At 37.1% G+C, this 72,089-nt stretch overlaps 2 non-coding genes across 2 annotated transcripts; both read right to left on the bottom strand.

Annotated features, from left to right (window-relative positions):
* Window positions 1-2,146: 2,146 nt before the first annotated feature.
* LOC112788770 (small nucleolar RNA R71) lies at window positions 2,147-2,255 on the bottom strand. The gene has a single exon (XR_003196119.1). It is a non-coding gene; the product is annotated as a small nucleolar RNA R71 (small nucleolar RNA).
* A 46,275-nt stretch (window positions 2,256-48,530) lies between these two features.
* Window positions 48,531-48,638, bottom strand: LOC112787327 (small nucleolar RNA R71). Its single transcript, XR_003194746.1, has one exon. It is a non-coding gene; the product is annotated as a small nucleolar RNA R71 (small nucleolar RNA).
* Window positions 48,639-72,089: the final 23,451 nt, after the last annotated feature.

The raw sequence follows: 72,089 nt of genomic DNA, 5'->3' as shown, positions 1-72,089 counted from the left end.
TTCCTTTTATGCGCTTTAAACAAACAAACAATTTTTCTATCCGCCTAACTAAGATCTACAAGATAACTATAGCTTGCTTCAAATCACAATCCCCGTGGGATCGACCCTAACTCACTCAAGTATTAGTTGGACGACCCAGTGCACTTGCTGGTTCAGTTGTGCGAAGTGTAATTCCGCGCACCAAGTTTTTAGCGCCGTTGTCGGGGATTGTTCGAGTTTGGACAACTGACGGATTATCTTGTTGCTTAGATTAGGTAATTTCTTTTTCTTTATAGGTTTAGTTTTATTTTATCTGATTCTGGTATTTTCTTCCTTCCTTTCTCGAAAAAATCAAAAAAATTTTCAAAAACCTTTTCTTTTCTTTATTAATCTTTGTTTTTGGTTTGTGTCTTTTGTTTTTGTTCTTGTTGAGTCTTTTTCGAATCTCTTCAGTCTTTTTTCTAAAAATTTTTAAAATTAGTGTCTTTTGTTTGAGTCTTGTGTCAACCTTTAAGTTTGGTGTCTTCTTGAATGTTTTCTTTTAAAATTTTCGAAAACTGTGTCTTTGGTTTTCAACATTTTTATGTTTGGTGTCCTTTGCATGTTTTTATTTTCTTTTAATTCATTGAGTTTTGTTCTTGGTGTTCTTCTTGATCTACAAAGTGTTCTTGTTTTTCTTCTTGTTTTGATCTTTAAAATTTTTAAGTTTAGTGTCTTTAGGTGTTTTTCTTTGCAATTTTCGAATTCTAGGTGTCTTAGATCTAAAAATTTTAAGTTTGGTGTCTTTTTGTTGTTTTTTTTTTCTTCATTAAATTCAAAAAATAAAAAAAATTTAAATATCTTTTCTATCTTTTTATCTTAATTTTCGAAAATATCTCAAAAAGATTTCAAATTTTATTTTCAAAAACATTATCTTATCTTATCTTGGTTTCATATTTCAAATTCAAATCATTTCAAAAATCATATCTTTTTCAAATTACTATCTTATCTTTTTATCTTTCTTTAAAATTTAAAAATCTTATCTTATTTTATTTCAAAATTCAATTTCAAATTTAAAATTCAATTTCAAAATTCAAAATTCAAATTTCAAAATCAAATCTTTTTCAAAAATCAAATTTCAAATCTTATCTTTTTTAAATCTTTTTTTTTTCTCTTATCTTATCTTTTCTAATTTTAAATCTTAAATCAAATCTTTTTCCAAATCTTTTCAACTTCTATCTTATCTTTTCAAATTTCAAATTTTAAATTCAAATCTTTTCTAATCTTCTATCTTATCTTGTTTTCAAATCTTTCTTACTTAGTTAGTTGTTTTTCTTTCTTTTTTTTCAAAATTTCCTAACTAATTCGTCTCTTCTATTTTCAAAAATATCTTTTCTATTTCTCTCTCCTCTTTTTTGAAAATCAATAAATAATTTTCAAATCTTTTTAGTTAATTAAACCTTAAATTCGAATTCAATTAATAAATAAAAATAAAAAGAAAAATACTTTCTCTTTTTACTTGTAATTTTCGAATTCTTCTTTCCTCAGAGCCAAATTCTTTCTCTCTTCTCTCTATCATCATTCTTATTTCTTTCTTCACATAGAGCTCAAATTCTTTTTCTTTCTTGTCTTCTTTTTCTTGTTTATGACCAGGAACAGAGATAAAGAGCCTCTCTTTGAACCTGATCCTGAACCTGAGAAAAGTCTAAGGAGGCATTTACAACAAGCTAAAGTACAACACTCCAGAAGAAACCTCTCAGAAAATTTCGAGCAAGAAGCTGAAGACATGGCAGACAATGCTAATAATGAAGGAGATGTAAGAAAGGTTCTTGGTGACTACACCATACTAACCTCTGATTTCTATGGAAGAAGTATCTCCATACCTACCATTGGAGCTAACAACTTTGAGCTTAAGCCTCAGTTAGTCTCTCTTCTGCAACAGAATTGCAAGTTCTATGGACTTCCACTAGAAGAATCACACCAATTCCTGTCGGAATTCTTGCAAATCTGTGATACTGTTGAGACCAATGGAGTGAATCCTAAGGTCTACAGACTTATGCTCTTTCTCTTTGCTGTTAGAGATAGAGCTAGGATATGGTTGGACTCTCAACCTAAAGAAAGCTTAGACTCTTAGGAGATGCTATTCAACGCTTTCTTGGCCAAATTATTCCCTCTTCAAAGGATGAGCAAAATTAGAGTGGAAGTTTAAACCTTCAAACAAAAAGAAGGTGAATCCCTCTATGAAGCTTGGGAAAGATACAAGCAACTGATCAGGAGATGTCCTCCTGACATGCTCTCAGAATGGTTGGTATGCAAAATTGTTACTCAGGTTGTGAATTATTATTCGAAATTGATTCCCTGGCAATGGCACCAAAAACGGATGCACAGAACCATGGTCTAAACATATCTTCACAACTTCGCATAACTAACCAGCAAGTGCACTGGGTCGTCCAAGTAATACCTTATGTGAGTAAGGGTCGAATCCCATGGAGATTGTTGGTATGAAGCAAGCTATGGTCACCTTGTAAATCTATGTAGTTTTCTCTCATATGAAAAAGAAGGAAACAGAAAAATAATAATAGGGATCCTTTTTACCACAGTATAGAGGTCCCTGTGTGAGTAGAAGAAAAGAAGGAGATGAGAGAGAAAGAGAATTTTCGAAAATAATTTTTGAAAAAGAGTTAGTAATTTTCGAAAATTGTTTTTGAAAAAGGTTAGTAATTTTCAAAAATTCAAATAAAAAATAAAATAATTAGTCTAATTAAAAAGAAATTTTGAAAAAAAGGGAAGATTTTTTCGAAAATTAGAGAGAGAGAGAGTTAGTTAGGTAGTTTTGAAAAAGGTAAGAAACAAACAAAAAGTTAGTTAGTTAGTTGAAACAAATTTTGAAAAGATAAGAAGTTAGGAAGTTAGAAAAGATATTTTGCAATCACTTTTTTTTGAAAAAGGTAAGATAAGAAGATATTTTTGAAAAGATATGATAGAAATTAGTTTTGAAAAAGATTTGATTTTTTTTTAAATCACAATTAATGACTTGATTCACAAGAAATCACAAGATATGATTCTAGAACTTAAAGTTTGAATCTTTCTTAACAAGCAAGTAACAAACTTGAAATTTTTGAATCAAAACATTAATTGATGATGTTATTTTCGAAAATATGATGTAAAATTACGAAAAAGATTTTTGAAAAATATTTTTGAAATTTTCGAAAATAACTAAAAAAAATTGAAAAAAGATTTGATTTTTGAAAAAGATAAGATTTTTTTAAATTGAAAATTTGATTTGACTCATAAAAACAACTAGATTTTAAAAATTTTTGAAAAAGTCAAATCTAATTTTCGAAATTTTAAGAGAGAAAAAGGGAAGGATATTTTTTTTATTTTTGAATTTTTATGATGAGAGAGAAAAACAAGAAAAATGATGCAATGCATGAAAGTTATGGATCAAAACAATGAATGCATGCAAGAATGCTATGAATGTCAAGATGAACACCAAGAACACTATGAAGATCATGATGAACATCAAGAACACATTTTTGAAAAATTTTTAATGCAAAGAAAACATGCAAGACACCAAACTTAGAATTCTTTAATGCTTAGACATAAAGAATTCAGGAATGCATATGAAAAACAAGAAAAGACACAAAACATGCAATTGCAAAGATCAAACAAGAAGACTTACCAAGAACAACTTGAAATCATGAAGAACACTATGAATGCATGAATTTTTTCGAAAAATGCAAGATGAACATGCAATTGATACCAAACTTATAACATGACTCAAGACTCAAACAAGAAACACAAAAAATATTTTTGATTTTTATGATTTTCTAATTTTTTTGTATTTTTTTTTCGAAAATAAAGGAGAAATTTTTGAAAGATTTTTGAAAACTTTTTGAAAAGAAAACAAAAAGAAAATTACCTAATCTGAGCAACAAGATGAACTGTCAGTTGTCCAAACTCAAACAATCCCCAGCAACGGCGCCAAAAACTTGGTATGCGAAATTGTTACTCAGGTTGTGAATTATTATTCGAAATTGATTCCCTGGCAATGGCACCAAAAATGGATGCATAGAACCATGGTCTAAACATATCTTCACAACTTCGCATAACTAACCAGCAAGTGCACTGGGTCGTCCAAGTAATACCTTATGTGAGTAAGGGTCGAATCCCACGGAGATTGTTGGTATGAAGCAAGCTATGGTCACCTTGTAAATCTCAGTCAGGCGGATATAAAATAGTTATGTAGTTTTCGAAATGTAGTAAGAAAAGAAGGATAGAAATACTTATATAAATCATTGGTGAGAATTTCAGATAAGCGTATGGAGATGCATTCGTTCCTCTGAACCTCTGCTTTCCTGCTGTCTTCATCCAATCAGTCTTACTCCTTTCCATGGCTGGCTTTATGCAAGGGCATCACCGTTGTCAGTGGATACATCCCCTTCTCTTGTGAAAATGGTCCAAGATGCCCTGTCACGGCACGGCTAATCATCTGAGGTTCCCGATCATGCTGGAATAGGATTCACCCTCCTTTTGCATCTGTCACTACGCCCAGCACTCGCGAGTTTGAAGCTTGTCACAGTCATTCAATCATTGAATCCTACTCAGAATACCACAGATATGGTTTAGACTTTCCGGATTCTCTTGAATGCCGCCATCATTCTAGCTTACACCACGAAGATTCCGATTAAGAGATCTAAGAGATACTCATTCAATCTAAGGTAGAATGGAAGTGGTTATCAAGCATGCGTTCATAGGGAATGATGATGATAGTCACGTTCATCACATTCAGGTTGAAGTGCGAATGAATATCATAGAAGCGAAATAAGATGAATTGAATAGAAAATAGTAGTACTTTGCATTAATCTTTGAGGAACAGCAGAGCTCCACACCTTAATCTATGGACTGTAGAAACTCTACCGTTAAAATTACATAAGTGAAAGGTCCAGGCATGGCCGAGATGGCCAGCCCCCAAAACGTGATCTAAGATAGCATACAACTGATCAAAGATATCTAATACAATAGTGAAAGGTCCTATTTATAATAAACTAGCTACTAGGGTTTACAGAAGTAAGTAATTGATGCATAAATCCACTTCTGGGGCCCACTTGGTGTGTGCTTGGGCGGAGCTTGAAGTCTACACGTGGAGAGGTCATTCTTGGAGTTGAACGCCAGCTTTTATGCCATTTTGGGCGTTGAACTCCACTTTGCAACTTGTTTCTGGCGCTGGACGCCAGAATTGGGCAGAGAGCTGGCGTTGAATGCCAGTTTGCGTCGTCTAAACTCAGGCAAAGTATGGACTATTATATATTTCTGGAAAGCCCTGGATGTCTACTTTCCAACGCAATTGGAAGCGCGCCATCTTGAGTTCTGTAGCTCTAGAAAATCCACTTTGAGTGCAGGGAGGTCAGAATCCAACAGCATCAACAGTCCTTCTTCAACCTCTGAATCTGATTTTTGCTCAAGTCCCTCAATTTCAGCCAGAAAATACCTGAAATCATAGAAAAACACACAAACTCATAGTAAAGTCCAGAAAGGTGAATTTAACATAAAAACTAATGAAAACATCCCTAAAAGTAACCAAATTCTACTAAAAACATACTAAAAACAATGCCAAAAAGCGTATAAATTATCCGCTCATCAATGGTCTATCCTAAGTATCTTCTATGATGGTTGATAAACCCATATTTTATGATGTATTTTGTGCTCAAATTGAGTGTTTCTATCAATTCTTCACCCACTTATTCATGTAAATTGCATCGTTTTACTTTCCCTTCCTTATTTTATGATATATCTGAAAAACTTGTTTCCTATGCTTTAAAAATATTAATTTTAATTATCCTTTATTACCATTCGATGCCGTGATTTGTGTGTTAAGTATTTCCAGATCTCATAGGGCAAGAATGGCTCAAAGGACAAAGAGGAAACATACAAAAATGGAAGGAAAACACAAAAATGGAGTTTTGAAGAAAAGGGCAGCGACGCGAACGCATGGACCATGCGGACGCATGCCTAGCGCGAAAATGCATCGATGCGTATGCGTGGACGACACGGACGTGTACCTTGAGCAGAACGCAAATGACACGTACGTGTGACCGACGCATACACGTGACAAGGAAAACTCCCAGATGACGCGAACGCATGACCCATACGAACGCGTGACAGACGCCACGTACAACAATCTGCAGAAAATGCCCCCAGCAATTTCTGGACCCTTTTTCGGCCCAAATCCAAGCCAGAAACACAGAATATAAGCCAGAGAATAGAGGAATCAAGAGATATACATAATACAACATTCATAATTCATAATTTTAGGTTTTAGATGTAGTTTTTAGAGAGAGAGGTTCTCTCCTCTTTCTTAGGATTAGGATTAGGATTTCTCTCAAGTTTAGGATTATTTCTCTTCAATCACAGGTTCAATATTCCTTTAATTTTACTTTCTAGTTTTATTTACTTTATTACTTTAGTTGATATTTATCTTCCAGATTTGGCTTATGGACCATTCATGTTATGATTTTCTTAATTAATATATTTTAAGGTATTTCAGACTTGATTTTGCTTTAATTTATTTATGAATGATTTCAATTCAAATTAGATTAATTTTCCCTTTTTTTTGTTTTGGTTAAGTAATTAGCAACACTTGAGTTATCAAACTCAGCTGTTGAATGAAATTGGAATTCTTTACTGATTGATTTGTACACCAATAACTCTAGTCATTCCATATGAGTTGACTGGGATCTGAGGATCAATTCAATTTGTTCACTTGAATTTCCTTTATTTAGCAAGGGTTAATTTAAGTGGGAGCAGAATCCAATTCTCTTCACACCTGAGAAGGGTAACTAGGATAGGACGTCTAGTTCTTATACCTTGCCAAGAGTTTTATTTATTTCTTTAAATTAATTCTTACAGTTTACTTTCTTGCCATTTACTATTCTTGCTTTTTGACTTATACATTAAAAAAACCCAAAAATATATCTTTATATATAACCAATAATAAATCATTCTTCCCTGTAACTCTTTGAGAGACGACCCGAGGTTTAAATACTTCGGTTATTTATTTTTATTGGGTTTTGTTACTTGTGACAACCAAACTTTTGTATGAAAGGATGATTTCTTGGTTTAGAAACAATACTTGCAACGAAAATTTATCGTGAATTCTAAACCATCAATCTTCCGTTCATCAATGGTCTGTCTAAGATGTCCAAAATATCATTGGACAATTTTGTAGGTGGATCACTCCACTTGAAGAAAATGCCTGAAGAGGCAAGAGAACTCATTGAGATGGTTGCAAACAACCAATTCATGTACACCTCTGAGAGAAACCCTGTGAACAGTAGGGTCCCTCAGAAGAAAGGAGTTCTTGAAGTTGACACTCTGAATGCCATATTGGCTCAGAACAAGATCTTGACCCAGTAGGTCAATATGATCTCTTAGCATTTGACTGGAATGCAAGCTGCAGCTGGCAGCACTCAAGAAGCTTCATCTGAAGTAGAAGCTTATGATCCTGATCAACCCACTATGGAGGAGGTGAATTACATGGGAGGAAGCCTATGGAAACACCTACAATCTCTCATGGAGAAATCATCCTAACCTTTCATGGAAGGATCAACAGAAGCCTTAGCAAGGCTTCAATAATAATCAAGGTGGAAGAACCCAGAATAGGTTCAACAACAGACCACCATTCCTATCTTCTCAGGGACATAGAGAGACCCCTAAGTAGAGCCTTTCTGACTTAGTCAGTCTAGTCTCCAACCTCTCTAAAACCACTCATAGTTTTATAACTGAAACAAGATCCTCCATTAGAAATTTGGAGGTACAAGTTGGTCAACTGAGTAAGAGAATCCTAGAGACTCTTCCTGACACTCTTCCTAGTAATACTGATGTAAACCAAGAAAAGAGTGCAAGGCCATTACTGTAGAGGCTAAGGCCGAATCTGGAGAGACTGGGATGGCGTTGAATGCCAGTGAAGAGCATCTCACTAGGCGTTCAACACCCAAGCTAGCACAGAAGCTGGCATTAAATGCCAGTGAAGAACACCTCACTAGGCGTTCAACGCCCAAACTGACAGGGAATCTGGCGTTGAATGCCAGGAAGGAGGTCCCTCCTGGGCGTTCAACGCCGAACTTGGCAAAGAAACTGGCATTGAACGCTAGAAAAGGGATGCATGAGGCGCGTTCAACACCCAAAAAACCACCTGAACTGGCGTTGAACGCCAGCAATGGCACACCTACTAAGTGTTCAGCATCCACTGAAGAAATTCCTATCCAAGAATTAAAGGAAGCCAAGGCTCATATAGAGACCATAGAGGTTCCCTTGCATGCACTCCTGCAGTGCATGAGTTCTGATGAACACTCATCCTCTGATGAGGATGAGGACACTAGGAAAGAGCAAGTTGCTCAGTTCCTAGGAGCTCTCAAGAAGCTAAATGCCAAGCTGTTTGGTACAAAACCTTTGGAGGAAGAACCTCCAGTGCTTACCAAAGAACTCAATGCTTTGGTTTAGCAGAAGATACCTCAGAGGCTTCTAGATCCCGGACGCTTCCTTATCCCTTGCACCATAGGCACCATAACCTTTGAGAAGGCTCTGTGTGACCTAGGGTCAAGTATAAAGCTCATACCACTTTCTGTAATGGAGAAGTTGGGAATCTTTGAGGTACAACCTGCAAACATCTTACTAAAGATGGCAAAAAAATCAATGAAAATAGTATATGGGTTAGTAAAGGATGTATTGGTGAAGGTTGAAAACCATTACATCCCTACAAACTTCATTATCTTAGATACTGGGGAAGATGAGGATGAATCCATCATCCTTAGAAGACCTATCCTAGCCACTGCTAATGCTATCATTAATGTAGCTAAGGGAGAACTGATTCTACAATTAGGGGAGGATCACATCTTGTTCAAGATGCCTCACCCCAACTCTCCCTCTGAGAACAGAGAGACAACTATGCAACACTTAGTGTTCCAACCATCTCTTTCAGTGCAGAGCTTTACTAAGCCCCAAACATAAATTCTAAGTTTGGTGTTGGACAGCCATCAACAAGCACTGAAAATAAAGGTACTAAGAAGAAAGTACCTAAAGGCTGGAGGGACAAGAAAGTCCCCACTGAAGGCCTTTCACCTGGCATGAGAGTTGTCTTCACCAAGAAGCCAGTCATACCACATACAATGAGTCGTGTCCTGTCTCTATAGCATGTGGAGCTCATTCATGAGAAGACAAGAAGAAAGTTCACTGTAAGGGGCAAAATTCTGAGCCCATAGCATTCTCCGTAAGGAGCCAACCGTCAAGCTAGTGACGTTAAAGAAGCGCTTGTTGGGAGGCAACCCAACCCTAGTTAGTTATTTCTATTTCTTTTAATTCCTCAAGTTTATTTTTTTTAAGTTATTTCTTTAGGTTCATGATCATGTGCAACAGTCAGAACAGAGACAGAAAGGGTCAGCAATGAAAATAGAATACTCTGGATAGCGTGTCTTGCTGGTGTTGAACGCCAGCCAAGGAGCACGGGCCGGGCGTTCAACGCCCAAACTGGCAGTCTTGCGGCATTGAACGCCAGCCAGGGAGTATTGGCTGGGCGATCAATGCCCCAATTGGCAGCAAAGCTGGCTTTGAATGCCAGCCAAGAGTATAGTGCTGGGCGTTCAACACCCATGGAGAGGGCAGGGAATCTGAATTCCCTAGCCTCTCAAGACCAGCGGGTTCTACAGCATCTTTACTTACCCCACTTCTTCACTCTTCTTTTTTCACACTTCCCCATATACTCTTTCAAACCCTAGCCCAATCACATCCATATCACTTCCCCAGAACCATCATAACTCCCACCAACCCCCACCCACTTCAAAATCAAATTTTCCTCCCATTTACCCCACCCATGACCGAGCCCCAACCCTAGCACACTCCTATAAATACCCCTCTTACTAACCCTTCATACACACACCTCTCATACACATCAAAGCCCTCTTGGTCGAATTGCTTTCTCCCTCCTTTTCTTCTATTTTCTTCTTCTCTTCTATTTGCTTGAGGACGAGCAAAGCTTTTAAGTTTGGTGTGGGAAAAGTGTTACTTTTTGCGTTCCATTACCACTTATGGCACCCAAGGTTGGAAAACCCTCTAGAAAGAGGAAAGGAAATGCCGTAGCCTCCACATCCGAATCTTGGGAGATGGAGAGATACATCACCAAAGCCCACCAAGACCACTTCTATGAAGTAGTGGCAGAGAAGAAGGTAATCCCTAAGGTCCCTTTTAGGCTTAAGAAGAATAAGTATCTGGAAATCTGAAGAGAGATTCGGAGAAGAGGTTGGGCAGTCCTAACCAATCCCATCCAAGAGGTTGGGATCTTAATAGTGTAGGAGTTCTATGCTAATGCGTGGGTCACAAAAAATCATGACATTAGTTTGAACCCAATGATGTGTGGAAAATGATCTAACACAAAACTCACCGGCAAGTGTACCGGGTCGCATCAAGTAATAATAACTCACATGAGTGAGGTCGATCCCACAGGGATTGAAGGATTGAGCAATTTTAGTTTAGTGGTTGATTTAGTCAAGCGAATTAAGGATTGGTTGAGTGGTTTGTAATTTGCAGAAACTAAATTGCATGAATTGTAAAGGGGGAAGGGGAAATTGCAGTAAATTAAAGAGCAAAGGAAGTAAAGAAGCTGAATCTTAAAGAACAAGTAAATGAAATTGCAGAAACTTAAATTGCAAGAAATGTAAATGACTGAATTTTAAAGTGCAAGAAATGTAAATTACTTAAATTGTAAAAGGGATTGGGAGTTGGGATTGCAAAATTTAAACAAGAAGAAGTAAATTGCAACAAAACAGAAGAGTAGAATGTGGATTAAAGTAAAGTAGATCTAAACAGAAAAGTAGAAATGCTTGAGAAATTAAAATAGAAAATGACTTGTGCTTAAATTGCAGCAAATTAAAAGAAGTTGAAGATCTCAGGAGTGGAAGAGACTAGAAAACAAGTCTAGATCTCAAATCCTTCCTTGATCCAACAAGAGCAATTGCAAAAGAAATAAAGAAAAGTAAATTGCAGAATTAAATAGAAGATGAAGCAGTAAAGTAAACAGAAATGGAAATTCAATTATGCAGAGAAAGTAAACAAGAGATCTCAAGGTGAGATTAAAACAGAAGTTCTTCAATTCTTCACCCAAGATCAAAAGCAAGAAAAGTAAAGAGTGCTCAAGCAAGAACAAGGAAGAAGAGAGATCAATTCTCCTTCCCAATTCTCTAAGATCTAAATTCAAAGTAAAAGCTCAAAAATGAAAATGAAAATTCAAAGGGAAAATTCAAAGTAAAGTCTAGAGGTCCAAAAAAACTCCTTCCTAAATTAAACTAACAACTATTTATACACTTTCTAATTTAGATCTAAGAATTTGGGTGGGATTTAAAATTTGGTGAAGAAATGAATTAAAATGGATTTTTAGTGAATTTTGGCCCAAGTGCACCTTCCAGGGGCAAGCTCAGTTCAAATACCAAACTGAGCGCCCAAATGTTGCCTTGCTTGTGTGATTTGGTGCGTCAGCCTCCCTGTCCGTGTTAATTGACACTAGAGCTCAGTTGGAATTTTGAACTGAGCTCTCCATGTCTTGGCCGTGTCATGGGGTGCACAAGGCTTGCTCCTTGTTGCTTCTTGTTGCGTGTCATGCCCCTTGGTGTGTCAAGTTTGTGCGCCAAAATGTGGGGAGCTTGGGGAGAGTAGCGCTCAGTTGGGAAAACCAACTGAGCTCTCCTTGTGCGCCTTGCTCTTGTCTTCAAGGTCCCAGGTTCTACTCTTGGTGGAAGCAAATGGAGGCCAATTTCCTTGGAAGAGTGGAGAGTGAGGAGTGCTTGTACAAGGAAGCTCCAGGTTCGAGCCTTGTTGAGTGAAATGTTGTACCCATTTTTATTTCAAGGAGTAGTGCTCCTTCCTTGCAAGTGAGAGGCTCCCACTTCGATTCCCAGTGAATGTAATTTGTGGAGCCAATTTTTCTTATGCCTAGCAATATAATGTAGCGCTCAGTTAAGTAAAGCAACTGAGTGCCCTTGCCTCCTTAGAGTAGCGCCTTCTTGTCATCCTTTAGGTGCAAGGTTCAAGTCTTGGTGAATGATTTTTCGCAAATTTTGGCTTATTTTCCTTGCAAGCTTGGTAGCGTGAGGTTCCTTGTTCGAACCTTGGGGAAGGCTTTTTGGCCCATTTTTCCTTGTTTTCCTTGCAAGGAGCGTTCCTTGCCTCCCTTGGATCATTGGTTCGAAACTTGGTGGCTTCATACATGGGAATTTTGCTTTGAATTAATTCTTGAAGGAGCCCGATAAAGCTCATTTAGTGAACTGAGCCTTATGTTGTTTCCTTGCTTTCTTCAGCGCTCAGTTAACTAATTAAACTAAGCTTGGTGCCTTGCTTTCACCCATTTGTTCTTGTGAAGCTCAGTTTGCTTTCTCAACTTAGCTTTCACTCTTCTTTGATTTTTGCTACGCTTTTTCTTCCCTTTGCCACGCTTTCTCTTTCCTTGGGCACGCTTCTTAAGCCACGCTTTTCTTATTTTCTTCTTTCTTCACCTACAAGTAATCAAATCAACCAATCAAAGTATCACAAAATTCACAAGGTTTATAAATCAATTAATTATCAATTAAATTTGGTTTAAACCTCATGATTTAATATCAATTAAAGGGTGGTTGATTGATTCAAAGAAACCATGCAATTCCACTCCAAATTACTTACTTACAATACAAGAAAGTGTATAAAACCTAATAAAAACAAAGGAAAAGGCTAGTGAAACTAGGCTAAGATGACTTGTCATCACAACACCAAACTTAAAACTTGCTTGTCCCCAAGCAAGAAAAGAATTATGCTCAAAGGTTCTTTCAATTAGAATGGATTTGAAGAATTACATGTACTATCTTGTGAGTGAAGTGGTTAAGTGACAGTGGGGTGAACTCTAAATTATATGCTCATGCAAGGGCTTCAGTGTTTACTAGTCCCTACATCTTAGGAGTCTTAGGTCTTAGAACTTTCATCCAAATAATATCATGGAGATCTCTCTATAGGTAATCACCTTGAAGCAGCTTATAGTTTCTGTGCTTTGGCCTTGACTCCAAGTGTCATGTCTCAAAGCGGCTCTTTAGATAAGCTTTCAATCAATACTCCTAAACCAGTTGGTTTTAAGGTATTAGGTGTTGAAGCACCCCTTAGGATTTACTTGCTCAAGACTCTCTCCTTGACACAGTTCGACCACAAGCATTTACTAGGATAATAACTCTTTGAGTTCTTGTTTCTTTCTTCTTTTCTGCCTAGTAATTGATGCTCAGAGCCTTGGGCCATGTTCTCTTTGTTTTTATATCTTCTTTATTTTCTTTTGTTTGCTGCTTCTTGGATCAATAAATGTTCAAAAATCTCCACAATACTTCTTTGAACTCTATGTTCTGCCTATGAGCTCCTATGCAAGTTTTCATAAGTATGCAACCTCAATGCATAATCACACAACCAGAACCACCACTTCTCCTAATCTTTTGCTTGCCTCAAAATTGTTTAATTCCTCAATCCTTCTTTTCAAAGAACTATCATGTGGTGCCTTTTTTGAAATCTTGAGTGCACGCAAGTTTGAAAAGTGTAGTGTTGTGAATAATCAAGCATCTTAGTTATTGAATTACAGAAAAACTATACTATGCAGACAGGCAGGGGTATTATATCACTTTCAATCATAGCAGTATCTGATATAAAATAATCACTGAACAATACAACCTTTTGGAATTTACTTGCTGTCCTCCTCCTCATCATCATCATTGCTGGTCTTCACATTCCTCTTTCATCTCTTTGATTGATGATGCTTAATCTTTCCAAAAGTTTGTATGGTGCTCTGCAGTGATATTGAAAGTTGCTTGTTCCCCAAGCACTTATTGAAAAAGGGTTAGCATGCATGATTTATTTGTGGGCCTTTGAACTTACTTTGGTGTGGGAACACCAAACTTAGTACCTTGCCAATGGTTCTCATGCATCATTAACCATGTGTGAAACTCTTTTTCTTTTTCAAAAGCAATAGAACTGAAAACTAGGAAACAACAAATTAGTTAACTAGTTTATCTAAATGCTTGAAGCTAGCATTATGCAGAAGGTGAGAATGTGTTTTATGATGAGATTTTGGTGGAACACCAAACTTAGAATCCTTCATTCTCCCTTATATTGTTTTGGTGTGCAACACCAAACTTAGCTTCTTGCAATATAGATAAAGCTAATTAACCTTTTTATTAAAATAGCTATGAAAAGGGAACTACCTCAGGTTGGGTTGCCTCCCAACAAGCGCTCTTTTATTGTCACTAGCTTGACATCATATCCTTTGATCATGGGGGTTGAAAATCATAGTGCCTCAGCTTTTCTCCTCTTATTGTGAACTTCCTTCCGGTCTCCTCTTTGATGATCCCTAGGTGTTCAAGTGAAAGGATCCAGTTCACAGTATAGCACTCAGATGATTGTGGAGACACCTTCATTGGTTGGGTGTTTAACATCACTTTATCCCTTGGTGAGAAGCCTTCAGTGGGGATTTTCTTATTTCTCCACCCTTTTAGCCTCTTCTTCTTTTCTTCTTTCTCAGGAGATAATTCATGCCTTGATGGTTCTTTATCTGGAGTGTTGAGGTTCTCATCTGGGGGTTTTAGATCTAGTTCCTCCTTGATTTCTTTAGTCTATTGCACCATCTCTACTTCTTTCAAGCATGGATTTGGAAGTCTTGGAGTTAACTCATTGAATGCCTCTTTCAAGCTTTGATCCCTGGCTTTATCCTCCATACAATCTTTTTCTTGAGTGGGCTCATGCAGGGTTTTAAAAATATGGAATGCTAGGTGCTCATCATGCACTCTCAGCAACAATTCCCCTTTTTCAACATCTATCAATGCTCTGCCCGTAGCCAGGAAAGGCCTCCCCAAAATGATGGGAGTGTTAGGGTCCTCCTCCATATCCAGGATGACAAAATCAGTTGGGAGAAGGAATTTTTCCACTTTTACCAGCACATTCTCTACAACTCCAAGTGCTTGCTGAATGGACTTGTCAGCCATTTGAAGAGCTATTCGAGTGGGTTTCAGTTCAAAAATTTGAAGCTTCCTCATAAGAGATAGAGGCATCAAGTTTATGCTTGCACCAAGGTCACAAAATGATTTCTCAATAGTTATGTCTCCTATGGTACAAGGTATATAAAACCTTCCAGGATCATCCTTCTTCTCTGGTAGACCTCTTTGGAGAATAGCACTACACTCTATTGTCATTTCAACAATTTGTCCTTCCTTCAAGGGCCTTTTCTTTGTTAGCACTTCTTTCATAAATTTGGCATATAATGGCATCTGTTCAAGTGCTTCTAAGAAAGGAATATTGATGCTAAGTGTCTTGAATATGTCCAGGAACTTTGAATATTGCTTATCCTCATTTTTTTTTGAACCTCTGAGGGTACGAAAGTTTGGGGACATCTGGCTTCACCCCTTCCTTCTTCTCCTGTAGCTTTCAAGGATGTTCTTGTCTCTCTTTAAGCTTATTACATTCTTGGTCTTTCTATCATTTTCTCTTCTCTCTTCTGTCTCTTCCTGTGGAACTTCTCTGTTGTGTTCTTCCTGATTGATGACTTCTTTCCCTCCATTCTTCTCACTTCCCACTATGATTGCCTTGTACTCCTCCCACTTTGTAGCTTTTCCTTTGTCCCTTGGGTGGTCTTGAGTGGCACTAGGGGATGCATTTGATTGCTTCTCACCCATATCTGTAATTCGTTTAGCCATTTGTTCCATATGCCTCTCAAGATTTCTTATTGAAGCTTCTTGGTTTTTAATTGAAGCTTCTTGGTTTTTACTTATTATGACTTGATCCTTCTGTGCTGCTTCCTGATCTTGTCTTGCCATCTCTTGATTTCTCATGAGTTTCTCCATCATTATCTCTTGGTGCTTCATCATCTTTTCCATCAATATCTCCAAGTTGGAGATCTTTTGAGTGTCTTGTGATGTTTGTGGCTGGTTGTGGGGTGTTGAAGGTTGATGGTAGGGGTTTTGGTTAGTGGTTTGGTTATTGGGTGGACAGTAGCTGGAATTTGGGTGGTTGTTTTGGGGTTTTCTATATGGATTGGGATTAGTGTTTTGCTGGTTGTGGTTTTGGTTATTTCTTGAGTTGTTTTGGTTTGAATTTCGTTGCCATGGTAGCTGGTTTTGAGTGTAGTTATCTCCCCATCTTATGTTTGGATGGTTCTTCCAGGATGGATTGTAGGTATTACCATAGACTTCATTTTGGCCGGAGCTTTGGTTGTGCACATATTGAGGTTATTCCTACTGCTGATCTTCTTGGTTTTCTTCATTTTGCCCCCATTTGGTTGATGATTGGCTTGTGTTGACTGCTGCAACTTGGAGACTATCAATCCTCTTGGCCATTTGCTCAAATTGTTGAATTTGCTGCTACATCATTTTGTTTTGAGCCAGAATTAAGTCCACTCCTTCCAACTCCATTACTCCTTTCCTTTGTGATGGTTGGCATTGCCTTTGGTGAGCAAAGAAATACTGGTTGTTGGCCACCATATCAATGAGATTTTGGGCTTCCTCTGCAGTTTTCATGAGTTGCAAAGAGCCTTCTGCTGAATAATCCAAAGCCTCTTGAGATTTCAATGTCAAGCCTTCATAGAAATTCTGCAATCTGTCCCACTCACTGAACATTCCAGGTGGGCACTTCCTGATTAGAGCTTTGTATCGTTCCCATGCCTCATACAAGGGTTCAACATCCATTTGTGTGAATGTTTGTACTTCAGTCTTCAATCTAATAACTCTTTAAGGTGTGTAAAACTTGGCAAGGAACTTGGTTACTAGATCATCCCAATTGTTCATGTTGTCTCTTGGGAAGGATTCCAACCATTGAGTGGCTTTGTCTCTGAGAGAAAATGGAAATAGCAGTAGCTTGTAACTGTCAGGGTGCACACCATTAGTTTTGAAAGTGTCACAAATCCTCAAGAAAGTAGACAAGTGTTGGTTTGGATCTTCAAGTGGTCCTCCTCCATAAGAACAGTTGTTCTGTACCAAGGTGATGAGTTGGGGCTTCAATTCAAAGTTATTTGCATCGACATTTGGGGTAAGGATGCTACTCCCACAATGCCTTGGATTAGCAAATGTATATGAAGCCAATACTCTCCTTTGGGGCTGACCATTGTCGTTGGCCACTCCCACTTGTGGATTTGTTGGATTTTCCTCCATTTCTTGGTTCTCTTCTCAACCTCCAAAGTGTTTCAGGATCAAAAGGTATGGATTCATCGCTTCTTCCTCCTGACATAAACATAGAACCAGGAACCAAAATTAAGCACTCTATTGCTAGAGTGAAGTTAGTGTTAACTTAAGCAAAAATTCAAACAGTTAGTATGCTTAGTAAAAAAGAAAAAGAAAAAAGTGCTTAATCTAGACCACCACCTCAATTAATCATTGTCAACCTAATCAATCCCCGGCAACGGCGCCAAAAACTTGATGTGTGGAAAACGATCCAATACAAAACTCACCGGCAAGTGTACCGGGTCGCATCAAGTAATAATAACTCACATGAGTGAGGTCGATCCCACAGAGATTGAAGGATTGAGCAATTTTAGTTTAGTGGCTGATTTAGTCAAGCGAATTAAGGATTAGTTGAGTGGTTTGTAATTTGCATAAACTAAATTGCATGAATTGTAAAGGGGGAAGGGGAAATTGCAGTAAATTAAAGAGCAAAGGAAGTAAAGAAGCTGAATCTTAAAGAACAAGTAAATGAAATTGCAGAAACTTAAATTGCGAGAAATGTAAATGACTGAATCTTAAAGTGCAAGAAATGTAAATTGCTTGAATTGTAAAAGGGATTGGGAGTTGGTATTGCAGAATTTAAACAAGAAGAAGTAAATTGCAACAAAACAGAAGAGTAGAATGTGGATTGAAGTAAAGTAGATCTAAACAAAAAAGTAGAAATGCTTGAGAAATTAAAACAGAAAATGACTTGTGCTTAAATTGCAGCAAATTAAAAGAAGTTGAAGATCTCAGGAGTGGAAGAGACTAGAAAACAAGTCTAGATCTCAAATCCTTCCTTGATCCAACAAGAGCAATTGCAAAAGAAATAAAGAAAAGTAAATTGTAGAATTAAAGAGAAGATGAAGCAGTAAAGTAAACAGAAATGGAAATTCAATTATGCAGAGAAAGTAAACAAGAGATCTCAAGGTGAGATTGAAACAGAAGTTCTTCAATTCATCACCCAAGATCAAAAGCAAGAAAAGTAAAGACTGCTCAAGCAAGAATAAGGAAGAAGAGAGATCAATTCTCCTTCCCAATTCTCTAAGATCTAAAGTCAAAGTAAAAGCTCAAAAATGAAAATGAAAATGCAAAAAGGGAAAATTCAAAGTAAAGTCTAGAGGTCCCAAAAAACTCCTTCCTAAATTAAACTAACACCTATTTATACACTTTCTAATTTAGATCTAAGAATTTGGGGGGGCTTTAAAATTTGGTGAAGAAATGAATTAAATTGGATTTTTAGTGAATTTTGGCCCAAGTGCACCTCCCAGGGGCAAGCCCAGTTCAAATACCAAACTGAGCGCCCAAATGTTGCCTTGCTTGTTTGATTTGGTGCGTCAGCCTCCCTGTCCGTGTTGCTTGACACTAGAGCTCAGTTGGAATTTTGAACTGAGCTCTCCATGTCCTGGCCGTGTCATGGGGTGCACAAGGCTTGCTCCTTGTTGCTTCTTGTTGCGTGTCATGCCCCTTGGTGTGTCAAGTTTGTGCGCCAAAATGTGGGGAGCTTGGGGAGAGTAGCGCTCAGTTGGGAAAACCAACTGAGCTCTCCATGTGCACCTTGCTCTTGTCTTCAAGGTCCCAGGTTCTACTCTTGGTGGAAGCAAATGGAGGCCAATTTCCTTGGAAGAGTGGAGAGTGAGGAGTGCTTGTACAAGGAAGCTCCAGGTTCGAGCCTTGTTGAGTGAAATTTTGTACCCATTTTTATTTCAAGGAGTAGTGCTCCTTCCTTGCAAGTGAGAGGCTCCCACTTCGATTCCCAGTGAATGCAATTTGTGGAGCCAATTTTTCTTATGCCTAGCAATATAATGTAGCGCTCAGTTAAGTAAAGGAATTGAGCGCCCTTGCCTCCTTGGAGTAGCGCCTTCTTGTCATTCTTTAGGTGCAAGGTTCAAGTCTTGGTTAATGCTTTTTGGCAAATTTTGGCTTATTTTCCTTGCAAGCTTGGTAGCGTGAGGTTCCTTGTTCGAACCTTGGGGAAGGCTTTTTGGCCCATTGATGAGGACAAGCCTATCGCTAAGAAAAGGATTGAGCAAACTAAAGAGCATGCACATGAGCCTGTGCAGCCGCCTCAACATCAAATCCCTGAGATACCTCAAGGGATGCAATTTCCTCCTCAAGGCTATTGGGACCAATTGCACAGTCTCTTGGAGAATTGAACACTAATACGGAGCAATTGAGGATGGAGCATCAAGAGCATTCCCACATCCTCAATGAACTAAGAGAAGATCAAAAGGCTATGAGGGAAGAACAATAGAGACAAGGGCGTGACTGATGCACCACTATTTCGTGGTACATTTTATGCTAAATTGAGCGGATTTTTTCAATTATTCTCATACCTATGCATATAAATTGCATGTTTTACATTTTCCTTCCTAATTATGTGCTTTGATTGAAAACATGCTTCTTTAGCCTTAAAAGTGCTAATTATTAATCCTCTCTTATTACCATTTGATGCCGTGATATGTGTTAAGTGTTTTCAAGGTTTATAGGGCAGGGATGGCTTAGAGGATGGAAAGGAAGCATGAAAAAGTGGAAGGAACACAAGAAATTGAAGGAATTGCTAAGTTGTCAATCCTGACCTCTTCGTACTAAATCGAACATAACTTGAGCAACAGAGGTCCAAATAAGGTGGCTCCAGTTGCGATGGAAAGCTAACATCCAGTACTTCAAAATGATATGCAATTTTCCATAGCTGCCTTGCAGTTAGGTGACGCATATGCGTGGATGACATGTACGCGTGACCAGGATTTCGTTTAGTCACACGTACGCGTGGCCGACGCGTACGCGTGACGAGCGCCACGTGCTGCAGATATCAGAATTTGCTAGGGGTGATTTCTGGGCTGTTTTTGGCCCAGTTCCAAGCCTAAAAACACAGATTAGAGGCTGCAGAGTGGGGGAATCATTCATTCAACAATCATTATTCACACATTAAGTTTTAGATGTAGTTTTTAGAGAGAGAGGCTCTCTCCTCTCTCTAGGTTTTAGGGTTTTTAGCTTTAGTTCTTCTCAATTTCAGATTTCTACTATGTTTTAATTTAGCTTTCTTCTACTCTTATTTGTTCTAGTACTTTATTTTATCTATCTTCTCTTGTTAATTTATTTATTCCCCAATTTAGTTTATGAATTCTTCATGTTAGATTTGATTTCCCTTTTTAACGCAATTTGAGGTTTTTCATGTTTATTGCTTCTTCTATTATTTGTTATCATTGATTTTGCAATTGTTGGTTATAGATTTTATATTCTCTTATTTCTTTTCTATGCTTTTATTTTATGCCTTCCAAGTGTTTGATAAAATGCTTGGTTGGATTTTAAGTTAGCTTTTTATGTTCTTAGCTTGAATTGAGTAATTTAGAGACTCTTAAATTGTCAAAGTCTCTTGTTGATTGGTGATTGAGACTTGCTAGTTGGCTTAAACTTCACTAAATCTAGTCTTTGGTTAGGACTTGTGAACTTAAGTTAACTTTACTCACTTGACTTTCCTTCATTGTTAGAGGTTAACTAAGTGAAAGTAAAAGGCAATTACCATCATAATTGACATTGATAATGAGGATAGGAATTCCGATTCTCAATCCTTGCTATGCCTTTCTTAATTGTTAGTTTATTTCCTTGTCATTTAAATTCCTTGTTCATCATTTAAAAACCCAAAAAGATACTTTTTCATAATCAAAAATAAATACACTTCCCTGCAATTCCTTGAGAGGCGACCCGAGGTTTAATACTTCGGTTAATTTTATTGGGTGACAAACAAATTAAATTTGATTGAGGTTTAATTGTCGGTTAAGAACTATACTTGCAACGCGATTATCTTTGTGAAATTCTTTACCGATGATTTTTTCCCGTCAATTTTTGGCACCATTACTGGGGAATTGCAAACGTGTTCGTTATTATTGGTTATTGTACATATTTGCCTTTTTCTTATTTGTTAGTTTTTGTTAGTTTTAGGATTTTATTGCTTTTTTTCTATTAGCTTTTGTTTTTATTTGCTACTATGAATTCTCACCACTTTGGCTATGAGTTTGGTTCAAATTATGTTGTAGGGAATGGAAGCTATAATGAGAACATGCATCAAGGTTAGGACAATCAGAGATGGGAGGAGCCACAAGGATTTGATCAACCCTCTTGGCAACAACCTCTTCCAACTTACTATGACCAAGAGCCATTCTAAGGTGCATACTAAGATAATGGATATGGTGGACCCCCTTGTAGTTACCAACAAGCCCCACCATATGCCTATGAACCCCCTCCTCAACATAGCTTTGAATCACCATACTCACAAGCCCCTTTCCACCATTCACCTCTATATGACCCTAACCCTTATCCACCACACCAACCACCATATGAACCATACCTAGAACCACCGCCTCAATATACACCATCTCCATACCTTTATCAAGAAGAACCACCTCTGTATTATGAGCCTTTTCTCCCAACAAATGAACCCTCCTATCCACCCAAGCTCCCATAGATGATACCTTTAGTGCTATTCGCCAAGGGCAAAGAGAGATTCAAAGCACACTTACCTCTACTCTCACCGATCTCACCTCTACTCTCCAAGCTCTTATATCCCGTGTGGATCCATCCTTTACCCCCAATACTCAACCCTTAAGCTCTGGTGTACTTACTTTTCACCCATATCCATCAATTCAAGAGCAACATGATCTCAACTACGCTATTGACATGGAACAAGAGAGAAAGAATCGTCTTAGGGATGTAATGGATCGAGTTCACGCATCCATACTTCAAGAGAAGCAAGAGGAGGCCCAGAAAATGGAGGTAGGAGAGACCTTTGAAGATGAATGAGTAGTTGAAGAATTAGGGGGAACTGAGGAAAGTTGTCAAGAGGTGGAAGTTATCAAGGAGGAGTTAGATTTTGTACTAGAGCAAGTGGAGAAAACCGAAATTATCGAAGAGGAAGTGGTTGAGGACTTAGGAGATGCGGAACCTCCATGTGAATCTCAAGTCATAGAGCCTCCTTCCAAAACGTTTGAATTGATGTTGAGGCGGGTGTACAACCTCCAAGGCATGTCATGGTTGAAGACTTGGAGGAGGTTGATCATGAGATGCATTCAATAATTGATTAGTTTTTATCAACAATTGAATCCTCCCCCATTGGACTTAAAGAAGAGGTCAATGTTACAGAAGCTTGTCGAGAGGTGGAGATCATCAAAGAGGAGTGGTGCACGAAATTGTGATGTCCAGGCTCAAACTATTCCTGGCACGTGAGCAACTTGGTACACGTACTCGTGATTACACATTCATAATTTGTCACAACTTCGATACAACTAACCAGCAAGTGCACTGAGTCGTCCAAGTAATACCTTACGTGAGTAAGGGTCGAATCCCACGGAGATTGTTGGTATGAAGCAAGCTATGGTCACCTTGCAAATCTCAGTCAGGCAGATATAAAATAATTATGGAGTTTTCGAAAATAACTAATAGAATAGGGATAGAGATACTTATGTAAATCATTGATAGGAATTTCAGATAAGCGAATGGAGATGCTTTTCATTCTTCTGAACCTCTGCTTTCCTACTATCCTCATCCAATCAGTCTCACTCCTTTCCATGGCTGGCTTTATGTGATACATCACCACTGTCAATGGCTACTTTCGGTCATCTCTCGGGAAAATGATCCAATGCCCTGTCACGGCACGGCTAATCGTCTGGAGGCATCACCCTTGCCAATGGCTTCATCTTATCCTCTCAGTGAATAATATGCTCACGCACCCTGTCACGGCACGACTATTCATCTGTCGGTTCTCGATCATGCTGGAATAGGATTTACTATCCTTTTGCGTCTGTCACTAACGCCCTGCAATCGCGAGTTTGGAGCTCGTCACAGTCATTCATTCATCGAATCCTACTCGGAATACCACATACAAGGTTTAGACTTTCCGGATTCTCTTGAATGCCGCCATCATTCTAGCTTACGCCACGAAGATTCTGGTTAAGAGATCTAAGAGATATTCATTCTAGCTTATTTCATGTTGAACGGAAGTGTTTGTCAGGCACGCGTTCATAAAGGAGAAGGATGATGAGCGTCACACATAATCATCACCTTCATCACGTTCTTGGGTGCGAATGGATATCTTAGAAGCGAAATAAGATGAATTGAATAGAAAACAGTAGTACTTTGCATTAATCTTTGAGGAACAGCAGAGCTCCACACCTTAATCTATGGAGTGTAGAAACTCTACCGTTGAAAATACATAAGTGAAAGTCCAGGCATGGCCGAGATGGCCAGCCCCTAAAGTCTAAGAACAATGTGTTCAAAGATGATCCCAAGATCCTAAGATGATCAAAAGATGCCTAATACAATAGTAAAAGGTCCTATTTATAATAAACTAGCTACTAGGGTTTACATGAGTAAGTAATTGATGTATAAATCCACTTCTTGGGACCACTTGGTGTGTGTTTGGGCTGAGCCTGAGTGTTGCACGTGTAGAGGTCCTTCTTGGAGTTGAACGCCAGCTTTTGTGCCAGTTTGGGCGTTCAACTCTGGTTTTGGCTCCTTTTCTGGCGCTGGACGCCAGATTTGGGTAGAAAACTGGCGTTGAACGCCAGTTTACATCGTCTATTCTTGGCCAAAGTATGGACTATTATATATTGCTGAAAAGTCCTGGATGTCTACTTTCCAACGCAATTGGAAGCGCACCATTTCGAGTTCTGTAGCTCCAGAAAATCCACTTTGAGTGCAGGGAGGTCAGAATCCAACAACATCAGCAGTCCTTCTTCAACCTCTGAATTAGATTTTTGCTCAAGTCCCTCAATTTCAGCCAGAAAATACCTGAAATCATAGAAAAACACACAAACTCATAGTAAAGTCCAGAAATGTGAATTTAACATAAAAACTAATAAAAACATCCCTAAAAGTAACTAGATTCTACTAAAAACATACTAAAAACAATGTCAAAAAGCGTATAAATTATCCGCTCATCAAGGAGCCCAAGAGGTTGAAGCATACATTGGCAAGGCCGCCACTGGAGATACCTCCCCCCAAGCCATTACCATCCAACACAACATTCAAGTGGGTATTATTCTTATCCTTATACTCTACCTTCCCACTTGAATATGGTCTGCTTGAAACAGATGGACAACTTAGAGCTATCTGCGGTTTTAAGAGTAAAAGGGAGATGGTTAGCGGTTGGCAACACCATCCTAGGTTCATTATGGTTGGAAGCTCAAGGCCTAATTGCAAGGGTTGGTATAATTCTTAATTGATTGGGTCTAGGAGGGTGTTTGGGTGCTTAAATGAGAATTCCAAGGCTAAATCACCCGGATGGAACCATGATGATCAACTTGAAGATGGGTATGGAAACAAGATTTGGAATCCCGGCATACAAGAGGATCAACATTGGGAGCTCGAACCTTGTGAAGAACTTCATCAAGGCTCGGTGAATTCACTTGGAGATGTTAGAGCTTATTGGAAGTCCAAGCATTGGTGGAAGTTTCAAGATGAGTTCAAGCACAAGCCACCATGACATGGAGCTCACCAAATGTCCAACTTAAGGACAGTAAATAAAAGTGCTAGGTTGGAGACAACCCACCATGGTATGATCTTTCCTTTTATTAGTTTTCATTCATTTTTGTCAGTTTTAATTTCTAGTTCTGCATAATTAATTTTATTTTTCTTTATATTTAAAAAAAAAGAGTGTCCCCGACGTGTAAGCGTCTGCGACGCGCACGCGTCGCATGGGGGTTCGCTCCTTATCTAAAATGAACAGAGAGTTACGCGGGAGCTGTGCAGGAGGGATGCCTGGCGCACAGGCCACCCCACGCGTACACGTGCCTCACGCGTACACGTCCCCTGCAAATTTTTCAATCTACACGTAAGCGTCAGCGACGTGTACGCGTGGGCAAGCAAATCGGCGTGAAAGAGTGAATTGAACAGAGAGTTGTGCGGCCATGGTGCTGGAACTGCGCGAGTAGTCACGCGTACGCGTGACCGACGCTCACGCATCAAGGTTCATTTTTTGCCATCCACGCGTACGCATGGATGACGCTTATACATTGCATGGCCATGTCTGTTTTCATGTGTGCGTGTGACGCATGCATGCCCGTCACATCTATTTCCTGTTTTCCATTCTACTTCTTTCTTCTCTCCTTACTTCTTCTTTCCTCTTCCTTTCTCACTTCCTTCTCCTCCTTTCTCTTCCTTATTCTCTTTCAATCTCTTTCACATATTCCTTAGCATACTTTCCTTTGTTGCATTTTAATTTTGTTCATGTTTCTATCTTCTTTTCTAATTTCCTATTTTATCATTGGTGTTAAATGTTCTTATTCAACTGTTGCATCTTTTCTTGCATTATTTTGGTGCTTCGTGACTTGTTTTATATTGCTGGGTATTATTATTCATAGGTAAATGCTAATTTTTTATGACACTTGTATTCCATTTGCATTGATATGCACTTATGTTGTCTTTTATTACCCACTCTTTCTCCCCCATTGTTGCAATTTTTGCACTATTGATATGCCATCTGCTTCTATTGTTTTCTTGCTTACATGTTGTAGCTACCATGTAGTTGAGAACCTTATTATTTGGCAATAGCCCACATATATTTTATTTCTTTTCATACCTTAGTTTGCGGGTTATTTTTCTTTCTTTTTCTCTTCTTTTAGGATGGCCATCAAGAAGGAAAAGGAAAAAGCTTCTCAATGGGGCAACAGACAAGTCCATCTGCACAATCTTTGGAGAAAAGTATCAGTTGTAGCAGCCCATCCACTTGCACTTCTTTGCATGCACCGAGGACAGGGCAATCTTTAAGTGTGGGAAAGTCGATACCAACTTTCGTGGGTTAGTTATTTCCTTCTCAACACCAATGTTTAATTTTCTTTGTTAAATTAGTTGTTGCATTTGCATATTTGTTTGATTTTGTGCATATTTTACAACTACTTGGTTGAAGTAATAATTTCTTTTCCAAGAAACTATTTTATAGAATTTCACTAATTTGAATTAAAAATTTTGTTAAACTTGGTTTTAGAGCTCGAACACACAAAACCTATGAGATTTCTGAGCTTATTTGATTGGTTGCATTTTATCAACCAATACTTTGTTTTTGATGTGTGTTATTCTCTCTAAAATTGTGATCTTTGTCTTGCTTAATTCTATATTTCCATTGTCTAATGTATGCATGCACTTATATGATTGAGGCATTTGTTTTACTATAGCTCACATACCCATATGGTCTTATCCTTTTCATTATCCTTTGAAAACCAATGTTGAGCCTTTTAACCCCATTTATTCTTTACTTTAGCTCATTACTAACTCTAAGTAAAAAATAATGAATGACCTTAATTTGAATCCTTGATTAGCTTAGACTAGTGAGAGTGCTCATAAATTAAGTGTGGAAAAATTGGGTTTTAAGATATTTGGTTTGGGAATTGAGTATGTTAGACTTTATGTGAAAATGTGAAAAGAATGTTAAGGACATGTTGATGCATTCAATATCTTAATCTTATGAATTGAAAAAAAAACAAACAAAAAAAAGAAAAGAAAAGAAAATAGAGAAAAAGAAAAGAAAAAGAGCAAAAATAAAAGGGGACAAAATTTTTGTTGATTGGTAGAAGAAGAGCAAGCCTTGGAAAGCAAGTTTAGTAGAGAATTGAGAGAATCGAACCTTAAACACTTCAGTGATTAGAGTGTATACACTTCCAGTGAGGGTTCGATGGTCGATTCTTTGTTCCCAGCTTTCACGAGCTTTCTTCTTGCAAGTTTATGTGTACTTCATTTTATGATTTGAATTAGTGGAATCCAGTTCGTATTTGTCCTTGGAAGATTTATTTACTTTTAACCAAGTAGGGAAAAGCATTTTGCATTTAGTTGCATTCATTTAGATAGGTTGTATTTCATAAATTCTACCATCCCTCTTCACTCTCTTATAGCTTCTCTTGAGCTTAGCATGGGGATATGCTGATGTTTAAGTATGGGGAGATTTGATGCATCACTATTTCGTGGTACATTTATGCTAAATTGACTGGATTTTATCCATTATTCTCACACTTATGCATATAAATTGCATGCTTTACATTTTCCTTCCTAATTCTGTGCTTTGATTGAAAACATGCTTCTTTGGCCTTAAAATTGCCAATTATTAATCGTCTCTTATTACCATTCGATGTCGTGATATGTGTGTTAAGTGTTTTCATGGTTTATAGGGCAGGAATGGCTTAGAGGATGGAAAGGAAGCATGCAAAAGTGGAAGGAACACAAGAAATTGAAGGAATGGCTAAGTTGTCAATCCTGACCTCTTCGTCCTAAATCGATCATAACTTGAGCTACAGAGGACCAAATGAGGTGGTTTCAGTTGCGTTCTAAAGCTAACATCCGGGACTTCGAAATGATATGCAATTTGTCGTAGTTGCCTTGTAGTTAGGTGACATGTACGCGTGGATGACGTGAACGTGTGACAAGGATGTCGTTCAGTCACGCGTACGCGTAACCGACGTGTACGCGTGACGAGCACTGATGAGCGGATAATTTATATCCTTTTTGGCATTGTTTTTACATAGTTTTTAGTATATTTTGATTACTTTTTATTATATTTTTATTAGTTTTATTCAAAAATCACATTTCTGGACTTTACTATGAGTTTGTGTGTTTTTCTATGATTTCAGGTATTTTCTGGCTGAAATTGAGGGACCTGAGCAAAAATCTGATTCATAGGCTGAAAAAGGACTACAGATGCTGTTGGATTCTGACCCTCCTACACTCGAAGTGGATTTTCTGAAGCTACAGAAGCCCAATTGGCACGCCCTTAATTGCTTTGGAAAGTAGATATCCTGGGCTTTCCAGCAATATATAATAGTCCATACTTTGCCTGAGATTTGATGGCCCAAACTGGCGTTCAAAGACAGCCTAAAACATCTTGGCGTAAAACGCCCAAACTGGCACCAGAATTGGAGTTAGATGCCCAAACTGGCACCAAAGCTAGCGTTTAACTCCAAGAACAGCCTATGCACGAAAAAGCTTCAATGCTTAGCCCAAGCACACACCAAGTGGGCCCCGGAAGTGGATTTATGCACTATCTGCACTTAGTTACTCATTTTCTGTAAACCTAGATTACTAGTTTAGTATAAAAACTACTTTTAGAGATTTATTTTATATCTTTTTGACAGCTTTTAATCTTTGGGATATCTTTTGATTACTTTGATCTTAGAGACCATTGTACACATTTGGGGGCTGGCCATTCGGCCATGCCTAGACCTTTTTCACTTATATATTTTCTACGGTGGAGTTTCTACATCCCATAGATTAAGGTGTGGAGCTCTGTTGTTCTTCATGAATTAATGCAATTACTACTGTTTTCTATTCAATTCACGCCTACTTCTTCTCCAAGATATACTCTCGTACTTAATTCAGTTAAGTCAGAATGAAGGGGTGACCCGTGACAATCACCCAATCTTCGTTACTCGCTTAGCCAAGATCCGCGTGCCTGACAACCACAAAGCGGTCTACATGATGTTCAACGTAGTCATTGGACGACAGCCGGAGTATATTCTCTCGGATATCTAATACACGGACCGAGTCCATGAGATTAGTATCTTCGTGGTATAGGCTAGAATAATTGGGAACCATTCCTGGGATCCGGAAAGTCTAAACCTTGTCTGTGGTATTCCAAGTAGGATCCGGGAAGGAATGACTGTGACGAGCTTCAAACCTGCGAATGTTGGGCGCAAGTGATAGTGTGCAGAAGGATCAATGGATTCTATTCCGACGCTAGCGGGAACTGACAGATGATTAGCCATGCGGTAGCTATACTTGGTATTTTTCATCCGAGACGAGAAATCCGACAGTTGATTAGCCGTGCAGAAACCGTAGAGGACTATTTTCACTGAGAGGATCTTACAGCTTGCCATGGAAGGAAGTAACGCATGGTTGGAAGAAGGCAATAGGAAAGCAGAGGTTCAGAAGCAACAAAGCATCTCCAGACGCTTATCTGAAATTCCCACCAATGAATTACATAAGTAACTCTATCTTATTTTATGTTCTATTTATCTTTTAATTATCAAAACTCCATAACCATTTGAATCCGCCTGACTGAGATTTACAAGATGACCATAGCTTGCTTCAAGCCGACAATCTCCATGGGATCGACCCTTACTCACGTAAGGTATTACTTGGACGACCCAGTGCACTTGCTGGTTAGTTGCGCGGAGATGTGAGAAAAGTGTGAGATCACGATTTCCGTGCACCAAGTGCCACGTGCTGCAGATATCAGAATTCACTGGGACGACTTCTGGGCTGTTTTTAGCGCAGTTCCAAGCCCAAAAACACAGATTAGAAGTTGCAGAATGGGGGAATCATTCATTCAACAATCATTATTCACACATTAGGTTTTAGATGTAGTTTTTAGAGAGAGAGTCTCTAGGTTTTAGGGTTTTTAGCTTTAGTTCTTCTCAATTTTAGATTTCTACTATGCTTTAATTTAGCTTTCTTCTACTCTTATTTGTTCTAGTACTTTAGTTTATCTATCTTCTCTTGTTGATTTATTTATTCCCCAATTTAGTTTATGAATTCTTCATGCTAGATTTGATTTTCCTTTTTAATGAAATTTGAGGTATTTCATGTTTATTGCTTCTTCCGTTATTTATTATCATTGATTTTGCAATTGTTGGTTTTAGATTTTATATTCTCTTATTGCTTTTCTATGCTTTTATTTTATGCCTTCCAAGTGTTTGATAAAATACTTGGTTGGATTTTAAGTTATCTTTTTATGTTCTTAGCTTGTATTGAGTAATTTGGATACTCTTAAATTGTCAAAGTCTATTGTTGATTGGTGATTGAGACTTGCTAGTTGGCTTAAGCTTCACTAAATCTAGTCTTTGATTAGGACTTGTGAACTTAAGTTAACTTTACTCACTTGACTTTGCTTCATTTTTAGAGGTTAACTAAGTGAAAGAAAAAGGCAATTACCATCATAATTGACATTGATAATGAGGATAAGAATTCCGATTCTCAATTCTTGCTAGGGCCTTTCTTAATTGTTAGTTATTTCCTTGTCATTTAAATTTCTTGTTCAACATTTAAAAACCCAAAAAGATACCTTTCATAACCAATAATAAATACACTTCCCTACAATTCCTTGAGAGACGACCCGGGGTTTAATACTTCGGTTAATTTTATTGGGTTTGCTTAAGTGACAAACAAATTAAATTTGATTGAGGTCTAATTGTCAGTTTAGAACTATACTTTCAACTCGATTATTTTTGTGAAATTCTTTACCGACGATTTTTCCCCGTCAGTGACATTGAAGAGATCAAGCACTATATTGGATCCTCAAGGAGGAGTACTAGCCGCCACCATTAAGGTGGATTTGTTCTATTAATCCCCTTCTCTTATCTTTTTTTTCTATTTTTCTGTTATGTTTTATTCTATGTTCCCTTGTTCTTATTGCATGACCATTTTCATCTCTGTCTTAAAGATATAAAATGTTCTATATATCTCTCACCCTACTTAAAAGAAAATTTTATTTGAAAAGAATTAAGAGATACATGACTTTCAAGTTATATAATAAGAATAGTTCAATTACCTTGATACGGTGGCATTGCTTTTGTTTTCTGAATGTATGAATAAACAGTGCTTATTTGAAGTTGGAATTAAGAATGTTGGCTCTTGAAAGAATGATGAAAAAGGAGAAGTATTATTGGTAATCTAAAAAATCCAAATAAATTGATTCTTGAAGCAAGAAAAAGCAGCAAAATGAAAAAGAAAAAGCATGTTGCAGAAAAAGAAATATATATATATATATATATATATATATATATATATATATATATATATATATATATATATATTCATGTGAAAAAAAGAGAGAAATAAAAAGCAGAAAAAGCCAATAGCTCTTTAAACCAAAAGGCAAGAGCCAAAAGCTAATAACTTTTTAAAACCAAAAGGCAAGGGTAAAAGGATCCAAGGCTTTGGGCATCAATGGTTAGGAGGGTCTAAAAGAAACAAAATCTTGGCCGAAGCACCTCAAATGAAAAGTGTCCCTAACTATATGCTCGTGGTGTGAAGGTGTCAAGTAAAAAGCTTGAGACTGAGCAGTTAAAGTCGTGATCCAAAGCAAAAAGAGTGTGCTTAAGAACTCTGGACACCTCTATTTGGGGATTCTAGCAAAGCTGAATCACAACCCGAAATTGTTCACCCAGTTAAATGTCTGTGGCATTTATGTATCCGGTGGTAATACTGGAAAACAAAGTGCTTAGGGCCACGGCTAAGACTCTAAAAGTTGTGTTCAAGAATAAAAAAGAACTAAACTAGGAGAGTCAATGATATCATCTGGATTCTAAGTTCCTAAAGAGACTAACACTTCTGAGTTTCAATGGATAGTGAGATGCCAAAACTATTCAGAAGCAAAAAGCTTCTAAGTCCTGCTCATCTAATTGAAACTGAGCTTCATTAACAACTTTGAGATTTATTGTATCTTACTCTTCTTTTTATCATAATTTGTTTTTAGTTGCTTGGGGCCAAGCAACAATTTAAGTTTGGTGTTCTGATGAGCGGATATTTTATACATTTTTTGGCGTTATTTTCAAATAGTTTTGAGTATGTTTTGTTTAAGTTTTATTAAGTTTTCATAGGTTGTAGTGAAAAATTCACATTTTTGGATTATACTTTGATTTTGTGTGTTTTTATGCAATTTTAGGTATTTTCTAGTTAAAATGAAGGAGCTGGAGCAAAATTCTAATTCAGAGACAGAGAAATTGTTGCAGATGCCGTCAGGATCTGACCTCCTTGCATTCGAAAGAGCTTTTCTGGAGCTACAGAAGTCCAAATGGAGCGTTCTCAATAGATACGGAAAGCTAACATCTAGATCCTTCCAGAAATGTTTAATAGTTCATACATTGCTTCAGAATTGAAGGCCCAAAACTGGTGTTCAACGCCAGCCTCCTGCCCTATTCTGGCGCCCAACGCCTAAAGGAGAAGAGACCAGCGTCCAACGCCCAAGAAGGACCCCTAGCCAGCGTTCAATGCCCTAGAGGCCTCCTAGCATGTGGATCGCAATTAAGCTCAGCCCAAACACTCACCAAGTGGGCCACGGAAGTGGATTTTCACACTAAAAGACTGCTTTACGCTTTTTATGTAATCCTTAGTCATTAGAGAAGTATATATAAAACAAGGATCACCCTTGTTCAGGAATTTTAGACCTTTTGACACTTTACATGTTTAGCATTGTATTTTCTATCAGTATGAGTTTCTAAACCTCCTAGGTTGAGGGGAGGAGCTCTGCTGAGTTTTATGGATTAATAAAGTACTACAGTTCTATTTCAATACGTGTTTGATTCTCTATTCTAAGATGTATATTCGTTCTTCATCATTATGAATGCATTGAACCGGCACAAGGTTATCTCCTTCTAGATGGGTTCAAAGTGAGTTTTTTGTCGGACAATAAAAAACCACTAGTTTGATTATACATCTCTTAGGCGGCTAATCCACAACTTCGTTGGGGACTTCTCGAGACACCTGTTCAGCCGAGGTACAGAGAGATTAGAGTCTTTGTGGTAAAGGCTAGAACCAAGAGCGCAGTATTCTCTGATCCAGAAGATTTGACCTTATCTGTGGCGTTTTGAGTTGGATCATTACGGAGAATGAACTTCAGGAGCTTCACCCTCAATCAGACTGGATCCGCACTAACCCTGGGGTTCAGATCTGGAGGAGCATTGGCGATCTCTTAAGAAAGGCGTTGATCATATACAGCCTGCCATAGAAGAAATCATTCACAGTTGAAAAAGACAGTAAGACTGGATAGATGCAGAAGAACAAAGCATCTCCAAGCCTTAACCATCTTCTTATCATTGCTTTCACCATCAATTGAGTAACATTTTCTTTATTTTCCTTTTATGTGCTTTAAACAAACAAATAACTTTTTTATCCGCCTAACTAAGATCTATAAGATAACCATAGCTTTCTCCAAATCATAATCCTCGTGGGATCGACCCTGACTCACTCAGGTATTACTTGGACGACCCAGTGCACTTACTGGTTCAGTTGTGCTAAGTGTAATTCCGCGCACCAACATGCATCATTTTGTGCCCAAGTATAATAGTTCATCTTAGCATGCATGTTTAGTCGCCAAGAGTCTTTGACTTGATATCGAGTCTCAGAAAGTGCTCGATAATCTTGGAATTCCTTATGATGTTTCTCATGCAAAGCTCTAAAATCTTAGAACTCCTTGTGATGTGCCTCTTGCAAGGCCTTGTGCTCTTGGAATTCTCTATAGAAGTTTTCTTGTTGCGTAGAGAGTTCTTAGATTGCAAAGTACACTTACTGCCACCCTACCTCTTATTGTGGAGGAGCAAAGGGTTGTTGACTTGGTTTGGGTTGAACTTGAGGAGCTTGAGCTGAGGTGGAGGAAGTTGTGGAGCTTCTTTTTTTGTGCTCTTTGATGAGGTGCTACTGTCACTCTATCTATTAAGTTCATGGTAATTAGTCTTCCTATTGAGATAGGGATATCATTCTTAATGAAGACACCGATGGCTTCACGAAGACGATGGATAACACTTTGAAAAACCTAGTAGAGAATTTTGAACTGAATTGGAGGTGAGATGATATAGTTTATACGGAATGATTTTGTCCACTCATACCTCTTCACCGATCATGATGCAATGGACCATAATGACTCGAGCCACTGTAAGCTCAGATCGATTACTTGTAGCTGAGATTGAACGGTGGACAAATTTTGTCCATCCCCTTGCTACAAGCTTGAGATCGCTTCTCCTCAAGTGGACTGCATTACCCGTCATACCTCTAATCCATTACGCACTCGGTAGCCTGATGTCTCTGACTTCCTCTTCAAGCCTTGGGTCATTACTCAATCTCTCATTGTAAGATACTTCAGAAGATAAAGAGGTTGAGATTCTTAACTGAAGAATCCTCTGGGTGCTTTCTGGATTGAAATCGATCTCTTTACCTCTTACAAAGCGTTTATAAGTCAAGGGTCTTTCATCATGGTTTTGTGCATTGGTAAGCCATGCATTGGCATAAAACTCTTAAATTAGTAGTTGTCCTACCTTTGGGGAAAGATCACAGAGAACTTGCCATCTCCTCCTTGTGATTTGATTGATTTCAGGGCACTATTCCCTTTTCTTATTGAAGGGCACTTCTCATGCAAGCTTGAGAGGATAATCTTCTTCCCATAAACATGATGTGTGGAAAAGGATCCAACACAAAACTCACCGGGAAGTGTACCGGGTCGTATCAAGTAGTAAAATTCACTTAGAGTGAGGTCGATCCCACAGGGATTGATGGATGAAGCAACTTTAGTGGGTGATTAGTTTAGTCAAGCTAACATTGAGTGAATTGTGTGAAATGTAGCCAACAGAAAGTAAATTGCAAGGAATTTAAAAGATGCAGAAAGTAAAATTACAAGTAACTTAAAGAATAAGAAAGTAAAATGGCTGAAACTTAAATTGCAAGAAATGTAAATTACATTAAATGTAAAAGGGAGTGGGTGATGGAAATTAAAGAATGCAATAGATCAAGCAACTGGAAGTTTAACTTGCAGGAAAGTGTAAATGTGCAGGAAATTAAACCAAGCTAAATGTGAACGGAAATGTGAAATTGTAGAATGCAGGAAAGGAAATTGCAATAAAGTAAAAGTAGCGGAAGAATTAAATGGCTTGAAAGTAAATTGAGTTGGGTGCTGAGAATTAAAATTCAACAGGAAAGTGTAAATAGCAATCAAACAGAGAAGTAAAAGATGCAAAATCATGTAACAGATCTAAACAGAAAAGGGAAATTGCTTGAAAAATTCAAAACAGCAAGACTGATGCTTAATTTGCAGCAATTTAAAGAATGTTGAAGATCTCAGGAGTGGAAGAGACTAGAAAGTAAGTCTAGATCTCAAATCCTTCCTTGATCCAACAATAACAATTGCAAATTGAAAATGGAAAAGTAAATTTGCAGAAGAAGAACAAGAGAAGTTGCAGATAGAGAATGAAAACAGAATTCCTTCCAATCTCAATCCAAAATTTCAAAACAGAAAAGAAAACTAAGAGAGAAAGCAAAATGAAAACTAACGAGTGCAAAACTCCCTATTGGAGCTAGCCTCTAATACTTTCTAATGGAGCTCCCCACTTCTTAAATGAAAATGATGCCTTATATAGGCATTTTACAAAATGAAAATGAAAATGAAAACAATATTTACAAAAATAAAATTCCTAATCTAACTTCTCTGTGTGCCTTTGAGTCATGTGGGCTTTGTTTGCTTTGGAGTGGAATTGGGTTGAAGATGGATCCGGATGGTTGCTCTTGGACTTGGGAAGAAATCCGTTTGCAATTTGGACTGTTGGTGCTTCACGTTTGAGTCAACATTTGAGGCAAATGTTGACTCAAACGTCTTCATGAAGGATTTATGCAGAACGGCCATTTCGCTGTCATTGGCATTTGAGTCCAAGTTTGAGGCCCAACTTGGACGCAAACGTTGACACTTGTTGCACATCAAGTCTTGGGATGCTACTTTGTCTACTTATCAACATTGCCAATTTCATGCCCACTATAGACTATTATATATGGTTGGAAATCTGTGAATATCAGCTTTCTAACCCAATTGGAATCACTTTAATTGGACATCTACAACTCAAGTTATGCTCCTTTGAAGAGGACAGGATTGCTGGCTTTGGTGTGCAACGTTTGAGGTGACGTTTGCCTCAAACGTGGTCAAAAATGCCAGATTCTGGAGGCTTAAACGCATTGTCCACCCCATACTATTATATATTGTTGGAAAGCCCTGAATGTCTACTTTCCAATTCCATTGGGAGCGCATAGTTTGGAGCTTCATAGCTCGAGTTATACTCCATCGAAGGTGCAGAGGTCAGTTGGCCTCACTGCAGGTTGACACCATGTTCGTTTATGCACATTTCGGGGTAGTTTTCTCCCTCAATTTTAGTATCCACCATCTAGTGCCATATATGCTTGGAAAGCTCTCAATTCCTACTTTCCATTTCTTTTTGAATCACCTCATTTGGAGCTCTGTAGCTCAAGTTATTCTTGTTGGAAGTATACCCCTTCATGCTGTGAGGAGCAACATTTGACCTCGAGTTTGAGGCAAACGTTGGTGCAAACTTGGCATGCATCCAGGATGAAATTGTGCTCTTCCTCACGTTTGAGTCCAAGTTTGAGGCAAACTTGAGCTCAAACGTGAGTTCCTTTCTTTGCTTTTTGCCATTCCCTTTTTCTTCAACCTTCTTCCAAACCTCTTTCCACCTATCATCAATCAACAATTGCATCAAAGCTGTGCTATAATCATGAGAGTTCTTATTCTTCTTGAAATTCAAGTGATTATGGTACAAAAACTCATGAAAATACATCAATTTATCCATGGTTGATTGAATCTAAGGAAAACATGAAATTCTACCCAAATGGCTTACTTATGGCTCAAGAAAGTGCATAAAACCTATAAAAAAAACAAAGAAAAAGCATAAAAAAACATGACATGATGACATGTCATCACAACACCAAACTTAAACCTTGCTTGTCCCCAAGCAAGAAAAGAATCATGCAATAGAGATTGACAATCCAAGGTAAGAAGAATAGCAACTCAATGTTCATGGCAAGCTAGTTTTCTATGCATGCTACAATCACAAAAGAAATGTAAATGATTGATGCTTCTATTTAGCTCATTTTATGAAATCTTTTCTTTATGTTTCTTCCTTGAAGCAAGCTTTTGATTTTTCTTGTTAGCTTCTCCTTTTGGGTGCTTTTCCCCAAGAGTTAATAACAAAGCTACGATTCTAAATGCTTTGTTTTCAAGTATTACCACTTGATACATAAGCACCACAAGCATTTGAATTAGAGGACTTCATTAAGCTCATTTTTTTCTTTTCTTGACTCTCTAATCATTGATGCTCAGAACCTTGAGCTTTGAAGGAGTGCTTTTGCACTTTGAGCCTAGCCTTGACTTCTAAGTATTTTGTTTTCAAGCATTTGGCTTGATACATAAACAGGACAAGTACTTAGCAAATAAATTGCCATTGGTACTCAGAGCCTTCAGCTTTCTCATTCTTCCCCTTTTTCTTTCTTGCTTTATTTTGCATTTGCTTCTTCAAGGTTTTCATGATTTTAAAAGATTTCACAAAACGTGCTAGATGAAAACTTCAATTAAATAAAATCTAATGCAATTAAGCAACAATCAAACATACTAGCTTTCCAATACTTTTATGCACATGCTAAATTATTCTTTAATTCCTTGTTTGTTTATGATCATGATACTTTATTGCTTTTGAATTCACAAAACTCAAGTTGGTAATCATAATGGCACAGCACCATGTTGCAATTTAGAAATCAAACTATGCCTTTTCATACACACATGCATACAGAGAAGGTAAAGACAATCATGCAGTTTATAGTGCTTGAAACAAATGAGAGGAAAATGAACTTTACAACCTTGTAGTTCATCTTCTCTATTGTTGTCATTTTCCTCCCATTCTCCTCCTTACCATACCAACTCAAAATGCTTGCTCATCCTCAAGCAACTATTAGAACCGTGGCTATGGGGCTAAGATGGATTATGAATGTCTTACACAATGAAATGTTAGTAACACATGTGTTTCAAGCAAGCAAAATTAAAGATATGAGGGCACAGAGAAACAGAGACATTATTTTTGCAAATATAAGTTGGTGTGCATGATACATTGCATAAAAGTATAAGTGGCACACCAAACTTAGTGTGACACTTTCTCTTGGAATTGATGCAAGTATCCAGCAAAGATTGGAAGCAAATTTTTGTTGCATAGCAACACCAAACTTAGAATGCAACCATATGTCAATTTATTAAAATTTAAACTAAACAGACAGAGAAAATGAACTAGACAAAGTAATAAAATGTCACCCAAGGTTGGGTTGCCTCCCAACAAGCGCTCTTTTAGTGTCATTAGCTTGACATGTTGTTATTCACTTTCTTCCTCTTCTTCCAGATTGTTAAGAGGAATGATCTGAAGGAGGGAGAAGATTCAGCTCTTGTCCCCTTTCTTGGTTTCCTTTCAGCAAGCTTTCTTTTGTACATGGCTTGATTGAGCTTGCTTGCTAATGGTCTAGGGGTTGGATTGCTTGTGGTTGACCCTTTATTCTTCATGAATATTGTCCTTGGTAGCTTGGTCACAATCCTCTTCTTGGTACTTTTGTTAATTGCCTTCACTTCCTTGAATCCAAGTCTTGGTGGTTGTATGATTGTTGGAGTCTTCTTTTCATCAAGAGCCTCTTGAATTGGTGGCTCAATGAGCTCTTCCTTAATGTACTTCTCTGCTTCAGTTGAGTGTGACTTCTCTTGATTGGCTTCCTCCTCTTCTTTTACATGATCTTCCATTAAGCCTTTTGGGAGTGAAGTTTCATGTTCCTCTTTCACCTTAATTAGCTGCTGTGAATATGAAGCCACAGGTTCAAACACCTCCACAACCTCCTTTTCTATTGAAATTTCACTTGACACATAGGCTTCCTCATCTTGCTTTTCCACTTCCTCACCCACAAATTGGTCTTCATCCTCTCTGTTTAATGGTTCTAAGGTCCCCCTTGTTTGCTCTAAGGGCCCATTCATCTTCTTGAAGACAATTTCTTTCCAGGATGGGGATTTTGTGTATCTTTCCACGAGTTTTCTGTGTTTTTCAATGGCTTGAAGGTAATCCTCATCTGTTGGTTCAAGAGATGAAGGTTGAGAATAATTTTGGTGACATGGATGTATTGTGGTGAAGTTGTGTTGAGGGGTGTGGAATGAGTTATGTGATTGATGGGATGACTTGTATGGATTTTGGAGGAAACTTTGTGTTGAGGCATAATCAAGTGATAAAGATCTTTCAAATGAGAAACTTGGACGTGAGGGTGGATGCTCTTTCATTCCTTGGTGATACTCCTAGCCACCATGAGGATAATGATATGAATCATTTTGTGATGGTGGTTGGTATCCCATATGATTTTCTTGCTCATCTTGTGTCTCTGAAGCAAATCTCCATGAATTGGAGTGCTCAGAATGTGTATTCTCGTGGTGATATTCCCAGCCACCATTAGAGATTGGTGATGGTGGATAATATCCCATAAAATTTGTTTGATCATAAGTTGAGTTGAACTCCATTTGAATTTTGTAAAACACAACACCAAGGAAAATTGAAATTCATATCTGAGAGATGAATTTCTTAGTGAGGCAATAACTCAAACACCTTAGTTTCAACTTAGAACAGAGAACAAAAATAAGGAAAATGCTTGATCTAGACTTCTTACCCACTTAATCATTGTTGATATAAATCAATCCCCGGCAACGGTGCCAAAAACTTGATGTGTGGAAAACGATCCAACACAAAACTCACCGGCAAGTGTACCGGGTCGTATCAAGTAGTAAAACTCACTTAGAGTGAGGTCGATCCCACAGGGATTGATCGATCAAGCAACTTTAGTGGGTGATTAGTTTAGTCAAGCTAACATTGAGTGAATTGTGTGAAATGTAGCCAACAGAAAATAAATTGCAAGGAATTTAAAAGATGCAGAAAGTAAAATTGCAAGTAACTTAAAGAACAAGAAAGTAAAATGGCTGAAACTTAAATTGCAAGAAATGTAAATTGCATTAAATGTAAAAGGGAGTGTGTGCTAGAAATTAAAGAAAGCAATAGATCAAGCAACTGGAAGTTTAACTTGCAGGAAAGTGTAAATGTGCAGGAAATTAAACCAAGCTAAATGTGAACGGAAATGTGAAATTGTAGAATGCAGGAAAGGAAATTGCAGTAAAGTAAAAGTAGCGGAAGAATTAAATGGCTTGAAAGTAAATTGAGTTGGGTGCTGAGAATTAAAATTCAACAGGAAAGTGTAAATAGCAATCAAACAGAGAAGTAAAAGATGCAAAATCATGTAACAGATCTAAACAGAAAAGGGAAATTGCTTGAAAAATTCAAAACAGCAAGACTGATGCTTAATTTGCAGCAATTTAAAGAATGTTGAAGATCTCAGGAGTGGAAGAGACTAGAAAGTAAGTCTAGATCTCAAATCCTTCCTTGATCCAACAATAACAATTGCAAATTGAAAATGGAAAAGTAAATTTGCAGAAGAAGAACAAGAGAAGTTGCAGATAGAGAATGAAAACAGAATTCCTTCCAAACTCAATCCAAAATTTCAAAACAGAAAAGAAAACTAAGAGAGAAAGCAAAATGAAAACTAACGAGTGCAAAACTCCCTATTGGAGCTAGCCTCTAATACTTTCTAATGGAGCTCCCCCCTTCTTAAATGAAAATGATGCCTTATATAGGCGTTTTACAAAATGAAAACAATATTTACAAAAATGAAATTCCTAATCTAACTTCTCTGTGTGCCTTTGAGTCATGTGGGCTTTGTTTTCTTTGGAGTGGAATTGGGTTGAAGATGGATCCGGATGGTTGCTCTTGGACTTGGGAAGAAATCCGTTTGCAATTTGGACTGTTGGTGCTTCACGTTTGAGTCAACATTTGAGGCAAACGTTCACTCAAACGTCTTCGTGAAGGATTTATGTAGAACGGCCATTTTGCTGTTATTGGCATTTGAGTCCAAGTTTGAGGCCAAACTTGGACGCAAATGTTGACACTTGTTGCACATCAAGTCTTGGGATGCTACTTTGTCCGCTTATCAATATTGCCAATTTCATACCCACTATAAACTATTATATATGGTTGGAAAGCTCTGAATGTCAGCTTTCTAACCCAATTAGAATCACCTCAATTGGACATTTACAACTCAAGTTATGCTCCTTTGAAGATGACAGGGTTGCTGGCTTTGGTGTGCAACGTTTGAGGTGACGTTTGCCTCAAACGTGGTCGAAAACGCCAGATTCTGTAGGCTCAAACGCATTGTCCACCCCATACTATTATATATTGTTGGAAAGCCCTGAATGTCTACTTTCCAATTCCATTGGGAGTGCATAGTTTGGAGCTTCACAGCTCGAGTTATACTCCATCGAAGGTGCAGAGGTCAGTTGGCCTCACTGCAGGTTGACACCATGTTCGTTTATGCACATTTCAGGGCAGTTTTCTCCCTCAATTTTAGTGTCCACCATGCAGTGCCATATATGCTTGGAAATCTCTCTATTCCTACTTTTCATTGCTTTTTGAATCACCTCATTTGGAGCTCTGTAGCTCAAGTTATTCTTGTTGGAAGTATACCCCTTCATGCTGTGAGGAGCAACGTTTGACCTCGAGTTTGAGGCAAACGTTGGTGCAAACTTGGCATGCATCCAGGATGAAATTGTGCTCTTCCTCACGTTTGAGTCCAAGTTTGAGGCAAACTTGAGCTCAAACGTGAGTTCCTTTCTTTGCTTTTTGACATTCCCTTTTTCTTCAACCTTCTTCCAAACCTCTTTCCACCTATCATCAATCAACAATTGAATCAAAGATGTGCTATAATCATGAGAGTTCTTCTTCTTCTTGAAATTCAAGTGATTATGGTACAAAAACTCATGAAAATGCATCAATTTATCCATGGTTGATTGAATCTAAGGAAAACATGAAGTTCTACCGAAATGGCTTACTTATGGCTCAAGAAAGTGCATAAAACCTATAAAAAAACAAAGAAAAAGTATAGAAAAATATGACATGATGACATGTCATCAAAACACAGTTGTAGAATTGATTCTCATGCAAGCTAGAGAGGAACCTTGTTGAGTCATATGAAGAAGTAACCGGTTCCTTTCCTTTCCTTTTGTTTGACGAAGAAGATTGATTCTTGGGTGCCATTCTTTTTTATATAGCTTGTTTGATCAAAACTAAAACCAAACTTAAAGATTTTTCTTTTCCTCAAGCAATGAAAAATAAGAATAATGGTGAAGAAAAAGAAGAGAAGAGTGTAAGATGGGTGAATGATGGTGAAAACTAAGGATTTGGAAGAGGGGAATGAAGAGGAAAGGGGAGAAGGCTACGATTATGTAGAGAGAAGAATGAAGTAATTGTGAATGAAGGAGATATGTATGGGCAAGTATTTATAGGGAGAATGTGAGGTGGAATAGATGGTGGAGTTTGAAACTTTAGATCCAAGGGTGTGCATAGAGGGGGTAGTACAAAACAAACTAGGGAAAGGGACAAAGTTTGTAAGGTTTGGGATAGAGTGTGGAATAAGTATGGCATTAGATTGATAGATGTATAGAGAGAAGTGACCAATGCATGTGGAGGGAAGCAAGTAAGGACAAATGCATTCAAAATCTTGTATTTTAGGGGGGTCTTCGAGACTTTGAAGAGTTGCATACATAGCTCCATATAAACTTAGACCATAGGGTGGTTGAAAGACTTATGCATGCACAAGAGAGACCAATGCATGTGCCTTACTCAGTGGACTAGTGAGTGAAAGCTAGTAGAGAGTCCATAGGTGTTCATATACTTCTACCTTCAAAATTTAAATGAAAATTAAAGAGGAAAAAAAAATATAGTAATAAAGAATATGAAAACATGCATGAAAAGAAACAAGAAATATTTGCTAAGCACAAGAGGGGAGAAGTGCATGAGATACACTCCCATGCAAAAGGGCAACCATACCAAACTTAATTTTGGTTGTGGTGTGTTATATGCATAGCCCCTAGGAAGGCCACTATGCCCATCACTTTGGTGTGTTATACGCACCATATGTGGAGTATAATGCATGGAAAAACAAGGCCCAGGGGAGTGCACCATTTGGTGCGTTATACGCACCACATCTTGTGAATAACGCAGGGGGCACGATAAGGCACTTGGGGGAAAATATCCTGCGTATAACCCAGTGCTAGGAATTGAAAAATGGTAGCTCTGTTTGATTTGGTGCATATAACACATGGATCTCAATTGATGAAGTTTGGTTCTATTTGCTTTGTCACTTTTAACGCATCACTCATGCGTATAACGCATGGCATTGAACAACACTAAACTTGGCCTTTGTTTGGGCTCTACCAGGGAATGAAATTTTGTAATTTGTTTTCTCTAGTTGCATGCATGAATCATAAACAAAAGAAAAGCTAATAAAAACTAAGAAAATAGGAATTCAAAGGATACTAATAATTAGGTTACCTCCTAATAAGCGCTTCTTTAACGTTACTAGATTGACGTGCACTCTCTAGGTAAACAAATAAATAGATTTCTGAGAATCCACGTCACTGCCAAGATAATGCTTCAATCATTAACCATTCATAGTGAACCTTCTTTGGGAATCTGCCTCCATAACCTCAATATAGCTATAAGGAGACACCTTAGTGATAGTGAAAGGTTATGACCATCTTGTTTTGAATTTTTTAGGGAAGATTTTCAGGCTTGAGTTGAAGAGGAGAACTTGTTGTCTGGGCTCAAATATCCTTGAGGATATTTTCTTATCATGCAACACTTTTGTCGTCTCCTTGTAGAGTTTAGCATTTTCATATGTGGTAACCCTAAACTCATCGGGCTCGTTGAGTTGAAGCAGCCTCTTCTCGCCCACAGCCTTAGCATCAAAATTAAGGAACTTGGTAGTCTAGTAAGCTCTATGCTCTAATTCCACTGGCAAGTGGCAAAATTTGCCATAAACAACCTAGTAAGAGGACCTGCCAATGGGTGTCTTGAAGGCTATTTTGTACGCCCAAAGAGCATCATCTAGCTTCTTGGCCCAATCTTTCCTTGAAACTCCCACAGTCTTCTCTATAATCCTCTTGAGCTCTCTATTAGAAACTTCCACTTGAACACTTGTCTAGGGGGGATAAGGAGTAGCCACCTTATCTTTAATCTCATATTTGTGGAGAAGAGTATTAAATTGCATGTTAGAGACGTGGCTTCCTCCATCATTGATCAAGGTTCTTGGAACACCAAACCTATTGAAAACATTCTTCTGAGGGATTGAAGCACCACTTAAGCATTATTGATGGGAAATAGGATTCCCTCCACCCATTTAGAAATATAATCCATAGCTACTAAGATGTAATTATTTTAATATTAGCGTTGGAAAGGTCCCATGAGATCTATTCCCCCCACATTAAACAATTCCATCTCTAAAATGAAATTTTGTAGTATCTGATGCTTCTTTGGTAAGTTCCTTGACCTCTCATGTAAACCCTACGTAATTAATGAATAATTAGCTAATAAATTAATTATTAATTAAATAAATTAGGAAGTTAAATTTTATTATTCCACAGAGATAGAAATATTAAAAATATGAATTTTGACACCAATTTTAAAGATTTTGGCCCAAAACTGGGGCAACGGGCCAAATCGATTTGACCGGGCCCAAGGCCCATCATATAAAAGCCATAGAGTAGCATTCTTCTCTCGTAAATCACATTGAATCATGCTGAAAGGGAAGGAACATGATGAGCGGATAATTTATACGCTTTTTGGCATTGTTTTTACATAGTTTTCAGTATGATTTAGTTAGTTTTTAGTATATTTTTATTAGTTTTTAAATAAAAATTATATTTCTGGACTTTACTATGAGTTTGTGTATTTTTCTGTGATTTCAGGTATTTTCTGGCTGAAATTGAGGGACTTGAGCAAAAATCATATTCAGAGGCTGAAGAAGGACTGCAAATGCTGTTGGATTCTGACCTCCCTGCACTCAAAGTGGATTTTCTGGAGCTACAGAAGTCCAAATGGCGCGCTCTTAATTGTGTTGGAAAGTAGACATCCAACTCTTTCCAGCAATATATAATAGTCCATACTTTGCTCGAGTTTAGATGACGCAAACTGGCGTCCAACGCCAACTTTCTGCCCTATTCTGGAGTTAAACGCCAAAAACAGGTTACAAACTGGCGTTTAACTCCAAGAAAGACCTCTGCACGTGAAAGCTTCAATGCTCAGCCCAAGCACACACCAAGTGGGCCCGGAAGTAGATTTCTGCATTATTTACTCATTTCTGTAACCCTAGTAACTAGTTTAGTATAAATAGAACTTTTTACTATCATGTTAGGCATCAGATCTTTGATTAGTCTTATGCTATCTTAGACCTTTATGGGGGCTGGCCATTTGGCCATACCTGGACCATCATCACTTATGTATTTTCAATGGTAGAGTTTCTACACACCATAGATTAAGGTGTGGAGCTCTGCTGTTCTTCATGAATTAATGCAAAGTACTATTGATTTTCTATTCAATTCACGCCTATTTCTTGTCTAAGATATTCATTCGCACACAAGAACATGATGAATGTGATGATTATGTGACGCTCATCACCATTCTCACTTATGAACGCGTGCCTGACAACCACTTCCGTTCTACATGCAAATAAGCTTGAATGTGTATCTCTTAGCCTCCTGATCGTGAGATCAAAGTCTTCGTGGTATAGGCTAGAATTATTGGCGGCTATTCTTGATATCCGGAAAGTCTAAACCTTGTCTGTGGTATTTCGAGTAGGATCTAGGAAGGGATGACTGTGATGAGCTGCAAACTCGCGAGTGCTGGGCGTAGTGATAGACGCAAAAGGATTACTGAATCCTATTCCAGTATGATCGAGAACCGACAGATGATTAGCCGTGCGGTGACAGCACATTTTGGACCATTTTCACTGAGAGGATGGGATGTAGCCATTGACAACGGTGATGCCCTACATACAGCTTGCCATGGAAAGGAGTAAGGAATGATTGGATGAAGACAGCAGGAAAGCAGAGGTTCAGGAGGAACGAAAGCATCTCTATATGCTTATCTGAAATTCTCACGAATGAATTGCATAAGTATCTCTATCCTATTTTATATTTTAATTATATTTTAATTATCAAATCTCTATAACCAGTTGAATCCGCCTGACTAAGATTTACAAGGTGACCATAGCTTGCTTCAAGCCGACAATCTCCGTGGGATCGGCCCTTACTCATGTAAGGTTTATTACTTGGACGACCCAGTGCACTTGCTGGTTAGTTGTGCGAAGTTGGGACAAAGAACTATGATTATGAACATGCGCATTAAGTTTTTAGCGCCGTTTCCAAGGAATGAACGATCACGATTTTCCCACACCAAGTTTTTGGCACCATTGCCATGGATTGTTCGAGTTTGGACAACTGACGGTTCATCTTGTTGCTCAGATTAGGTAAATTTTATTTTAATTTTAAGCTTTTTGTTCTTATTATTTTTATTTTTATTTTCGAAAAAAATTTAAAAAAAAATTAAAAATAAATTATTCTATGGCTTCAGAATTTTTAAGAATGAATTCTAGAGTTTCATGATGATTTGTTGAAGTCTGGCTGGCTGTGAAGCCATATCTAATTCTTTTGGACCGAGGTTTCAACTTATCATCACAGCGAGTCCTTGGACTCCCATCGTATCAGCTGTTGTATGCTTGATTTGTATCTGCTGAAGCTTGTCTGGCCATTGGCCATGTCTAGTGTTTTGGACTGGAGCTTTCACTGAAAGCTTGGCTGGCTAGTAAGCCATGTCTAATTCCTGGACTGGAGCTTTAGACTAACATTGCATGATTCCTGGAATTCTCATTAAAAATTTTTGAAATCCTTATTTTTCTTTTTCCAATTAATTTGCGAAAAATCAAAAAAAATTCAATAAAATTTTAAAAAAAATAATTTTGTGTTTCTTGTTTGATTCTTGTGTCAAATTTTAAGTTTAGTGTCAATTGCATGTTTTTAAAATTTGTGCATTTTTCGAAAACTCATGCATGTGTTCTTCATGATCTTCAAGTTGTTCTTGATGAATTTCTTTGTTTGATCTTTAAATTTTTCTTGTTTTTCATATGCATTTTCAATTTGTTAGTGTCTATACATGAAAAATTTTTAAGTTTGGTGTCTTTCATGTTTTTCTCTTCTTAAAAATTTTCAAAAATAAGTTCTTGGTGTTCATCTTGACATTCAAAGTGTTCTTGGTGTTCATCTTGACATTCATAAGTGTTCTTGCATACATCATTTGTCTTGATCCAAAATTTTCATGCATTGAGTCTTTTTGATGTTTTTCTCTCTCATCATTAAAATTCAAAAATCAAAAAAATATCTTTCCCTTATTCTTCTCATAAATTTCGAAAATTTGATTTGATTTAGTCAAAAAGTTTTTAAAATTTAATTGTTTCTTATAAGTCAAATTAAAATTTCAATTTCAAAACTCTATCTTTTTAAATCTTTTTTTTTCAAAAATCAAATATTTTTCATTTTTCTTTCATAATTTTCGAAAATTTCAAATTGATTTTCAAAAAAATCTTTTTCTTATTTTTGTTTCATATTTTTGAATTCATTTCTAACTTTTAATATTTTGATTCAAAAATCTCAAGTTGTTACTTGCCTATTAAGAAAGGTTCATTCTTTAAATTTTAAAATCCTATCTTTTAGTTTTTTGTTAGTCAAGTAATCAACTTTAATTTTCAAAAATAAAATCTTTTTAATTTCCTTTTTAAATTTTTTTCAAAATAAATTTCAATCATATCTTTTTCAATTCCAATCATATCTTTTTCAATTTCAATTATATCTTTTTCAAAATCAATTTCAAAATCTCTTCTAACCTCTTATCTTTTCAAAATTGGTCTTCAAATCTTTTTCAAACTAATCCTATCTTTTTGTTTGATTCTTATCTTTTTCAAAACTACTTAACTAATTCTCTCTCTAATTTTCGAAAATCACCTTCCTCTTTTTCAAAATTCCTTTTTAATTAACTAATTGTTTTAAATTTTAATTTGATTTTATTTTATTTTTCTTTTAAATTTTCGAATTTTAACTTTAATTTTAAATTGAAAATAAAAATATTTTTATTTTATTTTATTTTATTTTCAAATTCTTCTCTCTCACCTCCTCCTAATTATTTATTTATCTACTAACACTTCTCTTCTTCTTAAAAATTTGAACCCTCTCTCTCTTTATGTGTTCGAATTTCTTTTCTTCTTCTACTCACATAAAGGAATCTCTATACTGTGACATAGAGGATTCCTCTTCTTTTCTGTTTTCTTCTTTTTCATATGAGCAGGAAAAAGGATAAGAACATTCTTGTTGAAGCTGATCCTGAACCTGAAAGGACTCTGAAGAGGAAGCTAAGGGAAGCTAAAGCACAACTCTCTGGAGAAAATCTGACAGAAATTTTCAAAAAAGAAGGAGACATGGCCGAAAATAATAACAATGCAAGGAAGATGCTTGGTGACTTTACTGTACCAAATTCCAATTTACATGGAAGAAGCATCTCAATCCCTGCCATTGGAGCAAACAATTTTGAGCTAAAGCCTCAATTAGTTTCTCTGATGCAACAGAACTGCAAGTTTCATGGACTTCCAACAGAAGATCCGTTTCAGTTCTTAACTGAATTCTTGCAGATCTGTGATACTGTTAAGACCAATGGGGTTGACCCCAAGGTCTACAGGCTTATGCTTTTCCCGTTTGCTATAAGAGATAGAGCTAGAATATGGTTGGACTCTCAACCTAAAGATAGCCTAAACTCTTGGGATAAGCTGATCACAGCTTTCTTAGCCAAGTTCTTTCCTCCTCAAAAGCTTAGCAAGCTTAGAGTGGATGTTCAAACCTTCAAACAAAAAGAAGGTGAATCCCTCTATGAAGCTTGGGAGAGATACAAGCAACTGACCAAAAAGTGTCCTTCTGACATGCTTTCAGAATGGACCATCCTGGATATATTCTATGATGGTCTGTCTGAATTATCAAAGATGTCATTGGACAATTCTGCAGGTGGATCCATTCACCTAAAGAAAACGCCTGCAGAAGCTCAGGAACTCATTGACATGGTTGCAAATAACCGGTTTATGTACACTTCTGAAAGAAATCCTGTGAGTAATGGGACACCTCAGAGGAAGGGATTTCTTGAAATTGATACTCTGAATGCCATATTGGCCCAGAATAAAATATTGACCCAGCAAGTCAATATGATTTCTCAGAGTCTGAATGGATTGCAAGCTGCATCCAACAGTACTCAAGAGGCATCTTCTGAAGAAGAAGCTTATGATCCTGAGAATCCTGCAATAGCAGAGGTGAATTATATGGGGGAACCCTATGGAAACACCTATAATCCCTCATGGAAAAATCATCCAAATTTCTCATGGAAGGATCAACAAAAGCCTCAACAAGGCTTTAATAATGGTGGAAGAAACAGGTTCAGCACTAGCAAACCTTTTCCATCATCCACTCAGCAAAAGACAGAGAATTCTGAGCAGAATCCATCTAGACCATCGAGATTCCATTGAATCTTCTTTTACCATTCATGAGCTCTGATGACTATTTATCTTCTGAAGAAGATGAAGACATTGCTGAAGAGCAAGTTGCTCAATATTTAGGAGCAATCATGAAGCTGAATGCCAAATTATTTGGTAATGAGACTTGGGAGGATGAACCTCCATTGCTCATCAAGGAACTAAATGCCTTGGCTCAGCAAACTCTACCTCAAAAGAAACAGGATCCTGGTAAATTCCTAATTCCCTGTAACATAGGCACCATGACATTTGAGAAAGCTTTGTGTGACCTGAGGTCAGGAATAAACTTAATGCCACTCTCTGTAATGGAGAAACTTGGGATCTTTGAGGTGCAAGCTGCCAGAATCTCATTAAAGATGGCAGATAACTCAAGAAAACAGGCTTATGGACAAGTAGAGGACGTGCTAGTAAAGGTTGAAGGCCTTTACATCCCTGCTGATTTCATAATCCTAGACACTGGGAAGGATGAGGATGAATCCATCATCCTTGGAAGACCTTTCCTAGCCACAGCAAGAACTGTAAATGATGTGGACAGAGGAGAATTGGTCCTTAAACTGAATGAGGACAACCTTGTGTTTAAAACTCAAGGATCTCCTTCTGTAACCATGGAGAGTAAGCATGAAAAGCTTCTCTCACTGCAGAGTCAACCAAAGCCCCCACAGTCAAACTCTATGTTTGGTGTTGGGAGGCCACAACCAAACTCTAAGTTTGGTGTTGAATCCCCACATTCAAACTCTAAGTTTGGTGTTGGGAGGTTCCAAATAATGCTCTGAATATCTGTGAGGCTCCATGAGAGCTCACTGTCAAGCTATTGACATTAAAGAAGCGCTTGTTAGGAGGCAACCCAATGTTATTTAATTATATCTATTTAATTTTTATTTTTATTTTGTGATTTATTAGGTTGATGATCATGTGAAGTCACAAAAACTAATGAAAAATCAAAAAATAAAATGAAAAACAGCCTTAAGAAAAGCACACCCTGGAGGAAGAGCATTCTGGCGTTTAAACGCCAGAAACAAGCATCTGTCTGGCGTTTAACGCCAGAAACAAGCATCAAGCTGCCGTTAAATGCCAGAAACAAGCACCAGACTGGCGTTTAACGCCAGAACAGAGCATGGAAGTGGCGTTAAACGCCAGAAACAAGCACCAAGCTAGCGTTTAACGCCAGATATGCATACTAAGGGCGTTTTACACGCCTAATTGGAGCAGGGATGTTAAATCCTTGATCCCTCAGGATCTGTGGACCCCACAGGATTTCCCACAGGATCTGTGGACCCCACAGGATCCCCACCTACCCTAACTATCTCTCTTCACACCTTTTTATAACCCTCTTCCCCAAATACCCTTCAACAATCACCTCAATCACTTAAATTCAAACAATTCACAAACCTCCATCTCCTCTATTTTCTTCTTCTTCTACTCACTTCTTTCTTTTTTTTGCTCAGGGATGAGCAAACCTTTTAAGTTTGGTGTGGTAAAAGCATTGCTTTTTGTTTTTCCATAACCATCAATGGCACCTAAGGCCAGAGAAACCTCAAGAAGGAGGAAAGGGAAGACAAAAGCTTCCACCTCCGAGTCATGGAAGATGAAGGGATTCATCTCAAGGGTCCAGAGCTCAGTAGTAGAGCATTTGACTGCACAACAAGAGAGCCCACTCATGGACCTCAACAAGAGCTATGAGGGAGGAGCAACAAAGGCAAGGAGGAGACATAGAGGAGCTCAAGAGCACCATTGGTTCTTCAAGAAGAGGAAGATGCCACCCTCACTAAGGTGGACCCGTTTCTTAATCTCCTTGTTCTTATTTCTCTGTTTTTTCGTTTACTATGCTTTATGTTTATGTTTGTGTCTTATTACATGATCATTAGTATTTAAGTGTCTATGCCTTAAAGTTATGAATGTCCTATGAATCCATCACCTCTCTTAAATGAAAAATGTTTTAATTACAAAAGAACAAGAAGTACATGAGTTTCAAATTCATCCTTGAAATTAGTTTAATTATTTTGATGTAGTGACAATACTTTCTGTTCTCTGAATGAATGCTTGAACAGTGCATATGTCTTTTGAATTTGTTGTTTATGAATGTTAAATATGTTGGCTCTTGAAAGAATGATGAAAAAGGAGACATGTTATCTGATAATCTAAAAAATCATAAAAATGATTCTTGAAGCAAGAAAAAGCAGTGAATACAAAAGCTTGGGGAAAAAAAAAGGAAAAAAAATGTCAAAAAAAAAATAGAAAGAAAAAGAAAAAGCAAGCAGAAAAAGCCAAAAGCTCTTTAAACCAAAAGGCAAGAGCAAAAAGCCAATAGCCCTTAAAACCAAAAGGAAAGGGTAATAAAAAGGATCCAAGGCTTTGAGCATCAGTGGATAGGAGGGCCTAAAGGAATAAAATCCTGGCCTAAGCGGCTAAACCAAGTTGTCCCTAATCATATGCTTGTGGCGTGAAGGTGTCAAGTGAAAACTTGAGACTAAGCGGTTAAAGTCGAGGTCCATAGCAAAAAGAAAAGTGTGCTTAAGAACCCTGGACATCTTTAATTAGGGACTCTAGCAAAGCTGAGTCACAATCTAAAAAGGTTCACCCAATTATGTGTCTGTGGCATTTATGTATTCGTTGGTAATACTGGAAAACAAAGTGCTTAAGGCCAGGGCCAAGACTCATAAAGTAGCTGTGTTCAAGAATCAACATACTGAACTAGGAGAATCAATAACACTATCTGAATTCTGAGTTTCTATAGATGCCAATCATTATGAACTTCAATGGATAAAGTGAGATGCCAAAACTATTCAAGAGGCAAAAAGCTACTAGTCCCGCTCATCTAATTGGAACTAAGTTTCATTGATATTTGAAATTTATAGTATATTCTCTTCTTTTTATCCTATTTGATTTTCAGTTGCTTGAGGACAAGCAACAATCTAAGTTTGGTGTTGTGATGAGCGAATAATTTATACGCTTTTTGGCATTGTTTTTATATAGTTTTTAGTATAATTTAGTTAATTTTTAGTATATTTTTATTAGTTTTTAAATAAAAATCACATTTCTGGACTTTACTATGAGTTTGTGTGTTTTTCTATGATTTCAGGTACTTTCTGGCTGAAATTGAGGGACTTGAGCAAAAATCAGATTCAGAGGCTGAAGAAGGACTGCAGATGCTGTTGGATTCTGACCTCTCTGAACTCAGAGTGGATTTTCTGGAGCTACAGAAGTCCAAATGGCGCGCTCTCAATTGCGTTGGAAAGTAGACATCCAGGGCTTTCCAGCAATATATAATAGTCTATACTTTGTCTGATTTTAGATGACGCAAACTGGCGTTCAACGCCAGCTTTCTGCCCTATTCTGGAGTTAAACGCCAGAAATAGCTTACAAACTGGCGTTTAACTCCAAGAAAGACCTCTGCACGTGAAAGCTTCAATGTTCAGCCCAAGCACACACCAAGTGGACCCGGAAGTGGATTTCTGCATCATTTACTCATTTCTGTAACCCTAGTAACTAGTTTAGTATAAATAGAACTTTTTACTATCATGTTAGGCATCAGATCTTTGATTAATCTTATGTTATCTTAGACCTTTATGGGGGCTGGCCATTCGGCCATGCCTGGACCATCATCACTTATGTATTTTCAACGGTAGAGTTTCTACACACCATAGATTAAGGTGTGGAGCTCTGCTGTTCCTCATGAATTAATGCAAAGTACTATTGTTTTTCTATTCAATTCACGCCTATTTCTTCTCTAAGATATTCATTCGCACACAAGAACATGATGATTGTGATTATTATGTGACGCTCATCACCATTCTCACTTATGAACGCGTGCCTGACAACCATTTCCATTCTACATGCAAATAAGCTTGAATGTGTATCTCTTAGCCTCCAGATCGTGAGATCAGAGTCTTCGTGGTATAGGCTAGAATTATGGTATTTGAGATCGGAGTCACTATCTGTGGTATTGATAGATCTGGAAAAGCTCAGCGGATGCTGGGCGTAGTGACAGACGTAAAAGGATTACTGAATCCTATTCCAGTATGATCGAGAACCGACAGATGATTAGCCGTGCAGTGATAGCGCATTTTGGACCATTTTCACTGAGAGGATGGGATGTAGCCATTGACAACTGTGATGCCCTACATACAGCTTGCCATGAAAAAGAGTAAGGAATGATTGGATGAAGACAGCAGGAAAGCAGAGGTTCAGGAGGAACGAAACCATCTCTATACGCTTATCTGAAATTCTCACCAATGAATTATATAAGTATCTCTATCCTATTTTATATTTTAATTATATTTTAATTATCAAATCTCTATAAACAATCTCCGTGGGATCAACCCTTACTCACGTAAGGTTTATTACTTGGACGACCCAGTGCACTTGCTGGTTAGTTGTGCGAAGTTGTGATAATGAACTAAGATTATGAACGTGCGTATTAAGTTTTTACCGCCGTTACCAAGGAATGAATGATCACGATTTTCCCACACCAGAACACAAGAGGAGAAAACCTAAACCCTTGTTCTTGATTTCAATTCACCACAACTTCTAATCCGAAGCTCCGATCGCCGCACCGTTTGCAGCCACGTGACCACCGCATCGAGCTCTTTAAATCCATTAGAACAATTTGGTAGGTAAGCCTCATTTCTTCACCCAACTTCTCACCCCTTGATTTCAAAAATTTTGAGCCATATTGTGTTGAATTTTTTTTAAATTTTGATATTTAGGATCAAATTAACCTTATGAACTTGCTCGGTCTTATCCTAAACTTCTGTTGGTAAGGTGATGAACCTCTAACTCTTGTGAAATTATTGATATAGCAAACTATATGTTGATTTAGTGATGTTTATATGGTATTAGATTAAATTATGTGTTTTGGAGACAAATTGATGGAATTGGGAGGTTGGAAGTGAACATTGGAATCTTGAATTTGATCTTGGTGGCTGGGAATTTTCATTTGGTGTGCGTTTTAGGTTGTGGACCTTGTAGAACGTTGGTATTAGAGGCATTCCGAGCTTAGGGAGGAATCGGCTATGGTATGATTTTTGTTTCTCGTAGATAATATATAATGTAATTTGAAAACTTAGGCTAATTGACCGTAGGATAGGTTGAATGTTGTTGACTTGCTAATGTTAGTAGTTTTGGTAAAATATTGAGTTTTTTATGAGCTTGTGATGATGATTGACGAGGATGATGAGTATGAGTTGTGATGTTGATATATACATATATGTGATGTGTTGTTTATAATGTGGAATGTTTCGAAGGAAATTGATACAATGGAGTATTGGTATGTTGTGGAAGAGATGGAATAGATATCGAATTGTTTTGGTCATAATTGATGTGGTTTGAAGTGTGAAACTTTGGGTTGAGTGAGGTTTTTGGTAAAAATAGAGGTTTGGTGATTTTAGTAAAAACTTAATTTTTGACCAAACTTCAGCAATCCATAACTCGGCTTTCGGACCCTTAAACCTTGTCAAACTTATTTCAAATGAAAATTGGGTCCGTGAAGTTTATGCCGTTCAAAAAATGGACTAAAAATGATTTTTAACAGAAAAGTTATGAGCGTCAGAAGTTTGGTTTGCAAAAGTGATTTTTGCAGAACTTAACAGCTTTTTACCATTTTGAAGGGCATGCGTACGCGAACACACAAGTGACGCGGACCCTGGGCAGACACCCCGCGTATGCGTGAGTATGCATGCGTACGCAGAAATGGGAGATTTACAGTCTCACATACGCGGGCAGTACCACGTGACGTGGGATGGCTTCCTTGTCCAAGGGGCTCGCATACGCGGACACAGGTCATGTACGTGAGATGAGCAAAAGACACCCCTGCGTATGCGAAACATGGCATGCATACCCAAAATCCCTGTTTTTGGGAAAAATGTATTTTTCATTATTTCAACCTGTTTTCTAACTTCTAAACCTCTATATTTACCTTCTAAGCTCATGTACCTAGTCCCTAATAATAGGAAGAGTGGTGAACTTAGAGAAAATGTTACTTGGTAGTAAAGAAAGATTTTGAAAGTAATGATTTATGTTTGAAAAGTGCTAAAATGATGAATACGTGATGGATGACAGCTGTAATGATAACGATTAATTGCATTTGAATGACTATATGGCTTATTGCACTTATATTATTTGAGATACGAGTTTTTTTTGGGTAGATGCAGTGACTAGCCACCACTCGCTCCAGGTTGAGACTCAATACTCTGTTGACACTACGTCGCAAGATGTAGCCAGACACTTTAGCTCCTCGAAAATTCTCCCAATGAGATGGAAATTTGATGATATATATATATGCATAAAGTCTTGGGAATACGCGCACGGAGGAACTGTCTAGGGTTAGCTACACGACATGTCGGGTTCAGCTATATAACCGACAAACGAGACTCATCAGCCATAGGGCAGACATACATCATATGCATTTTTCTATTTTGTTTGAGTGTGCATTACTTGGGTTTGCCTATTTGATTATCTATGCTTATTTGCTATATGTTCTACCTGCTGTAACTGCATTCTATCTGTGTTTTCTTTGTCTGTATTGTATGTCAATATAATTGAGAGATCCCTTGTCTGGTGGAGGAGTGACGAGAGTAGTTCCACCTGTGTTTTGAAGGGTTGGAGGAGGCAAAAGTGAAGTGTTGAGTTACGGTTAGATTCAGAATTTGAAAACCTTAGATAGTTTACCTAATATTTGGTTTAGTTTATCCATTAAGTTTAATTCTGAGTATCGGAGTTCTAGGATTGCCTCTGGCTTTTTCAGAACCTTATATATTCTGTACGTTTGCACCTTTACCATGCTGAGAACGCCAGGTTCTCATTCCATACATATATTGTTGTTTTCAGATGCAGGTCAAGAGGCACCTCGCTAGGCGTTTGGAGTTTCCTGTGCAAGCGGTGTTTGGCTTTTGGGATTGTTGTATTTTGTGTTTATGTTATGTGTGTGTGTGTGTCTGTGTATATATATAGACTTTTCTTCTGTATAGGTTTTATGTTTGTCCTTCTTAGAGCCTACTTTGCAGAAACAGGTGTTTGATCTTCTATTTTGGGATACTTTTGGGTTGTATTTATATGTATGTAAATATTCCCCCGCCAGCCTTGGCTCCACAAGTCGAGTTTGGCGCTTGATATTTTGTATCTTTGACATTCTGCTATATATATATATATATATATATATATATATATATATATATTTTTTTTTTTTTTTTCTCCTTCTATCCGAGTATTCTTTTATGTGTGCGACGCACTTTTCTTTTTACGGTTTGCTTAAACTTTCCTTCAAGGCTCCTCGTTATGAACTTCCTTGCAACTAATACAATGTATATATTTTTATTTTAGAAGTCGTAATATCTCACCATCTCTGTTTTATGACTTAAGCATAAAGCTCTGTGTGGTAGGGTGTTACATATGACATTGTTGGCCAATATAAGCTGCATTGGAGAACGTTTGCAGTGATTCTATTTCCACCAAAATGGCCACCATATTTAGAACTGTGGCAATGCCATAAAACCTCTTTCGTTTCTTCCTCTGGGATGCATATTTGGATTATGCTATCTGAATATCTCTTAAACAAATATGGCTCCTCCCACATCAAGTAGCGAGCATCATATTGCAACTTCTTTCTTTGGTGCCGAGTGAGCTCCTCTGGAATGCATTTTCTAGCCTTGTAATTAACCATATGCGCAAGCCATGAAGCCTTGTGTATAACAAGAAGTTACTCATCAAAAAATCCTTTATTCATAGGAATTCGCTCAATAGGGGCTTTTAAAGGTTCAATTCTTGAGAGATGGTCAGCCACTTGATTTTCAAAACCTTTCCTATCTCTAATTTCAATATCAAATTCTTGCAAGAGAAGCACCCACCTAATTAGCCTTGGTTTAGCATCCTGCTTGGTCAAAAGAAACTTAAGAGTAGAGTGATCAGTGTAGACAATACTTTTAAACCAAATAAATAAGATCTAAATTTATCAAAAGTAAAAACCACAGCTAAAAGCTCTTTCACTATTGTGGTGTAAGTTTTTTAGGCATCATTTAAAACATGACTTACATAATAAATGACATGTAAAACCTTTTCTTGTCTTTTCCCAAGACAGCACCAATCGCAAAATCACTTGCATCACACATAAGTTCAAAAGGTAAAGCCAATTTGGTGGAGCAATTATAGAGGCAGATACAAGCTTGGCTTTAATTGTTTCAAAGGCATGCAAATAATCATTATCAAATTAAAAGGAACATCAGTGATCGAAAGATTTCTCAATGGTTTAGCAATTTTGGAAAAATCCTTTATAAATCTCCTGTAAAATCCAGCATGACCAAGAAAACTCCTTATGGCTTTGACACTTACAGGGGATGGTAATTTCTCAATTACCTCTACCTTGGCCTTGTCAACCTCTATGCATTTGTTTGAGATCCGATGACCAAGAACAATTCCTTCGATTATCATGAAGTGGCATTTTTTTCAATTTATGACAAGGTTTGTCTCTTGACACTTCCTCAAAACTAAGGATACATATTGCAAGCAAGCATTAAAAGAATCACTAAAAACATAGAAATCATCCATAAGTACCTCATTGAATTTTTCTACCATGTCAAAAAAAATAGAAAGCATGCACTTTTAAAAAGTGGCAGGACCAATGGCGGATCAAGGGGGGCCTAAGGTGGCCATGGTCCCCCCCCCCCATTTTTTTTTAAAAAAAAAGTAGTATTATTAGTTTATTATTATTATATAATTAATATATTATACACTAAAAAAATACATGTTAGTAATTTAATATGTATAAATTATAATGTGTATTATAATATATTAGTAGTAAATAAAAAATAAATTTAAAAAACAATAAAAGCTTATAAATATATAAATAATTGAAAAGTTATTAAAATATATTGGTTTGGATTAATGTAAAAAATTAACAACTATAAAAAAGAATTTTATTTTGACTTTTTTCTATGACAACAATAACAATTGAATAGACTTTTTAAACAATAAAAATTATTAAAATAAAATAAAAAAATAAATTTTTAACAGATTATATGATTGTATATGTTGAAAAAGAGAATGCTTCAAAATTTATTCCAGATAGTAAATTGATCATTTTAGTTATATGAAATATCGCAGAACAAAATTAAAAATACCAAAACTTAAAAGTATGTAGTTGAATGTTGATTTTTATATAATATAATTATTAATTTTGACCTATATACTATAAATTATATTTTATTGACTTTTTATTATATTATATTTTAATTTATTTTATATTTAATTTGGCCTCCCTCTTATAAAATTTCTGGATCCGCCACTGGGCAGGACCATTGTAAAGCCCGAAAAGCATGCGGTAGTAGGCAAAGATACCAAACAAACACGTGAATGTCATCTTCTCTTGGTCTGCTGGTTCTACTGCAATTTGATTGTACTCGGAATAGCCATCGAAGAAACAATAGAAAGTGTGTCCCGCCAATCTTTGTAGCATCTGATCAATAAAAAGCAAGGGAAAATGATCCTTCCTAGTGGAATTGTTGAGCCTCTTATAGTTAATGCACTTGCGCCATCCTTTACTGGTTCTACTAGGAATAAGCTCATTCTTTTCTTTGGTGATCACTGTGACTCTGCCTTTCTTTGGAACAACTTGAACTGAGCCCACCTATAGATTATCAGAATTTGGGTAACTTATTTCCACATCCCATAACTTCATGATGGTCCACCCAAGAGTTATTTTAATTCAAGCTTGGGTGGCCCCTCCTCCTTGTCAGAGGCTAAAATAGCTTTATTTTGTGGGCTGGACAATTTTTTTCATCACCCACGTGGCCTTCTTCAGGGGAATCCTCCAAGGAATTATTTAGCTCTTCCTTTTCTAAGATTTCTTGCACCAAAGGATCAATTAAGTCAATTTTCATGCAATCCTCTGAGTCATTAGGATGTTGTATGGCGTTGAAGATGTTGAGAACAATGTGCTCATCATGAACTCTTAAAGTGAGCTCTCCTTTTTGCACATTAATTAAATCTCTCCTAGTGGCAAAGAATGGCCTCCCCAATATTATGGAGGTATTTTCATCCTCCTCCATGTCAAGAATAACAAAGTCAGCAGAGAATATGAATTTTACCACTTTCACCAAAAAAATTTTCAACTACTCCATATGGCAATTTAATGGAATGGTCAGCTAATTAGAGAGATTCTTGTTGATTTTACTTCTTCAATATGCTATTTTTCATCAAAGAAAGAAGAATTAAATTAATGCTAGCTCCCAAACCAGAGAGAGCTCTTTCTATAGTGATTTCACTAATGGTGCAAGGAACTAAGAAGCTCCTAGGATCTTTCAATTTTTGGGGGAAATTTTTTTAAATTATTGCACTACATTCTTTTGTGAGAACCACTATTTCATCCTCTTTTCAATTCCTCTTCTTTGCTATGAACTCCTTCATAAATTTGGCATAAAGAGGTATTTGTTCCAAGGCCTCAGCAAAAGAGATATTGATTTTCAATTTTCAAAACACTTCCTTGAACTTAGCGAATTGCTTGTCCTTGTTCTCCTTTTGTAACCTTTGAGGGAATGGGAGTTTGGGCTCATACTCTTTCACTTTTGCCTTCTCTGATGCTTTCCCTTTTTGATCTTGAATTGGAGAATCAGTGGCTTGTGTATCGTGTGAGATGGAATCCTCTACGGCTTCCTCAAATTGCTTGTTGTTGGCATCTTCCATGGCTTCTTTTCCTACCACCGTACCACTTTTCAAATTAATAGTGTTGTACTCTTCTCTTTGATTTGGAATTGTGTCACTGGAAAAAGTATTTGTGGGTTTTTCAATAAATTGCTTTGCAAGTTGAACTACTTTCACCTCTAGGTTCCTGATGAAGGCCTCTTGGTTCTTAAAAGTGGCTTTGGTTTCTTGCATAAGGTTGGAGATTTCTTTCATAAAATTGGTGCTTCTTTGGATAAATACGGATGTATGTTAGGTGAATTTCTCTAAGGAATTTTCCAGAATGGTGGTCCTTTATGGATTTTATAGTGGTTGTGTGGGAGGTGTTTGTGAAGGGTGATGGTTGTTAAAGGTATTGAAATTATTGGTTCTTTGATTTTGATTTCCCAGCCAAAGTTAGGGTAGTTCCTCCATCCAGAGTTGTAGGTTTTGGAAAAAAGGGTCATTGTGTGGTCTAGAGGAATTTTTCATGTAATTAACTTGCTCAATGTGTGGTCTAGAAGAATTTTCCATGTAATTAACTTGCTCACTAGAGGAATTTTCCATGTGTGATCTAGGGGGTTGATCTTGATTGAAAGGATCAGAAATTTCACTTTGATGGCCCTCATAGGTAAGACCTTGGGTTCCTATGGCAGAAACTTGCAAGTGTCCTAGTTGCTTGTTGATTGCATTGATTTCTTAATACATAGCCTTGTTTTGTGCCAAAAGAGTGTCCAAAGTATCTTACCCCAACACGATTCTCTTCATTGTTCGTTCAGAGTAGTACAAATATTGAATGTTAGCCACAATCTAAACCAAATCCAAGGCTTCTTCAATGGTCTTCATATGCATGGATCCTCCAGCTAAGGAATCCAATAAAGTCCTAGAAGCGGGGATGAGCCCATCATAGAATATTTGTAGTAGCACCCAATCAGCAAACATATCTTAGAGCCACTTTCTCAATTATTCTTTGTACCTTTCCCAAACTTCATAGAGAGATTTTCTATCTTTCTGGGTAAAATTCTGGATATCATGTCGCAGCTTTGCCAACCTCTGTGGTAGAAAAAATTTGGTTAAGAACTTATTGACCAAAACATTCCATGTTGCAATGCTCTCCTTTGCTTGAGTTTCAAGCCACTGCTTGGCTCGGTCCGTTACAGAGAATAAGAATAACATCAAGCGATATGTTTCAGTAGAGATACCATTGGATTTAACTGTGTCACATATTTGTAGGAAGCTAGAGATGAACAAATTGAGATCTTCTTGAGAGCTCTCACTAAATTGGCAATTTTGTTGCGCCAAAGTGATGAGTTGAGACTTCAACTCAAAGTTGTTTGCCTCTATAGTGGGCCTCACTATGATACTCCCAAAACTATTGCTTGTGGGGGTAACAAAGTCTCCAAGAGTCCTCCTAGTATTGGTATTGTTGTTGTTGTTTGCCATGCTTTCTGGCTCAAGCTTGCCTTGAATTTCCTCCTCTTGAATTTTAGATTTTTTTTTCCTTAATTGCTGAAGAGTTATCTCAATTTCTGGATCAAACAAGAGGGGTTCTTTGTCTTTGTTTTGTTGCATGAAAAAGCAAGGAAAAGCAAAAAGAAAAGGTAGAATTTCCAACATCACAGTGAGGGAAATTTCGGGTAAGATGGAAAATTAAAAAGACAGAAAAATAAAGTTCCAGGTAATTTAAAATTAGCATCCAAGTTCGGATACCTTGCTTGTTGTGGTTGAAGGATAAGATCAGGTGCTCCTTGCTCAAGAAAGGTGATCCTTTGAGGTTCCACCATATGATCATCACCTGCAGTGCTCAGAGCTATTTTGCAGTCCCAACAGAAGAGTAAGGTAATTCTTCGTTAAATGAAGATTCTAAATCACTCTCGGATTGAACTAGTGTTTTGGAAGGTCCCTCAAAAGAGGTCGATGCATTAGCCATATAATCCAACTGATGCCTAGCTTGCTGAATGTGAAGTAAAGTTCTTTCAAGTTCAGGATCAAATTCGGCTAAACTAGGATCTGGTTGTGACCGAGTCACTTAACTTGGAAACCATAAGCTCATTGATAATGGAAAAATTTTACTTCTTCCGTTTTAACTACCGGCAAGTGCACCGGGTCGTATCAAGTAATAAAACTCACAAGAGTGAGGTTGATCCCACGAGGATTAACAGATTAAGCAAGCAATAGTTGATTAATTATTCTAGTTAGACGATTCAATTTTGAATGATAAGCAACAAGAAAAGTAAATGTAATGAAAGTAAAGGAAAGCAATAGAGTGCAAGAAAAGTAAATGACAAGAAATTAAAGTGCTAAAAATTAAAGTGCAAGAATGTAAATTGCAAGGAATGGAAAGTACAAGAAAGTAAAGTGCAAGAAAGGAAATGACTAGAAAGTAAAACCAAGTGAAGCATTTTTACAAACACTTGAAAGGCACAAATGTGCAAAAATAAAGAAAGCCATAAAAGTGCATAAGTAAATAACAAGAATTAAAGACAAAAAAAGTAAATAACAAGAATTAACAATGAAATAAACATTGGGATCAAGAGATACTGCATTCTTAGGATCAATAGTTTTTATCTCCTCTTCAATCATGCAACTCATTGACATCTTGGCAATCATGATTGATTGAATCCCAATTCCTTGGAAATTCAATCTCTCAACTCTTGATCAATAGCCAATTCCTTGGTCAAATTGCTCATGAGAAGAGATGAAGAATGGTCCCTAATTATGCCACACATCATCATAGATCTAAGTAAAGGAAGTATTTTATGTCACCATATCCAAATAGCAAAACCCAAATCTATTCAAGTGTGAGAAAGAATTTCAAGCATGGTTTTATGTTTCCTCTTCCAAGGTTCCCATAAAACCCAATTACATTAAATCTCTTTTCCAATATAATTGAATGCTAGAATGAAGAACGAAATTCTTTCTAGTAAATCAAAGAGATATGAATAGAAGAAGAAGAATAAAAATAATCAATCCATCAAATAGCAATAGAGCTCTCTTTCCCAATGTTGGAAATTAGAAACTCATAACTAAATATTTACAAAAGTGTATATAAAAGAAATGGAAGAAGAGAAGAGAATAAGAGTGAAAGGGGAGTGGAGTCACCTCCACCCCTCCATGGTGTGTGTGAATTGATGATTCTAAGGTCCTATTTATAAGCTACCTAAATTACAAATTCAAATGAAATTACAATCAAATACAAATTTCCTAATTACTTCTAGATGATTCTTGTGGCCTTGATTGATTGTTAATGTGGCTTGACTTGGGCTTGTGAACTTTTAGTTCTCTTCTTGGAAGCTTGAAATATTGAAGAACAAATGAAGAAATTGGAGTATTTGGAAGTGGCCCAATGTGGAATGTCATTGAAGTGGTATTTTGGGCTTTTGAAGGTTTTGAAAACCTTGCACGCTGAAGTATTGTTCTGTTTGGGTCCCTAAATTAAATGCCCACTATAGACTATTATATATCATTTGAAAGCTCTGGATCTCAGCTTTCCAACGCCACTGGAAGCATGTCATTTGGACTTTGCTAGCCCAAGTTATGATCTTTTGAAGGTGAAGAGGTCAGTCTGGCAGGCTTGCTGGAATTTTGGCCCAGCGTGCCACGCCCAGGTTTTGGCGTGCCACGCCGAGTACGCAGTGCCAAAAGAACTGTGATTTGCACCCTCAAATCTAGTGTCCATGACGTGGAGGCAGAAGTCGGCTAATTAAGAAATCAATATAGAGAATGCGTTGAAAGTATAGTTCTTAACCAGCTAAGATCGGCCTTGTCAATTTGGACAAAATTTAGAAATAAAAATACTGGGAGTATGAGTCCCAGGTCGTCTCCCAATGAGTTGCAGGAAAGGGTGCTAACTTATTAATCAGGAATTTTCGAAAGAGTTCAAGTTTGGATGATGAGCAATAATTATAAATGAAAGCAATAAAACTAAGAATTATTATTAATATAAAAAGGTCTTGACTGGGGGAATGATTAATTGGAAGTTCTATCCTTGTTGGGATCTCTTAAGTGTAGTACAAAAAGGTTGTTGTTTTCACTTAGTTAACCCTTACTAAATAAAGGAAAGTCAAGTGATTGAGCTAATCCTTATTCGCAAATCCTAGTCCTCTTCCTTGGGAAAGTCTAGCGTTAGTAAATACAGAACTAGCCAACAACTTTCAGTTTAACCAACACTTAAGCCTTCCAACTCAAGTGTCTCCTTTTAATCAACCCCCATGTCAAGTTTGGGAATCTACTCCATTGACATTAATATAATACTCAGAAAAATATAAGAAGAAGACATAATAAATTAAATAGAATAAAACTTCGAAATTTATTAAAAGTAAAAGTAATCCTCTTCACTAAAAATTCATGAAAATAATCCGATTACTACCTTAAGCAAGAATTAAGAATATGTTATAAATAAATAAAAGAGTAAGTGAAGAAACAAACTAGAATAATGTCTTCAACGGAGGTAATGACTCTTCAATATCCAAAAGCAAAAGTAATAACAATAAGGTAAAACTAGAGGAGGAGTAATTCTCTCTCTAGATTCAGATCTAAAACTAAAAAATATCCTAATGTATCTAAACCTGTGAGTGTGTCAAGTTGCGTGTTGAGTCTCTGCATGATCCCTGGTTTTGTTCTATGTTTCTAGGCCGAAAACTGGGTCAAAACGCGGCCTGAAATTGCCCCCAGCATTTTCTGTTAATTCTGTAGATCGCGCAGGTCACGCGTACGCGTCGTCCACGCGTTCGCGTCATTCAGCGATTTTTCTTGTCACGCGTACGCGTCGTCCACGCGTTCGCGTCATTCGTGCAGACTCCAATCCATGCGTTCGCGTCAGGCACGCGCTCGCGTCGCTATGATTTTCTCCATTCCATGCGTTTGCGTGAGCTATACGCGCGCGTCGGTGTTCGCTGGTCATCTCCTTAGTTTCTTGTGTTGCAAGCTTTCTCTTCATTCTCTAAGCCATTCCTGCCCTACAAAGCCTGAAACACTTAACACACGGATCACGGCATCGAATGGTATAAAGGAGAACTAAAATATACTAATTAAAGATCTTTAGGAAGCAAGTTTTCAATCATAAAACAATATTAGGAAGGAGTTATAAAATCATGCAATTAGTATGAATAAGTGGGTTTAGACTTGATGAAACCATTCAATTAAATACAAAATAGACCATAAAATAGTGGTTTATCAGTCCACTATAGAGTGTTATATATGGTTTGAAAGCTCTGGAAGTCTACTTTGCAATGGCATTGAGATCACCTCATTTAGAGCTTTGTAGCTCGAGTTATTCTTGTTTGAATGTGAAGAGGTCAGGGTTGCAAATCCTCTTTGCTTCTCTTTGAGTTTGTTTCCAACTCTTTTGCCACCTTGAGAGTGTGCTTCCTCTATTAGTGCTTTTATTGTTTCTTTTTCTATCATTTCCTACAAAAATTCAACAAAAACCAATTTGAAAGCAATGTACCATAATATTTATCATTTAGTTCATGAAATTGCATTGAAACAATGAATATCTGCTCTTTTTATGGTCCTTTTGCATAGGTAAAAAGGGTAAATAATGCAAGTCATCACAACACCAAACTTAAACTTTACTTGTCCTCAAGCAAACAAAGAATCATGCAATAAAGATTGACAAACCAAGGTGAGAAGAATAGCAATATTTATGTTCATGGTTGGCTAGTTTCTTATGCATGCTACAATCACAAAAGAAATTCAAATGATTGATGCTTCTATCTAGCTCATTTTATGAAATCTTTTTCTTTATGTTCCTTCCTTGAAACAAGCTTTTCATTCTTTTCTTAGCTTAGCTTCTTGGGTGCTTTGCACCATTTGTTGAAAGCTTCAACTCTAAATGCTTTGTTTTTACGTATTACCACTTGATACATAAGCACCACAAGCATTTAATTAGAGGACTCTTTAAGCTCATTTGTTTCTTTTCTTTACTTTCCTTCTAATCATTGGTGCTTAGAGCCTTGAGCTTTGAGGGAGTGCTTTGTACTTGAGCCTAGCCTTGACTCTAAGTGTTTTATTTTCAAGCTTTTTGCTTGATACATAAACACCACAAGTACTTGACTAATAAATTCTCATTGGTACTCAGAGCCTTCAACTTTCTCATTTTCCCTTTTCTTTTCTTGCCTTATTTGCATTTGCTTCTTCAAGGTTTTCATGATTTCAAAAATTTCATAAAATGTCCTAGATGAAAACTTCAATTAAACAAATTCAAATGCAATTTAGCAACAATAGTCATACTAGCTTCCCAATACTTATATGCTCATGCTAGGTTCTTCTTTAATTACCTTGTTTGTTTATGAACATGATGCTTAATTGCTTTGACTCACAAATTTCAAGATGGAAATTATGATGTAAAAGCAACATGTTACAATTCAAAATAAAACTATGCTTTTCCAAAAAGAAGAACACACATGCATATAAAAGAAATGGAAGACAATCATGAAATTGAAAGTATAGGAAACAAATAAGAGGAAAAGGAACTTAACCACCTTGTAGATCTTCATCTTTGTTGTCATTTTCCTCCTATTCCTTCCTTCCCACACCAAACATAGAATGATTGCTTGTCCTCAAGCAACAAATAAAATAGTGGTGATGGAATCTATGATTAATCATGAATGTCTTCAAGAAAGTAAGTGAGTGATGCATGTGTTTAAGCAAACAAAATTAAAGATAACGTTATCAAAGTACAAAGAAAAGAGACAATGTAATTGCATTAATAAGTAAGTTGTGCATGGTACTATGCATGAAAGGTAAGTGGCAACACCAAACTTAGTGTTTAGAATGATGCAAGTACCCACTAAAGATTGAAGATCAAATTGTTGCATGCAACACCAAACTTATAATGCAATCATATGCCAAATTATTGAAATTAAACTAAGCAAAGAAAGAAAATGTTACCAACGGTTGGGTTGCCTCCTAACAAGCGCTCTTTTAATGTAATTAGCTTGACATGTGGTTCTTAATCTTCTTCCTCTTCTTCCAATTGGTTAAGAGAAATGACTTCAAGGGAGAAGAAGAGAAGATTGATGCACCTTGATTTGATTGCCTCCTAACAAGCCTTCTTTTGTTGTTATTAGCTTGATTCCTCTTGCTTGTTGGGGTGGGGGTTGGATTGCTTTTTGTTGACCTTCTCTTTTTCATGGATGTTGTCTTTTGTTTCTTGGTCACGATCCTTCTTTGAGTGCTTTCCTTGATTGCCTTCACTTCCTTGATTGCAAGACTTAGGTGTTGTGTGATGGTTGGAGTGTCCTCTTCATCAAGAACCTCTTAGATTGATGGTTCAACTAAATCATCCTCCATGCAACTCTCTACTTCATTGGAGTGTGGACTCCCTTGGTTGTTTTCCTCCCTTTCTTTTGTAAGGTCTTGCTTTGCTTTCTTTGGGAGTGAGTTTGCATGTTCCTTTGTCACCCCAAGTAGCCTTTGTGGATATGGAGCTTTGGGCTTATATACTCTCACAACCTCATCCTTCTTCATAGGAATCTCACTTGGTATGGGTGCCTCTTTTTCTTGTTTTTCTAATTCCTCTCTTGAACCTATTATTTGGTCTAAATACATTCCAATATTTTCGAGAGAGGTTTCTTGTTCTCTGAAAGAATTCCTAGACCATTGGGTGAACTCCTCTATCTTTTCTATAATCTTCCCTCCCTCAAAATGCTTTCCAAATCCTTCAAAGATTTTTCAAACATAGATACAAGTTTTGAGATTCTTTGGTCAAATGTTGGCTCAAGAGATGGAGGTTGAGAATAATTTTGTGGATATGTGGGTGTTGTGGTGAAGTCATTTTGAGGAGTATGGAAAGAATTTTGTGTTGAGGCAAACTCAAATGGTGAAGAATTTTGATATGAGAAATTTGAATGTGAGGTTGGATAGTTAAGAGGTGATGGCTCTTGATGGATGGGATAGGAAACATTGAGTTCTCTTTGGTTTTGTCCTTCCCAATCACAATTTGGATAGTTGTTCCATTCATTGGAGTATGAATCATTTTGAGACCTTGGAAAGTATCCTATTTGGTTTGATTGCTCAAACCTCATCTTTCCTTGATCTTGATATTCCCAACCATAATTAGTATGGTAACTTGAATCATTTTGTGGTAGTGGAAAATACCCCATGTAATTTGCTTGATCATTGTGTGACTTTGGGGCATATCCTATTTGGGTTGATTTATCATGATCCATCATTTCTTGTTGATATTCCCATCCACTATGGGGATAATGACATGAATCATTTTGTGGTGGTGGGCAATATCCCATATGATATGATTGATTGAAATCTGAGGTTAATTCCATTTTTTCTTTCAAAATGCTTTGTCTCAAACAATAATCACCAAAAGAAATTGGAATTCCCATTGTCACAGATGATTCTTAGTGAGGCAATAACACAAACACCTTACTAGCAATAAGAAAAGAGAAATAAAAAAATAAAGTAAATGACAAAAATGAAAAAATGTCTAATCTAGATAATCAACCAAGAACCAACCCATAGTTTGTTAATCACAATTAATCCCCGGCAATGGTGCTAAAAACTTGATAACGGAAAAATTTTACTTCTTCTGTTTTAACTACCGGCATGTGCACCGGGTCGTATCAAGTAATAAAACTCACAAGAGTGAGGTCGATCCCACGAGGATTAACGGATTAAGCAAGCAATAGTTGATTAATTATTCTAGTTAGACGATTCAATTTTGAATGATAAGCAACAAGAAAAGTAAATGACATGAAAGTAAAGGAAAGCAATAGAGTGCAAGAAAAGTAAATGACAAGAAATTAAAGTGCTAAAAATTAAAGTGCAAAAATGTAAATTGCAAGGAATGGAAAGTACAAGAAAGTAAAGTGCAAGAAAGGAAATGACTAGAAAGTAAAACCAAGTGAAGCATTTCTACAAACACTTGGAAGGCACAAATGTGCAAAAGTAAAGAAAGCCATAAAAGTGCATAAGTAAATAATAAGAATTAAAGACAAAAAAAAGTAAATAACAAGAATTAAGAATAAAATTAACATTGGGATCAAGAGATATTGCATTCTTAGGATCAATAGTTTTCATCTCCTCTTCAATCATGCAACTCATTGACCTCTTGGCAATCATGATTGAGTGAATCCCAATTTCTTGGTAATTCAATCTCTCAAATCTTAATCAATAGCTAATTCCTTAGTCTAATTGCTCATGAGAAGAGATGAAGAATGGTCTCTATTTATACCACACATCATCATAGATCTAAGTAGAGGGAGGATTATATGTCACCATATCAAAACACCAAAACCCAAATCTATTCAAGTGTGAGAAGGAATTTCAAGCATGGTTTTATGTTTCCTCTTCCAAGGTTCCCATAAAACCCAATTACATTAAATCTCTTTTCCAAGATAATTGAATGCTAGAATGAAGAACGGAATTCTTTCTAGTAAATCAAAGAGAGATGAATAGAAGAAGAAGAATAAAAACAATCAATCCATCAATTAGTAATAGAGCACTCTTTCCCAATGTTGGAAATTAAAAACTCATAACTAAATATTTCCAAAAGTGTATATGAAAGAAATGGAAGAAGAGAAGAGAATGAGAGTGAAAGGGGAGTGGAGTCACCTCCAACCCTCCATGGTGTGTGTGAATTGATGAATCTAAGGTTCTATTTATAAGCTACCTAAATTACAAATTCAAATGAAATTACAATCAAATGTAAATTTTCTAATTACTTCTAGATGATTCTTGTGGCCTTGATTGATTGTTAATTGTGGCTTGACTTGGGCTTGTGAACTTTTAATTCTCTTCATGAAAGCTTGGAATATTGAAGAACAAATGAAGGAATTGGAGTATTTGGAAGTGGCCCAATGTGGAATATCATTGAAGTGGCATTTTGGGCTTTTGAAGGTTTGGAAAACCTTGCACGCTGAAGTATTGATCTGTTTGGGTCTCCAAATTAAATGTTCACTATAGACTATTATATATTATTAGAAAGGTCTGGATCGCATCTTTCCAACGCCGCTGGAAGCATGTCATTTGGACTTCTCTATCCCAAGTTATGATCTTTTGAAGGTGAAGAGGTCAGTCTGGCAGGCTTGCTGGAATTTTGGCCCAGCGTGCCACGCCCAGGTTTTGGCGTGCCACGCCGAGTATGCAGTGCTGAAAAAACTGCAATTTGCACCCTCAAATATAGTGTCCACTATATAGTGTTATATATGGTTGGAAAGCTCTGGAAGTCTACTTTGCAATGGCACTGAGATCATCGCATTTGGAGCTTTATAGCGCGATTTATTCTTGTTTGAGTGTGAAGAGGTCAGGGTTGCAAATCCTCTTTGCTTTTCTTTGAGTTTGTTTCCAACTCTTTTGCCACCTTGAGAGTGTGCTTCCTCTATTAGTGCTTTTATTGCTTCTTTTTCTATCATTTCCTATAAAAATTCAACACAAATCCATTTCAAAGCAATGTACCATAATATTTATCATTTAGTTCATGAAATTGCATTGAAACAATGAATATCTGCACTTTTTATGGTCCTTTCGCATAGGTAAAAAGGGTAAATGATGCAAGTCATCACTCATGCATTAAAGAGACTTAAAAATAAAAACAAATGACAAATACGCTATGTACACTATCTACATATTCCAAGCATTCCTGGCAACGGCGCTAAAAAAGTTCATGGTGGCATTAATGTCGGTTCAGGGTTTTCAAAAATTAATTCCGTTTCTCGTATAGTCCAAATCGACAAATAACTCTCCAATCAAAGTTTAATTTGGTTGTCACAAGTTCACTCCAATAAAAATAACCGAGAGTAATACTTCTGGATTATCTTCACAAGGATGGGCAAATGTGTGTATCAAAGTTGGTTAGAAGTTCAAGGTTGAAAGACATAAGCAAGAAATTAAACTAACAAACTTAACATGCAAGAAACTTAATGGAAAAGAAATTAAATCTAAAAATCAAATACTATCTAAGTAATTATGAAGCTAACAAGAAATGTATGAATTTAAATATACTCAAAGCTAATTAAACCAACTAAAAGTAACTAAAGTAAGAATTGAGCAATTGAGGTTTTTTTGGTGTTTTCAAATAAGTTGCAAAAGAACTCTTAGCTAAGGACCGTATATTGACAATTATGAAGGACCAATCTCATAAGTCTCAATCTAGCTACTAATTAACTTAGTAGTAGACTAGTGTCAATGAGTATTAAATTGACCAATAAGAGTTCCCAAATCATCAATTCTAAGCCAAGAGCTTAGAAATCTACTCCATAATTAAAGAAAACAATTTCTCAAATACTTGGTGAGCAAGAAGAAGGAACATCATGTAATTGAGAAAATTAAGTGGTGCATGATGAGCGGATATTTTATAAGCTTTTTGGGGGTATTTTCATATAGTTTTTAGTAGGATCTAGCTACTTTTTAGTATATTTTATTAGTTTTTATGAAAAAATCATATTTCTGGACTTTACTATGAGTTTATGTGCTTTTCTGTGATTTCAGGTATTTTCTGGCTGAAATTGAGGGACCTGAGCAAAAATCTGATTCAGAGGCTGAAAAAGGACTGCAGATGCTATTGGATTCTGACCTCCCTGCACTTGAAATAGATTTTCTAGAGCTACAGAAGCCTAATTGGCGCACTCTTAATTGCGTTGGAAAGTAGACATCCAGGGCTTTCTAGCAATATATAATAGTCCATACTTTGCCAAAGTTTTGACGATGCAAATTGGCGTTTAATGCCAAGCCTTTACCCTATTCTGGCCTTAAACACTAGAACTGGCATAAAAACTGGAGTTAAACGCCAGAAACAGGCAGCAACTTGGTGTTTAACTCCAAGAAAATTCTCTACACATGGAAGCTTTAATGCTCAGCCCAAGCACACACCAAGTGGGCCCCAGAAATGGATTTCTGCACTATCTATCTTAGTCTACTGATTTTCTGAAAACCTAGGTCACTAACTTAGTATAAAAACTACTTTTTGAGATTTACTTTGTACTGGATGACATTTTTACACTTCACATTGTATTTCTGACGGCATGAGTCTCTAAACCCCATGATTGGGGGTGAGGAGCCCTGCTGTGTTTCGATGAATTAATGCAATTACTACTATTTTTCATTCAATCACGCTTATTTCTATTCTAAGATATTCACTCGCACTTCACCCTGATGAATGTGATGATCCGTGACACTCATCATCATTCTCACCCATGAACGTGTGCCTGACAACCACCTCCATTCTATCTACACTAGCTTGAGTGTGTATCT

Source organism: Arachis hypogaea, chromosome 20 (genome assembly GCF_003086295.3).
Source record: "Arachis hypogaea cultivar Tifrunner chromosome 20, arahy.Tifrunner.gnm2.J5K5, whole genome shotgun sequence".
Classification (NCBI taxonomy): Eukaryota; Viridiplantae; Streptophyta; class Magnoliopsida; order Fabales; family Fabaceae; genus Arachis; species Arachis hypogaea.
The sequence above is the reverse complement of the archived record's forward strand: the minus strand, read 5'-3'. Positions and strand labels throughout refer to the sequence as shown.